The sequence below is a fragment of the Aspergillus caelatus genome, assembly GCF_009193585.1.
Source record: "Aspergillus caelatus strain CBS 763.97 unplaced genomic scaffold BDV27scaffold_174, whole genome shotgun sequence".
NCBI lineage: Eukaryota > Fungi > Ascomycota > Eurotiomycetes > Eurotiales > Aspergillaceae > Aspergillus > Aspergillus caelatus.
Genome location: NW_022475437.1, coordinates 1 through 62,604, shown reverse-complemented (window position 1 = coordinate 62,604; position 62,604 = coordinate 1). Strand labels below are relative to the sequence as shown.

General features: G+C 48.4%; 24 protein-coding genes across 24 annotated transcripts; 11 read left to right on the top strand and 13 right to left on the bottom strand.

Annotated features, from left to right (window-relative positions):
• Positions 1-1,031: 1,031 nt before the first annotated feature.
• Positions 1,032-3,922, top strand: BDV27DRAFT_147844 (cytochrome P450; the record flags this gene model as incomplete). The annotated part of the gene is made up of 5 exons (XM_032070818.1): positions 1,032-1,082; positions 2,290-2,781; positions 2,854-3,465; positions 3,531-3,700; positions 3,766-3,922. The coding sequence occupies 5 exons, from the start codon at positions 1,032-1,034 to the stop codon at positions 3,920-3,922; spliced, it is 1,482 nt and encodes a 493-aa protein (XP_031924516.1).
• Positions 3,923-5,413: 1,491 nt separating this feature from the next.
• Positions 5,414-7,269, bottom strand: BDV27DRAFT_28690 (DNA-protein crosslink repair co-factor UBX5). The gene is made up of 2 exons (XM_032076227.1): positions 6,685-7,269; positions 5,414-6,622 (listed from the first exon to the last, which is right to left on the bottom strand). The coding sequence occupies exons 1-2, from the start codon at positions 7,178-7,180 to the stop codon at positions 5,532-5,534; spliced, it is 1,587 nt and encodes a 528-aa protein (XP_031924515.1). The 5' UTR covers positions 7,181-7,269; the 3' UTR covers positions 5,414-5,531.
• A 500-nt stretch (positions 7,270-7,769) lies between these two features.
• On the top strand, positions 7,770-10,108 carry BDV27DRAFT_28678 (AAA family ATPase CDC6). The gene is made up of 2 exons (XM_032076226.1): positions 7,770-7,982; positions 8,070-10,108. The coding sequence occupies exons 1-2, from the start codon at positions 7,931-7,933 to the stop codon at positions 9,974-9,976; spliced, it is 1,959 nt and encodes a 652-aa protein (XP_031924514.1). The 5' UTR covers positions 7,770-7,930; the 3' UTR covers positions 9,977-10,108.
• A 46-nt stretch (positions 10,109-10,154) lies between these two features.
• Positions 10,155-14,150, bottom strand: BDV27DRAFT_133078 (GTPase-activating protein RGD2). Its single transcript, XM_032068008.1, has 5 exons — positions 13,340-14,150; positions 12,137-13,280; positions 11,986-12,081; positions 11,746-11,931; positions 10,155-11,687 (listed from the first exon to the last, which is right to left on the bottom strand). The coding sequence occupies exons 1-5, from the start codon at positions 13,568-13,570 to the stop codon at positions 10,681-10,683; spliced, it is 2,664 nt and encodes an 887-aa protein (XP_031924513.1). The 5' UTR covers positions 13,571-14,150; the 3' UTR covers positions 10,155-10,680.
• A 353-nt stretch (positions 14,151-14,503) lies between these two features.
• Positions 14,504-17,096, bottom strand: BDV27DRAFT_133076 (amino acid permease GAP1). The gene is made up of 3 exons (XM_032068007.1): positions 16,264-17,096; positions 15,767-16,184; positions 14,504-15,698 (listed from the first exon to the last, which is right to left on the bottom strand). The coding sequence occupies exons 1-3, from the start codon at positions 16,550-16,552 to the stop codon at positions 14,636-14,638; spliced, it is 1,770 nt and encodes a 589-aa protein (XP_031924512.1). The 5' UTR covers positions 16,553-17,096; the 3' UTR covers positions 14,504-14,635.
• A 5,025-nt stretch (positions 17,097-22,121) lies between these two features.
• Positions 22,122-22,858, bottom strand: BDV27DRAFT_133068 (RNA-binding protein LSM5). Its single transcript, XM_032068006.1, has 6 exons — positions 22,739-22,858; positions 22,627-22,683; positions 22,539-22,577; positions 22,452-22,479; positions 22,305-22,368; positions 22,122-22,250 (listed from the first exon to the last, which is right to left on the bottom strand). Exons 1-6 carry the CDS (start codon positions 22,761-22,763, stop codon positions 22,212-22,214), a joined length of 252 nt encoding a protein of 83 aa, XP_031924511.1. The 5' UTR covers positions 22,764-22,858; the 3' UTR covers positions 22,122-22,211.
• A 631-nt stretch (positions 22,859-23,489) lies between these two features.
• BDV27DRAFT_160729 (3'-5' exonuclease) lies at positions 23,490-24,853 on the top strand (the record flags this gene model as incomplete). Its single annotated transcript, XM_032073088.1, has 2 exons — positions 23,490-24,582; positions 24,639-24,853. 2 exons carry the CDS (start codon positions 23,490-23,492, stop codon positions 24,851-24,853), a joined length of 1,308 nt encoding a protein of 435 aa, XP_031924510.1.
• A 146-nt stretch (positions 24,854-24,999) lies between these two features.
• On the bottom strand, positions 25,000-26,530 carry pex10 (ubiquitin-protein ligase peroxin 10). Its single transcript, XM_032068005.1, has one exon. It carries the CDS (start codon positions 26,416-26,418, stop codon positions 25,297-25,299), a length of 1,122 nt encoding a protein of 373 aa, XP_031924509.1. The 5' UTR covers positions 26,419-26,530; the 3' UTR covers positions 25,000-25,296.
• Positions 26,531-26,965: 435 nt separating this feature from the next.
• BDV27DRAFT_160727 (EXS domain-containing protein) lies at positions 26,966-28,419 on the top strand (the record flags this gene model as incomplete). Its single annotated transcript, XM_032073087.1, has 5 exons — positions 26,966-27,050; positions 27,114-27,163; positions 27,228-27,910; positions 27,972-28,285; positions 28,346-28,419. 5 exons carry the CDS (start codon positions 26,966-26,968, stop codon positions 28,417-28,419), a joined length of 1,206 nt encoding a protein of 401 aa, XP_031924508.1.
• A 296-nt stretch (positions 28,420-28,715) lies between these two features.
• BDV27DRAFT_133063 (uncharacterized protein) lies at positions 28,716-30,582 on the bottom strand. The gene has a single exon (XM_032068004.1). The coding sequence runs from the start codon at positions 30,151-30,153 to the stop codon at positions 29,137-29,139; it is 1,017 nt and encodes a 338-aa protein (XP_031924507.1). The 5' UTR covers positions 30,154-30,582; the 3' UTR covers positions 28,716-29,136.
• Positions 30,583-30,764: 182 nt separating this feature from the next.
• On the bottom strand, positions 30,765-32,172 carry BDV27DRAFT_133062 (Ac45/VOA1 transmembrane domain-containing protein). The gene is made up of 5 exons (XM_032068003.1): positions 32,006-32,172; positions 31,635-31,933; positions 31,470-31,574; positions 31,181-31,417; positions 30,765-31,117 (listed from the first exon to the last, which is right to left on the bottom strand). Exons 1-5 carry the CDS (start codon positions 32,098-32,100, stop codon positions 30,978-30,980), a joined length of 876 nt encoding a protein of 291 aa, XP_031924506.1. The 5' UTR covers positions 32,101-32,172; the 3' UTR covers positions 30,765-30,977.
• A 153-nt stretch (positions 32,173-32,325) lies between these two features.
• BDV27DRAFT_28584 (rRNA-processing protein RRP17) lies at positions 32,326-33,355 on the top strand. The gene is made up of 2 exons (XM_032076225.1): positions 32,326-32,589; positions 32,649-33,355. Exons 1-2 carry the CDS (start codon positions 32,413-32,415, stop codon positions 33,117-33,119), a joined length of 648 nt encoding a protein of 215 aa, XP_031924505.1. The 5' UTR covers positions 32,326-32,412; the 3' UTR covers positions 33,120-33,355.
• A 54-nt stretch (positions 33,356-33,409) lies between these two features.
• On the bottom strand, positions 33,410-34,170 carry BDV27DRAFT_160723 (tropomyosin; the record flags this gene model as incomplete). Its single annotated transcript, XM_032073086.1, has 3 exons — positions 33,410-33,572; positions 33,641-33,945; positions 34,153-34,170. 3 exons carry the CDS (start codon positions 34,168-34,170, stop codon positions 33,410-33,412), a joined length of 486 nt encoding a protein of 161 aa, XP_031924504.1.
• Positions 34,171-34,507: 337 nt separating this feature from the next.
• Positions 34,508-36,323, top strand: BDV27DRAFT_28573 (uncharacterized protein). The gene is made up of 3 exons (XM_032076224.1): positions 34,508-34,921; positions 34,978-35,214; positions 35,273-36,323. The coding sequence occupies exons 1-3, from the start codon at positions 34,669-34,671 to the stop codon at positions 36,046-36,048; spliced, it is 1,266 nt and encodes a 421-aa protein (XP_031924503.1). The 5' UTR covers positions 34,508-34,668; the 3' UTR covers positions 36,049-36,323.
• Positions 36,324-37,082: 759 nt separating this feature from the next.
• On the top strand, positions 37,083-39,150 carry BDV27DRAFT_28557 (putative cyclopropane-fatty-acyl-phospholipid synthase). The gene is made up of 4 exons (XM_032076223.1): positions 37,083-37,336; positions 37,433-37,919; positions 37,994-38,745; positions 38,817-39,150. The coding sequence occupies exons 1-4, from the start codon at positions 37,226-37,228 to the stop codon at positions 39,024-39,026; spliced, it is 1,560 nt and encodes a 519-aa protein (XP_031924502.1). The 5' UTR covers positions 37,083-37,225; the 3' UTR covers positions 39,027-39,150.
• A 351-nt stretch (positions 39,151-39,501) lies between these two features.
• Positions 39,502-41,917, bottom strand: BDV27DRAFT_28554 (amine oxidase). Its single transcript, XM_032076222.1, has 4 exons — positions 41,477-41,917; positions 40,840-41,419; positions 39,875-40,783; positions 39,502-39,800 (listed from the first exon to the last, which is right to left on the bottom strand). Exons 1-4 carry the CDS (start codon positions 41,816-41,818, stop codon positions 39,568-39,570), a joined length of 2,064 nt encoding a protein of 687 aa, XP_031924501.1. The 5' UTR covers positions 41,819-41,917; the 3' UTR covers positions 39,502-39,567.
• Positions 41,918-43,039: 1,122 nt separating this feature from the next.
• Positions 43,040-44,610, top strand: BDV27DRAFT_147828 (fungal specific transcription factor domain-containing protein; the record flags this gene model as incomplete). Its single annotated transcript, XM_032070817.1, has 3 exons — positions 43,040-43,800; positions 43,852-44,055; positions 44,115-44,610. The coding sequence occupies 3 exons, from the start codon at positions 43,040-43,042 to the stop codon at positions 44,608-44,610; spliced, it is 1,461 nt and encodes a 486-aa protein (XP_031924500.1).
• Positions 44,611-44,809: 199 nt separating this feature from the next.
• BDV27DRAFT_28541 (PEX28-32 family peroxisomal membrane protein) lies at positions 44,810-47,357 on the bottom strand. Its single transcript, XM_032076221.1, has 2 exons — positions 45,657-47,357; positions 44,810-45,591 (listed from the first exon to the last, which is right to left on the bottom strand). The coding sequence occupies exons 1-2, from the start codon at positions 46,845-46,847 to the stop codon at positions 44,953-44,955; spliced, it is 1,830 nt and encodes a 609-aa protein (XP_031924499.1). The 5' UTR covers positions 46,848-47,357; the 3' UTR covers positions 44,810-44,952.
• A 439-nt stretch (positions 47,358-47,796) lies between these two features.
• BDV27DRAFT_28516 (import motor complex subunit PAM16) lies at positions 47,797-48,640 on the top strand. The gene is made up of 2 exons (XM_032076219.1): positions 47,797-47,960; positions 48,055-48,640. The coding sequence occupies exons 1-2, from the start codon at positions 47,958-47,960 to the stop codon at positions 48,454-48,456; spliced, it is 405 nt and encodes a 134-aa protein (XP_031924498.1). The 5' UTR covers positions 47,797-47,957; the 3' UTR covers positions 48,457-48,640.
• A 483-nt stretch (positions 48,641-49,123) lies between these two features.
• On the top strand, positions 49,124-51,138 carry BDV27DRAFT_28518 (D-arabinose 1-dehydrogenase (NAD(P)(+)) ARA2). The gene has a single exon (XM_032076220.1). It carries the CDS (start codon positions 49,681-49,683, stop codon positions 51,097-51,099), a length of 1,419 nt encoding a protein of 472 aa, XP_031924497.1. The 5' UTR covers positions 49,124-49,680; the 3' UTR covers positions 51,100-51,138.
• A 1,019-nt stretch (positions 51,139-52,157) lies between these two features.
• BDV27DRAFT_147824 (putative topoisomerase family protein TRF4) lies at positions 52,158-54,101 on the bottom strand (the record flags this gene model as incomplete). The annotated part of the gene is made up of 3 exons (XM_032070816.1): positions 52,158-52,745; positions 52,805-53,495; positions 53,554-54,101. 3 exons carry the CDS (start codon positions 54,099-54,101, stop codon positions 52,158-52,160), a joined length of 1,827 nt encoding a protein of 608 aa, XP_031924496.1.
• A 353-nt stretch (positions 54,102-54,454) lies between these two features.
• Positions 54,455-56,051, bottom strand: BDV27DRAFT_133042 (GFA family protein). The gene has a single exon (XM_032068002.1). The coding sequence runs from the start codon at positions 55,735-55,737 to the stop codon at positions 54,676-54,678; it is 1,062 nt and encodes a 353-aa protein (XP_031924495.1). The 5' UTR covers positions 55,738-56,051; the 3' UTR covers positions 54,455-54,675.
• Positions 56,052-57,774: 1,723 nt separating this feature from the next.
• On the top strand, positions 57,775-58,700 carry BDV27DRAFT_133038 (uncharacterized protein). The gene has a single exon (XM_032068001.1). It carries the CDS (start codon positions 58,187-58,189, stop codon positions 58,355-58,357), a length of 171 nt encoding a protein of 56 aa, XP_031924494.1. The 5' UTR covers positions 57,775-58,186; the 3' UTR covers positions 58,358-58,700.
• A 1,461-nt stretch (positions 58,701-60,161) lies between these two features.
• BDV27DRAFT_166976 (SDR family NAD(P)-dependent oxidoreductase) lies at positions 60,162-61,332 on the bottom strand (the record flags this gene model as incomplete). Its single annotated transcript, XM_032074336.1, has 4 exons — positions 61,177-61,332; positions 61,003-61,106; positions 60,451-60,922; positions 60,162-60,379 (listed from the first exon to the last, which is right to left on the bottom strand). Exons 1-4 carry the CDS (start codon positions 61,256-61,258, stop codon positions 60,162-60,164), a joined length of 876 nt encoding a protein of 291 aa, XP_031924493.1. The 5' UTR covers positions 61,259-61,332.
• Positions 61,333-62,604: the final 1,272 nt, after the last annotated feature.

Below are 62,604 nucleotides of genomic sequence, written 5' to 3'. Positions count from 1 at the left end.
GATGTTCAACATGTTGTATGTAAGCTTGTGTCATCAAATCCTACAGCACCAAATAGTATGAACGCTTCGTAGCTCCATCCACTGTTAAGGCTAAGACGCACCGAAAGTTTACCAGTACATTTATCCCGGACACTCATAAAAACAGTAATAACAGACGATTAGCCGAGTAGTCTAGTCTTTCGCATCACTTTACTCCAAGGCACCTAGAAGATGCACTTGCATGAAGGCCCGATGAACGAAAAATGCAAGATGGAGAGTTTCCTCGAAAAAGTCTAGTATTGTACAAAGAAGCTCTATTATATATCTTAACTTATACATACAAGACCACTGCCCCGGAATCCACTTCAACACGGGAACGTCTATAACTCCCATCCATCATAAAATACTCGCGGGTCTAACAAAGTAGTTCCACTGAAGTCTTCAGAGCTGTCCGCAGACATGCTCTATTGAATAAAGCCTCTATCGGATGCTTCCAAAATTGCTTTATACCAAACATTAGCCATCTTTGCATAGCCTTGCTCATTCGGGTGGGTGTCGTCTGCGACTCCATCCGTGGTATAGTCCTCGGGGTACGACAGCCGGTTGTTATCATCGTCTGTCTCAGGGTCCATATCGGCCAAGACGATGCGGACACCCTCTTTTTGCATGTTGTTGGCCAAAGAGCGGTACTGGCGATTGACGTCAGGACGGTTGGCTTCAGTCTTTTTCTGTACAGAGGGTATTAAGGTGGACAAGACAATCGTTGTGTCTTGCGTGTCCTCAGCTTCCAGAAAGCTCTCAATCAGGGATCGCATACGATCACTAGCGCCTGAGATGCTAATGTTGAGTCTGCAGTCGTTGGTTCCCGCATTGATCAAAACCACATTCGGCTTATATTTAAGAGATCCCTGGGCCGCTTCCTTGACCTGGTCGATAGTGTCGCCAGAGTGCGCCTCGACATCCTGGAGGTAACCATGTATGTTAATAACATTTCAAAATTGACGACGCAGCTTAGAATCGTTTTCAAGGGAGGACAACGAACATTGTCTGTCATGTTACCGTGTTGTTTCGTTCCGACCATATCGACTTCCCAGCCGGCCGAGGTGAGTCGATTCCGTAAAGGTGCTCGGTAGCCATTTCCAGAAGCAGAGTTGACGCCCCAAGTAATCGAGGCGCCGAGCGGGAGAATTCTTAGAGGCACCTTATCGGCTCTTGTTGTCACACTACCACCCTTAACAGGGGTGAAGATCCCTGTTCGGAGTGGAATCGCTGTGCTAGATACAGCTGATAAGAGAAGAAGCCAAAGAAAAAGAAGAGGATACGACTGGGCCATTTTTCCTTTGTTATCGTGTCTGTCAAAATTGCTTTGTGTTCACACTTCAGGGGGTTCCTGGCTGGTGTTCTTATTGCATGCTCTTAAGTGATTGCGAAGAGTTGCGCACTATCCTCCGTAGGTTTAGCGACCGTCAGCCACGAAGATCGGCATCCTACATACTACTTGGCCCCGGGCTATCATTACAGGGCGATGCAGAATCCTTCGGCCCACAAATCCTTTGTGGCCCACTTGGAGGCTATGTGAGCGGATGTTGGAACGTTCTTAATTGTTATTCGGCAGCTCGTCTGCCGTATACACGTACAACACAAGCCCCTAAGAAGTAGGGCTATTTTTACCTGGACCTATTAGTGGGTAATAGGGATAGCAGTGATAGCTTTTATTGATCTCAGTAATCACCCATAAGATCTGCATAAAATTATGTCACATAAGGGTTTCTGTGGCTCATTCTCAGTAGTGCCCATACGCAAATTGTATCATAAGTAACAGCTATTCAAAAAAACAGATATATTCCGGGTAACGGCAGATCTGCCAGTATATGCTACTTACCCCTCAAATGACGGGGATCGCTGTGTCAGTTATATGTACATCTCGGAATTTCCTTGCCGATTGTTGGGTTATGCAAGAGCACTGTGAACCCGTCATGCAGGATAAAACTCTAGTTAATTCCGATATGAACAGAACATGAAGGTGTGTTGCATTTGTATATTAAGGCCCCCATCCGCGAGAGGCGTCAGTCTACTGATCCTTTGACCCTCTCGTCTGAACTCTATTAGTATCTGCCAAACGGGTCTTACTATAAATATCAACTATGATGTTGGTTACCAACAACTTGGCATTTATTCTAAGCCCTGCGGGGGCCTTCGAGTTTATAGGTGGAGCTGTCGCTTTGGTACGATAAACCACTCTACATTGTTATTGCTTATCTTAGTAGTAGACATCCTGTGGGCCTCTCACCTGACACAAGCGCGTTGTAGGTTTCCATTGCAGTCATTGCCTCGTGGTCGTACAACGTGTTCTTCCATCCACTGTCGAACTATCCTGGGCCTCGGCTCGCTGCTGCCACTAGGATCTGGTATGCCTGGCATTGTGCTAATGGTTCTTTGCCTTTTGCCATTCACGAGCTTCACCTCAGGTATGGTGATGTAGTCCGGGTGGCTCCTGATGAGCTCTCGTATATCCACCCAGATGGGTGGAACGAGATTTACGGTCATCGTCCTGGAAAGTCGGAGATTCCAAAAGACCCAAGCTTCTATTCAAGTACACTATCCGGCCCGGAAGGTGTCTTTCGCGCCCCCCGGGACCGCCATGGATACCTTCGAAGACAGATGTCACATGGATTCTCCGAGAAATCGATGAGAGAACAAGAGGACACTATACGACACTACGCGGAACTAATGATTAGCTACTTGAGCACTCAAGCCAATGGACAGAAGGAGAATGCTGTGGACTTCACCCGTTGGTACAATGTGGGTACTGATTTGATTTCGTCCCTCGGTATCATTGTAATGTTTTGCTCCGGTGGACTAAATTTAAATTAGTATTTTACATTCGATGTCATGGGTCAATTGGTCTTCGGAGAATCCTTTAATTGTCTTCAAAGCTCTGATTTTCACCCCTGGGTCAGCATAATATTCGACAGCATCCGTTACAATGTGTTCGTTCGATGCACCCAGTTCTGGCCCTGGTTAAGCCCGGTCATCAGAAGGTTTATTCCCAAGAGCTTCCAACGCCGTAAAATTGAGCAGCAAGCCCTAAGCCGAGAGAAGGCAAATTATCGGAAGACCATCCATGACGGTCGAAATGACCTGGTTGCCAATCTCTTGAAGTCTAACAGTGGTGTAACCGATCCGGAATATCAATCTACGGTACAGACATTGATCGTTGCGGGCAGCGAGACAACTGCCTCCTTGCTATGTGGTGTTACGTTTCACCTTCTCAGCAACCCAGAAAAACTGCAAAAGGCAGTGAAGGAAGTCCGGAGCGAGTTCGACTCCGCTGATAAAATTTCCTTCGTCAGCATAAATAAGCTTCATTATCTTCTCGCTTGCCTGAATGAAGCGTTACGTGTTTATCCTCCTGTGGTCGATGGATTCCCGCGGAACACGGGATCTAATGTAGAGGTGATAAATGGTCGGCCAGTGCCCCCGAATGTATGAAATTGACCAACTGGGTTACTCATTTAGTGTCTTGGGAACAGCCGATTAACAAGATACAGACCGCTATTCGCATGACACACTGGGCGACCTACCGTTCTCCCCGAAACTTTGTGCGTCCTAATGAGTATGTCCCCGAACGATGGTTAGGTAATGCGCCAGGATTCGAGAACGATCACAAGAATGCCTTGCAGCCGTTCCATGTTGGACCTCGCAATTGCATTGGCCGAAAGTACGTAATTTCCCTAAATTGCTGATACTACACCTTACTATTTGACGCCAGCTGACAAACGGCAGTCTTGCATATATGGAAATGCGCCTGCTGTTGGCTTTGGTGCTCTGGAACTTTGACCTGGAGCTTTGTCCAGCTTCGAAGGACTGGGATAAGCAACGAGTGTACAATCTGTGGGAGAAGCCAGAACTGAAGGTCAAGGTTTTGCCTAGGAAACTATAGTCGCAGAGGTCTCGTACTAGTTGTCAACCCTTTGCGCTGGAGGTGCTCACATTGGTGAAAAGTCCAGTACTAGCGACAAATCCCGTCAAAAGGCCTCAAACCATCCATGGTAGGTGTGGTATAACCTCAGACCTGTAATGGAATATAGAGAACTAGTTGATTTCATGCTCCAAATGTCGATAGTAAGTTTGTTAGCCAAAAATAGCACTTATTAATTTCCACAAGGGAAGTCGGAAAACTCACAGACCAATCCGTAGAGTGGAAAGAAGGAGTTCGAAATTGCTTGAATGGCGTCGAAAAATTCGAGGCCGGATGAGTGCCTTACGGAAAAAACAGGTGCATTTAACAAAATTGGAGCGCTCTTCCATTCATCGTCAGACCCCTCCATTGGCATCTCATTCTCTGTTATTTCGCGCAAAATCATCATCATGAACAGAGCAACTCATATTGTCGATCCCCATGGGGACTTGATGATAGTCCTCTAGAGTGCAAATACCCTCTTTGCAGTTTTCGAGTCGCCCTCCCTAGCAATTACTGAAGAGCCCTTTACAAAGCCCTCTGCAAGCGATGCACAGGGCGATGAATCGGAGAAAAAGCCCATTAAACAATTAGCACAATTGTGTCTCTGTGATCTGGTGCAGAAAACAACATCAGGTGTACCTCATCTATAAGTACTGTACTCATGCATGAGAAGTTGATTTGTATAAATGCAACCTTCTCTTATATCTGTAGATGAGCGTAGCGATCATGACTCGATACTCAAATTTAACAATACCGATAAGAATAAAATATACCTCTCTTATATTCTATTGCTTCCGCCAATTGGCGTTCTCAGTCAAGAGGGACGTCCGTGGAACACACAAGGTATATTTGTAGAGTTTGATACTGCTACAGTGATGCTGTGTCCCTTTATAGGAAGGAGTGGGGAAAGGTTGGATATGTCTGTGGTTAATTTAAGACGATAACATGCACTCGGGTTACTATACTATAGTTGTAAAGGGTAGCAATGTTCTTCAGAAGGTCCAGTTATCTGTTTTAAGGTGAACAGCTTCGCAGCTCCAGATCAACTATTACAGAAATTTTCAATCATGTTTCTAAACATCTGTATGACAGCTATTCTTATTACTACAATAACGGCATAACCTGTGTCACTTAATATGTTCAATACCAGTGATGGAGCACTGATCGAATTAGGGTTAATGTACCCCAGAGAAGTTTATAAATGGTTTTCCAGCCTCTAGAAAAGTGTATTAATATGCACAGAGGCTCATAGCAGATTCTTCTCTTTCCTTATTCGTAATTGATCCTATACAGGCAATAATTGTAGGAAACTGCCATCTAGTGACCGTGCCTGGTATCTCCTACTTAGACTAGCTCCCTTTCGTAACAGGATATGTGATAGATTGTCCAATAAACACAGGACAAATTAAGAAGGGAATAAGGAAACTGGAAAGAAAACAATTCTAACCTAGGCAATAATGCCTCCCTATCTAAGTGAGAATCCATAGTGTAAAATGTAACTTCCCTTGAGCCCATGACCGGTCGGTTCACAAGTCTCCGAACCCAACGCCTCATCAAATGCAGGTATCATATCCTCATTCATGTGCAGTTACTCTTCAACGTATCCTATCATTACTGTACCATTCTTCAAGCCCGCATCTTCCACGCTGTTGTCAAGCGAGTCAAGCAGATTGTGACCCAGGGAGTTGAGCTCGAACTCGACGCCCGCTTTATCTGGCAACGGAGGATCGGCCTTAAGCCATTCGTAAATTCTTCGGACGGGATCCTTCAGAGCGAAGCGTCGGATTACTCTTCCGGATGGATGGCGGAACTGAATGCGTGTAGTCGTAGCCGGGTCGGCAGGGGGCTCGGTGTGAGGCTGATCATCTGGAATCGAGGCGAATGGAGAAGTTTCAGCTTCGCTCTTTCCGCCTTGATCTGCCTCACCCATGCTGATGTCCTCAGTATCGGCTGCTCGACCTTTGCCTTTCACATCATCGACGCTCCGAGTCAAATCGTCGGGATCTTCCAATTTCTGAGCTTGAGAGGGATCTCCACCAAGACTATTTTTCATTGCCAATTCCATCATCTCCTCTTCCGTCATAGCATCGATGCTCTTCTCCTTCTTCTCTGGTTTCCGCTTGGCCACTGGGTTCCGCACATTGTGCTTAAGACTGTAACGGTCCAGAAATTCATGCAGTTGCATCAGGAACTCTGCGGCCTTCACCACAGGCGGCCCGGACCACACCTTCATCTGCTCGCCGGTACGTGGATCGACAATGGCAATATGAGGGTAGTTGTCGGAAACATCGCTCGCTTGAAAATAGTATTGTAGGTACGGCGCAGCTCGTGGGTCGTCCTTAGAGTACTGCAAAAAGAGGAAGTGTTCTTTGATAGTGTCTCGGATTCCAGCGTCCTTCCACAAGTCCCTGTTCAGCAGCTGGCAGTCAAAGATGGAGGAATCTTGTATATTGACCAGCAACCACCTCTCATTCTCACGGCCTTCCTGACGGGCTAGGTCCCATGGAAGTCGTGACATGATCTCAAAAGGCGGACGGTACATTTCGGCAAGCATATTCGATTTACTCGAAGCATCAGACGCACCCCCAGTTGCTTCTGAGAGCCTCTGGCGACGTGTGGCATCGTCTTCCCCTGTCCATATCGAAGAGGTGTCCCTCTGATTGAAGATACCAGGTCGATCTAGCAAATCCTAAGGTTAGCTGGCGAACGTGAAAGGGTGCCGACGACATGGGAATACTAACTGCTTCGTTGCTGGCGGGCGCGCAATTGACCTAGTATGCTTGTGTGCATATCGCCATCGTCGAAGTCCGCATCTGGGCCTACGAGTGTTTCTGTTGTGCGAGCCATCGGAGCACGCACACCATCATCTTCAACTGCTGCTCCTCCACCTCCCCCACCGCCGTACATTTCCTCCTGGAGACGCCGAGCCATGGCCTCATCATCTTCATAGGTAGAGTTCTGTGGCGCTTGGTGTCGAGGGGTAGATCGCGCTTCGTCAACAGTGACCTCGTCATCAGAGCCGGCATGTACAGCCCCACTATCGCCTGCGGCAGGTCGAGCTCCCGGAGCATCTGGTGTAGATGGTATGGGCTCATCAGTTAATGGTGCGCCGCCGTTTTCGAAATAAAGCTGCATAGCTTGTTCAATATTGTAATCGGCTAAGTGGAGATACTGAGTGGCCAGCTCAGGGCTCGAGCCTGTGATCTCGGTGAACTGAGCCACCACATCGTCGTTCATAGCGGGCAGAATGCTTGCGAAGGATGCTACGACGGTGAGTATTTGAGGAAGATGAGCGGGGTGCTAACTTGTTGTGACAGAAGAAGCTATCCCACAAGATTTAGTGTACGGAGTATTGAGACTTGTGACGAATGTAATGCAAACAGCTGCAAACAAACCAAATAATGACTTGTACTTGCTCAGTGAAAGAGAAGATTAAAAAGCTACCGAAGTCTTAATTAACAAGGATCGAAGTTATCTGGTAAGAGGGATTAACCCAACATACGAGCTTTTTGTTACTTAGCGTGATCACTGGCTGTAACGGAATGATCTGAAATATAGCCTGGCCAGCATCATCAGGTAGAACCGAGTGACGCACTTTGCTTGGTGGATTTGGGACTTGGATAATCAGATTCTCCGCCACCGCGGGGATAAGCGGTCTTTACGCACGCTCCAAGGATTGCGTTATTGGCTTTTCCACCACGCCGTAGTCAGGCCCATGTGATTTTCCTTTTTCAGGGCATAGGAGGACGCGTGACGCGAGGTGGAAAAACGCGTGAGGGCGGCGCGAATGAAAAGGGACGGGCCAATTATGCCTGGTTGAGACATAGTCCATAGCCTGCCAAGTACCTGTCATCAAACCTCTAGACCTAGTAGCGACCTATTACTTTTATGTCTACTTCTACCACCTCCTTTGTACTTGCCTATTCATATTTTCTCCTCCACATCTGTTCCTTCCCCAGCGGCCAGCGATAGCCTCGAGCGCTCACAATGACTGCTTCAGTTCTCGGCAAGCGCCAACGGAACACTCTTGAAGTAGGAGGTACGATTGTGCGATATTGAGATATCCTTCACTCTCTCCTTCCTCAGGCGTCATTGAACCTGACCCATGCTAACTAATTGGTATTAGTGCCAGTGCTACCAGTGCGCAGTGCCAGTAAGCGCCGAACACAACCGCCTCGCATCCTTCAAGAAGAGAATGCACCGTCTGCACCGACAACACGCCAACTGCGGTCAAAGACAAGGGGTGGCAGTGCCTATCAACAGGAAAATGATGGCAAGTCTAAGGACGTCTCCGATATAAATGGATGTGTGAAGGATGAAGAGCCGGAACACGGAGCGCCATCTCCTACAAAGGCCCAATCACGTATCCGTTCCTCAAAATCAATCAATAGAGAACTATCGACGGGGAAATGCGCCGATCCCCAACCGACAACTACAGATGAGAATACGACACCGGTTGAATTCAAGACTCCTTCAAAGTCCAGATACCGGGACGCCCTTGACTCGCCGCCTATAACACCAAGACACCGGGTTCAGGTGGGAGGAATCTCGTTAACTCCGCGTACACCTCGACAGACATTAACGCCACAAGCTACACAAACCACAAAAACGATCTATACTCAAGCCAGACAATTGTTTGCCCGGGGCGCAAACTCGGGTCGCCTTGTTGGCCGGGAAGCGGAACGGGAAAAACTAGCCTCGTTCATACGAGATGGCCTGCAGTCACGGCAAGGTGGTTGTCTGTATGTCAGCGGTCCTCCTGGGACGGGCAAAAGTGCCATGGTCAAAGAAGTGTGTGATGAGCTTGATCTAGGCTCCGTGAAGGTTACGCATGTCAATTGTGCAAGCATGCGAGGTGCTCGAGATGTCTATAGCAAGCTCATCGAAGATCTTTGCGACGATCAGCAGATTTTCAAAAAGAGTGAGGCGGAGAGGCTAAAAGCCATGTTCGCATCCAATAAAAAGCAGGATGAGATGTTTCTGGTTTCATTGGATGAAATAGACCATCTCCTTACAGCTGATGCGGGTATCCTGCAGTCTCTGTTCGAGTGGTCGTTGCAAGGAAAATCCAAGCTCATGCTCATCGGCATTGCCAACGCGCTAGATTTAACCGACCGTGCATTGCCACAGCTCAAGGCAAAGAACCTGAAACCTCGTTTACTCCCTTTCTTACCGTACAACGCTGGTCAGATCGCCAACGTAGTCACTGAACGTCTCCGCTCGTTGCTCTCTCCTGGCCAGTGTGACGATCCCAAATTCATTCCCTTCGTCCAACCGGCAGCTATAACGTTATGTTCGAAGAAAGTCGCATCGCAGACCGGCGATCTGCGAAAGGCTTTTGAGCTCATCAAGCGCGCTATCGATCTCATCGAGCAAGAAACACTACAGAAACTTGAAAAACAGAACGAGAACCCGGACAGCCCTTCTAAAACAATACTTGTTGAGAATAACAACCTCTCATCCCCCAAACCAAAGCAAAATCTTACATCAGCATATACAATACTTACTGCACCACGGGCCAGCATTGCCCATGTTGCACGCATCACTTCGGCCACATTTGGACAAGGGACTGTCCAACGACTTCAAGGCATCAACCTTCAGCAAAAAGCGGCCATTTGTGCATTGATTGCGCTCGACCGTAAACGACGTGAAGGGGAATTCCCAGGCACACCCTCGAAGACCAAGCATTCGGCCCCAACAATCAAGCAAATCTTCGATACCTACTGTACTCTATGCCGGAAGGATAATATCCTCCACCCACTTACAGCCACCGAGTTCAGAGATGTACTTAGCAACTTGGAGACTCTAGGACTGGTTGGAGAGTACCAAGGCAAGGGTCGAGGCGGCACAGTTGCTGGTGGTTCGAACATCAGGCGCTCTCCCTCTAAGTCGATGAGTGGGCCCATGACCCCCAGCAGAGCTATGGACGAACAAGGCCTGGTATGTTTTGTGTCCCAGAAAGAGATCGAAACCCAGCTTTCTGGGCCAGGAGAGGGCATCCTCAGACGGCTGCTCACAGGCCAAGGGCTGTGATATGTATAATGAACCGTACCACACGGATGGAGTCTATTGGATAAATTTTTGTCATCAATCGTTTGCACTGGTGTTGGATCCAGGGGTACATTATTTGTCTAGCGTTTATCATAGCATTCGGACATAGCGCTGTATAGTTTATCTAGATACGATCATAATGTTACTGAGAATAAGACAATATGAGTTATACATAAGGTGTCATAAATCGCGAACACATCTCTACATATGAATAAGCTATCGACTCATCGAGAACTGAAACAACTATACAATCGATTCCAGTCGGGTCGCTGAGAAGAGGACATTGCGAAAGCGCGCAAACCGATAAGCAACACAAAATGGGAGGTAGATACTTTATGCATACAAAGGGACAAATAGAATCAAGAAAGGGTAAAACATACATGAGAAAAAATTTCGAGGGGTATGCGAAATAAGAGCGAATGGTATGGTATGATTTATACTTGAATAGAAAAGAAAACAAATGGTGAAAGAAGGGCTTTGAAAAACAACATGATGAGTATATCGCAACTTCCATTGTCGTACATCGATCTCGACTAACAAGGCCTGCTGAAAGTCTGAGTGATGTCGACGACATACATATATTTCCCTCCTGAGGTTATACTGTTTTTTTCGTTTTCTGGATTCCTTCTTACGGTTTTGGGAGTGATGGTAGTCATTCTTTTGCTTCGCTTTGGCAGATAATACGTTTAGTCGTCATCCATTGGCTTGTCTTCTAGGGTTACGCCCTTGGGTTCGCTGTCGGCCAAGCTGTTGCGCTTGCTATCCGTCCCGGATTCCCCGCTTGGGATGACGGGGAAGCTGGATCGGTTGCCGAGACCGGGCTTGCGGGTGAATGAGGCGCGAGTGATGGAAGCGCGCTTCTCGACATCGGCTGCTGGAGTAGGAGTAGGGGTAGGAGAGTCCTCTGGTGCTGTTGTCGCCTCCATTGGTGGGGGGGTCGAAGTGCCGGAGGAGGGCGTTTCGTTAGCTGTAGCCGAAGCCGAGGAATCACTGGATGTGCCGTTGGGAGTAGCCTCAGTAGCCGCAGCCTCAGTGGCAGCGTTGATGTTCACATTTGATAGTTGTTCCTGAGCGGTCGGTGAGCTGTTGCTGCTAGGGACATCTAGGCTGTTACGGGTGACCGTTCGCCTCTCAGTCGGGCTGGAGACATTGACTGGGAAGCGGCCTGCCTCCGAGGGACCGCTAGAGCGATCCCGTCTATGCTTCCGAGGAGGAGCTGGGCTGTTGGCCCGAGTGCGATCCACAATAGCACGAGCTCGAGCTTCCATAGCTGCACGACGGTTACTCTCATCCGTGCTAATGGCACGGGGGCGGCTGATAGAACCTGTGACCCCGAGAGCGCTGGACTGGCGTTTCAATTCTCCAAAGATTGAATCCTTGTGAGCGAAAAGGTCACGGATGAGACGGTAGCTGTGACGCTCATTCATGGTAAGGCTGCTCTCAACACGTGGACGAAGAATGCAAGGAGACAGTGCTTGCGCAAGTGCAGAAATGTAAGCCTCGTCGGCAGATGTGAGGTCTATCAGGCGCGTAAAATGGGTCATAACAGCGTCAAGCGTAGCAATGTTATTGAGACGGAGCTGACCAAGTGTGCTTTGCAAGACCTTGATCCGGCCTTCTTCCGTCGTCTCATGAGCGGTGGTAGAATAAATGGTCTTAACGATTTCGTAAACTTGGGAAGAAACAAGGGAATCTATGAAAAAACTAGTCAGCACAGATCTCCGATGTGTTGATGTAAAGATCGTACGAACCTGGCAACTCAAGAAGATATAATTTCAACACGCTTGCGACAATGGGAACTTCATATTTCTCTAGGACTTCCTGGTAATCTGCCTTGCTGTTGTTCAAAACATTGCGAAGGTGGTGAGTAGCTGCCAGAGGGACATCATAAAGCCAGATAGCACGTCGTGCCTCATCACCCTCAAGGTCGGGGTAGCCTATAGTATTCCGTTAATGCCAATCTTTGAAGTCAGGGACAGCTATGATCTTACGATTATCGAGATAGGTCAACAGCGTAGTAACCAGGACAGGGACTCGTTTGCGATCAGCTCTTGCTCGGGCCTCAAGGTCCACGCCGAAGTTTTGATCTGGGACGGGTCAGTTACTGTCCAACTCATACAAGACCTATTGACGATATCATACCTTCGACAGAACCATAGTAGTTTTCATATGCTTGGACGCGAGGTACGAAACCTCCGGTCCGGTAATTCTCAAGAAGATACCGTAGATCTCCAAGAGGCTGAATGGTCTCCTGGTAAAGCATCATATGATCCACTGTGCTCTGCAGGTTGGGGATGACATTGCTGATTGCACCGGAGAAATCGAGGACAACTGCCTTGATCGCCTTAAGCCGGTCCAGCTCACACTGTTCCATAAACCGGAGATTCTCCACGATCTCTTCCTCGAGTTTGCATCTGATCTGGTCCAGCTTCCGCACAGCAGCCTTGTACCGTTCATCAGCCTCGCGCGCTTCTCTGCGCAGTTTCTCCGCCGGCGTCTCATTCGGATGAGCGTTGTTGAGAGGGTTCCAGCCTGCCAACATTTCCGAGACAGTAGATATCGGGGACTCACTGCCGTCCTCGCTGTTCGCCATCGATGTTACACGCAAGAGAGGCGTCTTCTTTTCGGGGATGCCAGTGATCTGGAACACCTTGGGGCGCCATTGATATCGCATCTTGCTGCTATTAGCGAATGTGCTACCCATATTGCCCACCAACCGGAGCAAGCCATTGTCGACGAGATCCTGCCCGATCCTTTCCGCATAGCTGACACTGGTGGCATTCATGTGTTTCTGTGTGTATTCCACAATGTCGGCACCGGTCGATGTATTCTGATAAGTGCCGATGATGGGCACCTTGACATCTCCCATCTTGATGTTATCCAGCATGTGCACCAACAGCTGCTTGAGACCCTCGGGTGTGTAGACGTGATCGCCGATCTCCATAGGCTCTTCCTCCTCTGCCTCCTCCGGAAGTACGATCTTGGGAGGCGCTTTGACTGGCGGGCTAGCCTCCGGAGCCTGGAAGGCGAGCTTATTCTCTTCCTCCAAATCTTCCACCACACGGCATTTGTTGAAATAGTGGCTCCGCAGTTTCTTGACCAAGTCTGCCTGTTTTGTGTGTTCTTTGATACGGGCCTGAAGGTCGTCGTGTGAATTCTGGATTCGTGCCTCATGCTGGTCGCACCAGCGACGGAAAGGTGAGACAACTAATTCGCGAATGTTCGAAGCAATCTTCTGGTGATTCTTGGCCGCTTCGACCATCTCGGTGCGGACACCTTCATATGCCTTCACGTCGCCCAGAGACTTAGCATACGTAGCACCAGCCATGGTCGGTGTTGACCTACCTTCCTCACGCTTGCCCCATCATCCTTTGCAAACCCTGCTCCCGTCAACCGATCCACGGTCGGCGCAATATCCCCTAGCCGGGCGCCATATTGATCTTCCGCATCCGCACGCATAGACGCGATTGTAATGATTTGCTTGTTCTCGACAACGCCTTGCTGGAGCTTCCCATAAAGAACCCCCAGGCCAGTAGCGTAGTCCGGCGTCCAGAATGAAGCCGCAAAACCGGACATAGTGGCGGTTCGTCGAGGATGCGACCTGTGGAAATCGAAAAAGAAATGAACGGTAACTATGGATTGGGTAGGGGTATCTCAGAATAGCATCAGAACCTAACAAAATGAATGACCTCAGTCGCCAACAAAAGCCACTAATTAGAAACCAGCCACCACGCTTAGGTTGGGTATGTTCGCAACGAAAGGGCAGTTGCGCGGGCGGTGAATAAACAAAGAGTGACCAGCCTCGTTCACAGCGCCTTTTTCAAAAGAGGAGTGACAACGAATCCTTTCCGTGGCTTAGACCGGCTGCGAGCAAACATAGGCACCGGAGGATCTACTTATGCGAGGGCGGCTAAGAAGCGAACAGATGCCGAGAAAGAAAGACCCTAGGAAAGTGATAATCGCAAATACCCACAAGCACAAAGAGAATGCAAACTCCGAGTGAGGGTAGAGGACACCAATGCTCTAAAGGACGGGATGGATGACAACAGGGGAAGATGATTTCTTTGCTGGCGGAGATCTGAGAGGAAAACGTCGCTCCGGCTCCATGAGTGTAATTTACCGTTGTGAGACAACCTAGTCCACAACTACCTCAGCCTCACGTGTCTCAGTCGGGTGGCTATTTTTGGGTGCACCGTGAAATATTACACTCTTGGCCAGATTTTAGATAGGTGTGACACTGTAATTACGGTAGAATACGCGGTTTGTGGGCCACTACAAATAGCGTGAGGAGACATTCATTACAACCATCCATACGGCCAGTATCAGCTTTACCTATAGTAGTCTGGAACGTTCTCCAGATACAAACATGCCAAGACTGGAGAATGACTGTGTCAACATCAACAATTCAAAAGCTTAGCATAACTGTCTCAGCGGGCGCATGGATGATTCCCGGGCAGGGAGCCAGGCAATGGGTTTTGAAGAGGCTTACGACAATTATATATGCTAAGATCAATGTCAAGTCCATGAGATTAGGTTATCAGAGTCGGAATATAGGCACATTAATCATAATCGTACAGTGGAGATCAGCATGTGAATTTCAAGCCTGCGAAACAAAATAAATAATCATGAAACCCCCTAATGCTAACAGAAGAACTTATACACCTTCTTCCATGCAGGCCATTCTGCCTGTTCGGCTCGTTCCTGCTCGATCAAGTACTGAAGGTCGAGATCGCGACGACCGGTTTGCAAATCCATGTCCTTGGCTCGGATAAACGGCGTTCTGAACCAGATCTTATAAGGGATATAAAAGAGTAGGACAACAGGAGCAGCTAGGTATACGGAAAACCAGGCCTCAACAAGTTCACCAGCAGTCATCTCGCTATAACCGATTGGCGCGAAACCAACCCAGAACTGCACGACTAGAACGAGGCAGTTGAACAAGAACCCCACCCAGGAGCCGATAACTCCCGGTTGGGATTGGAAAGCGAGTTCTTTAAGACTGTGGCCCTGAGCCTTCCAGCCACTGCGGAAGCGAATGTGCGCTAAACAAACCGAACCCCAAGTGAAGATAGACGAGAGACCGGATATGGCCATCATCCACTCAAAAGCCACTTCTTGTTTGTCCGATGCGGCCAAGAAACTGAGCAAACCGAGGGCAGAGGCAATTAGAATTGCCCAGAGGGGGCGACCCTTGCGATCAATGTATGACAGGAACTTGGGGGCCTGCCCCTGCTCGGCAAGGGCTGCAAGGGTACGAGAGGAGCCATAAACTGATGAGTTACCCACAGATAAGACTGCAATCATGATAACAACGTTCATGATAGAATCTAGCACGGAGATACCAGCATTGTTGATGGCAATCACGAATGGGGACGCTTTAGCGTCAGCGCTTGAGCTCCCATCAAGAAGTCGTTCGTCGTCATAGGGAACAAGAAGGCCGACCAGGGTGAGTGATACAATATAGAAGAGACAGATACGCCAGAACACCTGCTTGACAGCTGTTGGGAGCGATTTCCGAGGGTTAGCGGTCTCAGCTGCAGCCAAACCGACGAGCTCGGTTCCCGCAAAGGCAAACGCAGCGTTGACGAAGACACTGCAAAGACCTTTGAACCCATTATGGAAAGCACCGGGCGTGTGCCAAAATCGTCCGCCGATATAGCCGCCCTTGGGACCTCCGCCGCAGTTCAGGATAATGCCGAGGATTCTATCACACGTTAGTTCTGCTGTTCCAGGCAATGAACGATGGGGAAGTTACTTGGACGGGACACTCACATAAAGCCAATCACAGCAACGACCTTGATGAGTGAGAAGACAAACTCAGCCTCACCGTATCCCCTGACGCCGAACAAATTGATTGACACAATCAATACCCAGAAGATTGCGACCCATGCAGCGTTAGAGATATCGGACTGCCAATAATCGACAGTGATCGACGCAGCTACAATTTCCAGCGGTAGCACTACGAGCCATTGCAACGCATAGTTCCAACCCATAGCGAAACCCCATGCCGGATCAATGAATCGAGTCGAGTAGTGCGCAAATGAACCAGCGACGGGGAAAAGAACTGCCATTTCACCAAGTGCATGTACGGTGCAGTAAAGCATGCACCCGATTAAAGCATAAGCAATAAGAACCGACGCCGGGCCACCCGTGGCCAAGACTTTACCGGATCCGACAAAAAGACCAGTACCTAGTAACGTCGAGAGCTGGGGTCAGAACTAGAAACACTTTATAGTTTGGAACAGCATGATAAAATGATCTGCGCATACCGATAGAACCACCGATGGCAATCATCTGCAGATGACGGCCCTTGAGGCTACGTTGTAAGGGTGAACTAGCAGTTTTCTGCGCGGCGTTTTCGATGTCAAAGGACTTCCCATCTGCACCGGAGGAAGCATGGCCGCCTGTAACATGGGCATTTGGATCCCTTTTGAAACTGTCCCATATCCTGCGACCAAGACCCGCCTGCGTTGGCTCGCTTTCTCCATACAGAGGCGGCGGGGACTCGAAGGCCGCTCCTCGGGGCTCGGCCTTGGTCTCGATTTCGTCCTTCTCCATGATGAACTACCTGAGTTTCCCTCTTCAGGAGGCCAACGATGGAATCAAAACAATGGGAGGACTGTAGTAGGAACAAGGAATATGCTACTCAAGGGAAAGGGGGAAAGGGGAAAGGGTAAACGAGAAAGGATGAAAGTGTCTAAGCCCTAAGAGAGTCTGAGTACCTAGGACGGCGACCGCTCAGGAAAGAAAGCTTGCTGACCGAGAGAGGAGCGGGAGGGAAATGCGTGAGTCTATAAAGGAGAAGCACTACACCGAATAATGACGAGGTGGGCTAAATGGGTTATTTATATTAAACAAATCAGACGGAGGGCAAATAAAATAAATATTATTATTGAGGGGAGAGGGGGGGGGTTAGAGAATCAAACTCCATGGACCGATTCACAACACCTGCTACTTACTACTACTACCTGGGAAGGGTTCCGCAGCATTAGCCTATTATCTACGAGTAAAGAGGGAGGAGAAGTCATGGCAGCGCGGACATGCCGATTTGCAGTTCTGGGTCTAGTCCATGTGGCTTACTGGAAAGAGAGTAGGAGGGAGGATCTGGAACCGGACAATTTAGTGGATGCAAGTGCAGTACGGGGAAACCTTAAGTTGGCCCAATGGACGAGGGTCCTGATAGCGGACTGATTGCATTTAAATTGGATTATCATTACCATTACTTGACCGTATCGATAAGTCCGGATTTGCGGGAATTTCATGCGACCCAAGGACTGTTCTTAACTTAAGAGGAAATGAATTAGGGACTAACCGAACCTGGGTTTTGAACCCGCCTTAGGTCGTACATCCATGTTTATCTTGGTGGGGAGACGGAAGAACGAATAAGTACGTTATGTCCTACAACAGGTAGGTAGGTAACCGACATACAGGGTTCATGCCAAAATAAATTAATCCAAATCTTTCTTCCTTCCTTTCTTTTACTTCTTTCCTCATCCATCCCCCCTTTGCTTGCCAACTCATCCCCGTTCATTTACCCAGGGGGCCCTGAATTCGTAGGCTACTCGGGCGGCTCAGCGAGCAGTGAACATGGTTGCTTCCCGTACTACAGTGAAGTATGTACTTCGCTATCAAGTAACTTTCAACGCCACCGGGCCGCCGACCGGAATCTCTCATTCTTGGGTCAGCAGAGACTGTGAACTGTACCGCGTGATTGAATTCTCATACGAGTTTGTACTTGAGCTTGATTTACCAAGAAAGTCACTTGGCGGCAGGTTCGAGTGAAAGCGGTTATGGTTCGGTTGTTAGCATTAATTCTAAATATTATATTCCGAGCAGGAAAAAAGTTAATTTGTTTTTCATTTTAGCTGCCGTCAAGATGATTTAATAAGTGGAGTCCTGTGTCTAAAGCGCCCATCTATTGTAGGTACTACTAAGTACGGAGTATGCTGGGAGCTTATCTCCCCAATCTGGTAAGTACCTCATTATCTAGCCATTATCAGTTTATCAGCGATTGTTATCAGAAGATGACACCTGATCCACTTGATATATTGTCTGAGGTGCGTAGAGGTAAGAACTTAGTGCCACGAGATACGCTGCGTGGCCCTGCAATCATACGTGAGCTTCACATGCAAGATAAGTATCTTAGAAAGTACGAGAAGCCGCAAAGCGACCCAGTACTGGTTGACTGGCTGGTACCTGAAGTACACCTGCCCAACCATACCGTAATAAATGATTGAACGGTCTGTAACTTTCCAGAATAGTGGCAAACGCCACGCTTTGTTTCGGTATATCACCATTACGGCCAGAGGAAGAAAAGCATCATCCTATGAACGGCGGGAGGAAGCGCTGAAGGGGGGTGGAGGAAAGAGGGCCGTTCGCGGCCTGCAGCTTTCGTTCCCCGCTAGACCAGAGCGTTTTGGGAATCGATCGCCCCCACTTAACTTCCACGCGGTTGGCATCTGAAACCAATCACACCCCCAACATTTGCATAGATAAGAAGAGTTGTGTTGCCCAGAGCCGTGTCAGAGATGGTGCGTTCCATGGTTTCAGAGACTCGAGCCATTACCCTGAGTGCTGTCGACGATACTATTGCCCAGTCCTATCAAGGAATAATTCCTTTTCTCCGAGCACTCGGCAGTATGCTGTATACTAAGTACGTACATACATACATATCTGTGTGTATACTAACTACTGAGCCTACCAGGTCGGAAGTCTGTACAATCGGCTTACACTGGTTGGTGCAGCTGCCAATTGATGAAAACGCAACATATGCCTGTTTCGTGTTTCTATGACATAAAATAACCTGGAAACCCTTGCAAAATCGTCAGTTGTGACGTTTGTCCTCGTCTAGCTACCGCGTCTAACTTAGTTAAAACTTAAAGCGAAAGTCCTCATATTTCTTTTTGCTCCTTTAGACTAGAACGATACGCTTCGGAGGACATCCTACTCGCTCGATTCTCCTGTGCTAAGGACGACCAATGCATGGAAGGACGGGAGAACACCAGCACAGAAGGGGTCCCGGAAAAGGGGTCCTCAAGAATGTCAGATCTTTGCTTCATCTGTGACGTGCGCCAGTTCAGACTCAGCAGTGAAACGGTCAACGTCCGACTCGGACCATTGATCAGGATCTTAGTCGAGATTGCTAACCAAGATCATATTGGCGAGTACCTGCAGGCAAAAGAACAGTGAGTCCCCAAAGCGCCTTGGCGCCACTATCGGAGTCCTCGCGTTCATGTCGGTTGCGGTCTGAGTCCCTGACAAGGCCATTCAAATGATTCAATAGGTAATCAGAATAGCCGAAGACCGTGCTTTCAACCTTGGCATATCAGGCAACCTTCATCTCAGTTTACCGCGAGATTGGATTGTGCTCCTTGCAGTAATATCACTTCCGAGCTCTTTATTCAGAAAGGGGCTCCTCATTGATCCAAGAAAGCCTCGGCCCACACGCTCTTTCGTTGGGACCTGTGCCCACTCCCAAACCGGTAACACTAAATTATCTTTTGATTTATGACCTCGGTATCATCTGGACTTAAGAAAAAAGGCCTTCCGAAAACTTTTGACATGTTCATTTTGATGAATGGGCCACTTAGTTGAGTTCCGTTGGGGCGGCACCCAAAGTAAAACAAAGTTAATAAGTAAATAAATAAAGAAAGACAGAAAGAAAGAAAGAAAGAATAAAAAAGAAGAACAAGAAAAGAAAAGAATACGTACAAAAAATAGAAAAAAAAAGAGAAAGAGAAAATATCGCCGTCAAAGTTTTCGTTGCTAAAGCGTGAGATCAACCTTAATTCTTAATTCTTTGTATGTCGGGCGGCGCGCCTGAACCACACACGAGGAATAGGCCCGTGGAACTAAGAATATGAATCGAAGCCTTGACCTACAGAGATCAACCACATCTCGAGCAGGGGATACGGTAACATCGCGTTAAACCAGCAATGTCTTGATTGGTGCATGTTTCTTGGGCGAGCCAATCAAGACTTCAACTTACACCGATCGTAATACTAGACTCAGCAGTGGCGCTGACACCACCTTCGCAGTCCAAGGCGTCAATAACGTTTTCGTGGTCGCGAAGGAGTCAATGAATCAATGACTGAGCTGCGTACATAAAACGCCCAGAGAATCCTCGTATCAGACGTGGCAACAGATACCACCCTGAGTGATGGCAGACCTCGTGGCTCTCAATGCCAGCCAATGACAGCGCCACAGCAGCTCCGACGGTGGCATGGTCTCGAGGATTTGATTTATCGGACTCCGTTGGTGTTGAGAATCCTTCTGTGGCCAAAATACGACAGAGAGAAAAACGGGAGAAAGGTAAAAAATGCGATAATTATCATAAGAATTAATAATTAACAGCAATTCATCCGCACCGCGTGAGCTGACACAGCCCTTGGCTGGTATACATTCGGTCAAAGTATCTTTTTGATGGCCTGCGTCGTGTAATCCTGACGATCGTAGAAGAACCTGTGCCGCCCCGCCACACTTTAACCTGTGTATTATGCTTTTTCCTGGCAATGTACCATACTTGCCAATAATTCTGCTCTCCTCTATGTATCACGAAAGACCCCATAGCATCATATCATAATCTTTTCCCCCCGTGTTCTTTCCTAATCATCTCTATCATAATTAGTACAGTTGGAAGAAGGTAAGTTAAAGTTGTTCCCAAACCCACACCTTCCACGGCCATAACGCGGGGAAGCAATTCGTTACATAACAGTTTCCACTCTAGATCGTCAGCAGCAGCCAGCTTCCCCATGAATCTGGGGTAGCGAAGTAACCTTTCGGTATTTGCCTCTAAACAACAATGAAAAGTTTGGCTTCGAACAAAACCTGACGTCAAATCCAAATCCCCGACTCCAACCGGGCCGGTCCTGCAGATGCCAATGCGTCGTGGTGGGTCAAAAAGTTTCATTCGTGATATTCCTACACAGTACTACCAGATTTGAGCAATATCGGTTATTAAGGGATATTCCTGGAATAATCGTCCCTCCAAGTTCCAGAAGGTCAAGGCCTTTGATCGACTTCTGCCATATCGTTTTTTTTTTATAGAGTGGAGTGAGGGGGATGACGTCAGATATCGTTACACCAAATGCTTGCGACAGCCTGTCTATCTTAAGGTAACTTGTCGCTCAAAGGGCCCCGCTATATTAAGGATATCTACAGGTGTTCCTTGCGTAATACTTTGGAAGACACAAGACCATTTGCTTGACTCCTGGTTGCCCCGAACTAAGAAGTGGAAGCTTCCTGCCTCTATTATTTCCTCTCGTTATCCATCTACCCTGACCTTTGCCGCCCAAAGAACTACGGACCTCATACAGTTCTTTCAAACCCTGTTTGATATCCCCTCATGCCTTGCGCAGTGGATGATAGTCTCTTTCATTAGGCAGAGGCGGGGAATTATCGATAGCTCTCTGAGATATGGACAACAGCTATTCCCAACTTATAAGACCGCTTCCGGCTTAAGTTACAGACCATGCGTCCAGGTGCTCGGTTGCTGTTACTTATATAGACTCCATGTGTGATGGAGTATCCTGTAGTTGAGCTTCATTTTACTGCACCGGCACAATGTCAGGAACCCGTAGGATTACCCCTTTTTATAGCGGCGGAGCTCAGCTCCTCACTCACTATATGCATGAACTTGAACCGACCGACCAGGCAGCAGTCTATATTAGATATCGCTCACAAAGCAAAACGTTAGGATATATATAGTCGCCTTTTGCCTGTGCACTTTACCAGGTCATCAATCTTAGTCAAGGTAGAGTATCGATATAGGAATTAGTAGCCGGGTGCCCTTCTTAAAGCCGTGAACTACTGCATGCTCATAACATGACGAATCCACTTCAGTGAGATGTAATTATTACAATGATAATCTTCGATTATTGCCCATTCGTTGGGGTCCATGACCTGTGGCAAGCGTATTCACCACAGCAAGACATTCTAGACTCAATGCACAAATTCGAAATTTTATAGGTTCAAATCATGCGGATCACGCTCACATCTCTGCCATAAGAAAGCTATATTTAGTACGAGGAGAGATATTTGCACATAGTGGCACAATCGAATAACTATTCCAGATAGCACAAGAAGCAAGGCCGGAGTTTTAATGTAGTTTTTTTTTTTTTTTTTTTGCAATTACAGTAGAATCTATAAGATATCGTCGATCATCATTCACAAAATCTTTTTTTCGTCAAAGCAAGTAAAAAGCATTGGACATCAGAAACTAAGAGCTACCGACCGGTCCTTCACCACCAGGGATCAACTGCAATTACGTTAGCAAGGCGACAAAAAGAGGAAGAGGTCATATTTTCCGTACCATGCAGACGTTGTTTCCATTTAGCAAGATCTTAGGAAGCTTAACCTGAGCGCCAGAGTAATCGCTGTGTTGCTGTTAGCTCCTAATATGCGGAGCGTGACCAGAGGTAGGAGAGTCAGGAAAAGCTACGTTGCTAGCTGTACTCACAATTCAGTCACGTCTTCCAAAACCATGTCTAGACTAAGTTAGTATCCGGTTCTTTAAAATGCGATAAGAGGATAGAAAGTAACTTACTGACGTAGTCATCAAAACCGAGCAAAGTACCGGCGAATTCTGTAAGAGTGTCAGCACACCATTGTGTTTCATATGCAAACCAACTAACCTTTGTCATTCTTCATGATGACCCAAATTCTAGAACCGACACACTTGTCGATCAGCTCTATGAAAATTATTAGCGAGGAGCTTCACTAATACACAAATGGTTGGGTCATTACCGAGGGGAAGGAGTTGAGAAGCCATTGTGGGTAAAGTGAGTGATGAGCGGAGCTAAACCGAGGAAGTATGAGGTGTTGATTCTATATTTGATCTACTGGAGCTCTCCTCTGCAAGAAAGGTTTCGTCTGGCTTGATATAGAAATCGCACGCTGTTGGGCGGATCCTCGATCATTCCCATTCGGACAATCTTGGCGGGAGGGAACGCACGTTTATCCGACCCGATAGACTTACACCAATCAGATCTACGAACACTTCTTCAGGGACATAAAGGTTATTCTCAACTTAATCATACAATGGTTCATGGAGAATTTATTTACAATCTACCTGCTATCTCAATAGGCTATTATTAGGAGGCGCATTCAGTATGACTGCTTTGAGATATGCGGCCTCCTCGAATTTTACTAAGAGGGGTGAAACACCCTTTATGGCAGGCGACAAAGCATCAACAAGACTTTGTTGTGTACAATGATTCGCTCCATAGACTCGAGAAAGCCGCGTTGGTTCATGATTCCTTTCATCTGATCTCTTAGCTGACAGTTTCTCAGTCGGCGTGGCGTTTCGTATAAAAGCCCGGCTCTCACATCTTCTCGAGCCTCCATTGCTAATTCAAAACTTGTCCTTAAGATTGACACAGGCTATATCACGTCTACTAGCTACTCAACGTTGACACGCAGGCCGTGCCCTTTAAAGAATCAGGAAATTTTTGATGTCAAGACTGGTGGAAGCCGTGCCTTGTCCACGACCACGGCCATGTTTCGAACAACACTTGCTCATGTTACTAGCCTGGTCAAAACCGGCTTCAAGAGCCAGGTCAGAAACCGTCGTATAATCGATGTCGCTGATGCAAATAAGGGGCAGCTACGAGATATCCCTCGCAAATCTTTTACACATAGCCTCGTGCAGTGTGAAAGTCTGAAGGGACTGGAACGACCCAAGCTCTCGACTGTAAGCTGTAATAGCCAGCGATACCCAAATCACTCTAAGCGTCCCGCATTATGTGCGAAAGCGCAGTGCCCCATATCAAGCTTCAGTACCAGTCAACGTACACGTCCCCGGGTGGAGGGTGCCTCTGGAAGGCGACAACATCCATCCATTCACTTAAACACCAAAAGGCCATGTACCTCTAGTTCTACAGCTCAGTCGACAACCGAGCATATCCAAGATTCGGAAAAAATTTCCCACATCGTCAAAGCCAAACCAGCAACCCCAGCCCTGGACTCGCGCCCTCAGCTACCCAAAGACAACCCAACTCCAAAGTTTGCTCCCGACTCAGGAGCGCACAAGTTCTGGAGTCACCGACTGTACAGATCGCCAGATGGAAAGGAGATCCTTGTACATTACTGTAAAACCCTAGAAAGCGCCGAAACAATATCGAAGATGTTCTCGGACGAATCCATTCTTGGACTCGACATAGAATGGAAAGCCAACGCCTCCGCGGCGGATGGCATACTAAAGAATGTATCGCTAATTCAGCTTGCGAGTTCGAGGCGAATCGCACTCTTCCACATCGCTATGTTTAGACCAGCGAGGGGTGCGAAAGACCTCGTACCCCCTACTCTGAAACGCATCCTGGAGTCTCCGGGTATAACAAAGGCTGGCGTATCGATCAAAGCAGACTGCACGCGATTGCGCAAGTACCTTGGGATTGATACGCGCGCCATCTTTGAACTGAGCCATTTGTACAAGTTGGTCAAGTACAGCCAGTCTAACCCAGAGCTAATTAATAAGAGGACTGTCAATTTGAGCGCCCAGGTTGAAGAACACTTTGGGATTCCTCTGGCGAAAGATGTTGAGGTTCGATGTAGTGATTGGGCGTCTGCGCTAGACTATTCGCAAGTTCACTGTAAGTTATACCTTTCCCCGAACATATAGGATTGTCTAACAAGGATTGGATTGTAGATGCTGCGGCTGATCCATTCGCATGCGTGTGTCTGTTCAATACTATGAATGAGAAACGGATGGCTCTAGATCCAGTGCCTCCTTTGCCAGCACATGCTGAGTTGAATTTACCAATTCAGATAGTCCATGAGACCCCTTTGAATACTGAGCCTGAGGAAGTTGAGGTTATCGAGCCGATAGATAATCTACTAGTGGGGACTAAGGAACGTTCCTGAATCTGGCCTCTTTGTTGAGTTCAATAGTTTGAATAACAAATAAAACCATGACCAGGGCTCGGGAAGTTCTAAATCATGTCTTGAATACAATGCATAGATAGCGTGTTCATGAGAAGCGTTGTATATTTGGCAATATTCCTTTGACTTTATTATCATCACATTCTCACCCTCTGGTCATATCATGACAGGGGCTATTATGCCAAGTCTGCAAAAGCCATGCCAAGAATTGTGGAATCAATATATCTGAAATGAACCATTGTGGGTCTTCGTATGCTCCTTATTACAGGTCACTTGAGAAAGGGGGTATATTTCTCTAAAGACCGGAAACGACAACATAAAAAAAGTAACTAGGCGTTAAGCAGGACTATATGTGGACCAGATACCAAACGCTGATTTATGCACGACCATACCCTATAGTATCTACAGAGAACACATGGCTCGAACTAACCTCTCAGAGGCAGTACTTTAGATAGCAGGACATCTTGTCGACAAAGAGGACATTCGGGCTTTTCGCGTACCCAGTCTCGCACGCATGTCCAGCAGAATACATGTCCGCATGTAGTGACACTAGGGTCTTTGAAGGGTTCTAAGCAAAGTGTGCACCTGCTTTGTTGCCCTGAGGGAATCCAAGGGATTGCGCTGGAGTCGTCTGAGAGATCATACCGGGCATCAGCGGCAGAAAGAAGCGGTAGTGTTGGCGGGTTTTCAATAGAGTGGATCAAGGTATCATCCTGGCCCGTAGAATGGGTCGCCTCTGTCTCAATGTCTTCTTGCTGCAAACTGAGCCCCACTTTCTTGACGTGCAGCACGCTCTGTACCGCGATCTGCAAGACAAGCAACACTCCTAGCACTTCATACCCAACCCGCTGCTCGTTTTCCTCAAGTTTCTTTGTGAATACATATCGCAGGCCCCAAAGGCGTTTCGACAGATGGTAGTACGCGCCGGTGAAGTAGAAGGTCGCGATGCTCACGGCGTAGATAGGGCTCAATGACGTGATGGAATCAAGGTGTTCCAGAATATACTTCTGAATTCGTAATTTCGTGAAAAAGGATGGTGCCTTTGAGGTGTCTTTCCTGCTAGGCTTCGTCCCCTCCCTGGCTTGTTGGGCCTTAAGCTGTTGCCGCGCGATGCTCCACTCAAGCTTCGCCCGTAGTCGCTGGCGGAAAGCTGGTAAGATCCTCTGAAGGATCCACGGCACAATGATACTGCTCACGATATATCCCGCCCGCCTGATAAGAGAAGGGAGCTGGAGTGTGTCATCTTCCAATTGGACAAGATCGCAGTATTCCTCCCCCAACGTGCGGTTGCCGATAAGAGTAGTCAGGGAAAAGTATAGGATCTCGGTCAGGTTCTTGATGGTTTCGGAGTAGGTATGAGCAAATCGGGCTCCTCGGAGTGAGCGGATGATGTTCTGAGCTTGCTGTACTAGATTTGAGGTAAGGAATACGTCTTTTTCATGGGACCGAATGATATCCGGGGACGTCGCGAATGGGTAGAAATGCGCCGAGGGACTGGACGCCGATGCGGAAGTTGCAGGAGACAAAGAGAAGTCTTCGTCCGCCATTGTCACTGTACGTATAGTGCGATTGAGGTAATGTGAAGTGTTAGTACAAAGTCAGGTTGACCGAAGAAAGCTCGCTCTACCGTCTTATCATTGTTAACTGACGTGGTTATCATTTCCCCGGAGAATGAGCCTCCGCAGCGGCGATACAGTATACCTCGGCAGTCCACACGTGAGGTGTCGCTTCACGTGACCCAATGCCACCTGGAAACCTAGAGCCAAATTTGGAAGTCTCGACCTGTAAGGAGTTAGACCCGAAACAGACAAGTGTGCCTCCTCCTAATCCGAACAGCCGCGCGGAACCGCCTGGACTCTCTGAAAGCGTCCCTGAGCGTCTTCATTTTCCGTCTAATAATTATGAGTGTGTAAATTTTGGTTTTCAAACTCACCCCTAGTCATTCTTTATTTGGTTCAACTTCTTTTTTTCGCCTCTGCTCTTCTCTTTATATCCCCCTATTGTGGTCTTCCTCTTTAATTTTGACCTTCTTGTCCGTTATCTCCCCTATCTTCTCCGTGCTGGCGCTGTAGTCCCGCGCCGCTTCAATGGAATATGGGTCCTGATCAACATGCTCAATTGGATCGCTTCAGTCTCTTTCTTCCTTTTCCCTATCGTGTGGCCGTGATTTTGGTTGCTGGTAAGCCGAGAGATGCAAGCGCTTTTATGTTATGTTTTCGACGATGTTGATTTCAATGTACAGGCTTCTGGGGTTGGGGGGTCAATCTCCAATATCTTCTCAAGAAGAACGTTGTAGGTTAACCCCTCTATTCAATTTGGTATCTTCCCTGAATAAGATCTGACCGTTCTCGATTAGGATGTCCCCGCGCTCATCCGATATCCTGCCCGTCAATCTTCGTCCCAGCGACCCCACCACATCTCGACATACCATCTAGCTACTCTCTTGACAACCCCGCTGCTGCTCTCACTACTTATATTCTGGGCCGCTACCCATGGCTCTACTGAGAGGGTCGAGTCTCTGGATTTTATTCCACAGTCATACCTCATTATCTTCTTCATAATCCTCCTTCTCCCTTTCAACCGTCTCGCGCGCTCTGGCAGACATCGCTTGTTCGTCACTCTGAAGCGGATTAGCATTGGTGGATTAGCAGAAGCCCAAGATGGGAAATTTGGAGACATCCTACTTGCCGATGCGTTGACTAGCTATGCTAAAGTACTAGCGGACTTGGTTGTTACTTTCTGCATGTTCTTTACCTCGGGTGTTTCCAGCACATCCAAGCCGGATCGCAAGTGCGGACACGATTGGGTGATCCCCCTGGTCGTTGCTCTTCCGAGTATTATCCGATTTCGGCAGTGTCTGATTGAATATGTGCGTGTACGTCGAGCTGGTTTTAAACTGGAAAACCAGGGCGGCCAGCACCTAGCCAACGCCCTGAAATACGCCACAGCGCTTCCCGTCATCTACCTTACTTCCAAGTTGAGGAATTATAACCCTTTGGAGAGCTACGGATACAGCGAGATGAGTCTGTCACGACTATTGTATGTTGTTTGTATCTGATATAAGTTTGAGAGGGGTAGAGGTTGGCTAATGACATTCTAGATACATGTTTACCTTTGTCAACTCCTCTTACTCTTTCTACTGGGACGTCACCAAAGACTGGGACCTGACCCTCCTAACTTCGTCGCGCCGTGACGCGCATCATCCTTACGGATTACGCCGGCACCGCCATTTTGCTGATCGGCAATACTATCTTGCAATTCTTGTAGATCTGATTATTCGGTTTTCATGGTTGTCCAGGTTTATGCCAGGGTTTGTCTGGCTTTGCGAGACGGAGGTGGGCATTTGGTTGCTCATGTCCCTTGAAGTCGCACGTCGGTGGATGTGGATTTTCTTTCGTGTGGAGACCGAATCTGGTGAGTCGCATTTCGCCTATCTGAAAGCACTAAGAATGTATGCTAATTTGGTATCTACAGTCAGGAACAGCCGTGGACCGGCCCCTGATGATATTCTTCTTGGTGAATTCAACGGCAAATTGGATGCGGACTGAACCGCGGCCGTACTTCAAAGCTGTTGAACACCGCCCTTTTTATAAATGACATGACTTGGTATATCCACGGATGTAGGACTTATTATTGTGATTATGTATGTATTCCACTTTAGTTGTTGTTATTCTCTGCTATGCCCTTCGAGCGTCTGGCCCATCATTCGGTCCGTTTCTTGGACCACCCATATCACATCCTCGACCAAGCGAAAGACTTTCAAGTGATCATCTGTATGAAATTCGGCAAGCATTGCGAGATATGGTTGTGCACAGTACATAGTGGCAAGTCTTTTTTTTTTTTTTTTTTTTCGTTTTTACTTTCTGCATGCAACTGCGCTACGGACATGTGGGTAATAAACATTTGCAATATCGATAGGCAGACCCAAATGATGAAGTGCAACTCAGAAACAAAGTAAAAATTCAACAAATTCCACAACCAAAGTTTCATGGATAATGGTCTAGTTGACCTCCAGTGAACTCCATCGCCTAGATTCACCGCTGCAAAAGCCAAAATATAAAAGGAAAACTATCCAGAAAGGTGCGTAGTCCTGAACGCTGAAGACGGTTGCTCATGACATGAGAGATGTACATACACTATATAACAAGATTATGTAAATGATATTTGCCATCGAATGTAAAAAAGGGAAAAGTACGAATAGAACAGGGACAGTGAAAGTGAAATTCAGCTACAGCATCCGGTTTTTGAATGGGACGTCACCAAACCTATTGTCTATTATTGGGAGGGTGGTTCTCGAAGAGATCTTCCAGGTAAGCACTTGGGGTCCTTCCTTGCGTAGGAGATGCAAGATTAACAGAGCTATTGGACGCCACGTGTGAATACCTTGAAGTGTTAAACTGAGGTTCATAGACACCACTGGGAGCATGGGTAGGTGTGCCAGGTGGGCTGGGTCCCGATTTTGTCCTCGTGTACCCCTGTGCCTGCGGGCCCATGGCCGGAAGATCAGGCGCGGAGAACTGCATACTCTGGTGGCTCCCGCTACCAGTCGCAGCACTCCCAGCAGCATAATACCCCGCCGGGAGATAGCTTGAACCTCTGTTTCCGCCACTGTGCATTCCAGCCGTGGGAGAGAAGAACAACCCGCTGTTAGATCTTGGGCCTTTCGAGGAGCGGTGGTTAGTGCGGTGCCCGCCACCCATTTTTTCCAAGGAGACGGCTGGTGCTGGGCCGCCGTGCGAGCGATGCGCTGATCTCTTTCTCCTGTGGCGAAGGAGTCCTTTTGCCTCAGAGGATTGCATTATGGCTGCTTTGCGGACGGATCGGTTTACAGACCATGCGACCATGCCGCGCCAGGCGAGGAGTGCGACGCCCAAGAAGCCTAGGACTGCGCCGACGGCGATGAAGACGGTCCCTTCCGGAGTATCTGATGTTTGCATGTATGGTGCATCGGCGAGTGGGGGGACCGTTACCACAGGGTAATCGTTCGTTGAGGTAGAGGTTGTACTGGAGTCTGTAGATTTTGAGGACTCGGTTGTTGTTGTGGTTGCTGATTTGTCTGTTGTGGATCTTTCCGTGGTCCTTGATGTCGTGGTAGTGTCGTCTTTTGTCGTAGCTGTAGTAGTCTCCTTCGTTGTTAAGTCGGTTGTCGGCGCAGGGTCACCCCCAGTAGTCTCCTGTGCCAAGGATATTTGCGCCATCATCAGAACGGCGATGATGAGTAAAAGCCATGTAAAAGAGGGTTGGCGGCGGGCCTTGCGAAGGCCCGCGGGTCGAAGATTCATTGCGAAGACAGTCTAGCGAGTGAACGAGCGATATCGATGTCAATTGTCTCAGTCGGGAATGAGTTGTGGGCCAGAACGATTGCGCCCGGTATGTCGCGCTGACGATCTGAGCAGATATATAGATTCTGAGACGATGAAGAGCTACCAGGCTCTGTGGTCAGAGATATGTTTGGATGCAATGGCGGCTGTGTGTCGCAAGTTGTGGGACGTGGATCTCTATCGGATAGTCTCCACCAAAACACAGGATCGACAGCAACCAGATCTACTCCGGGGGTACAACGATTGTATAAAATAGCCAGAATGGCCAAGTGAAAGACAAACACTGTTGGCCAGTGCAGCAAGGTTTATAGCAAATTACGAAGCGAGAGGTGAGGGCAAATTATCAGTGGGTTTACCCCCCCCGGGGAGATCAGCGACAGGAGACCCGAGACCACGACCGTTGCCCCGTCACGGGCCTTGTACGTTCTGCCTTAGGCTCTGGTCTTGCGGAGAAGTCAAATTCACGTGATGCCCTATATATAGGTCTCCTGTCTCAACAAAAGCCTCGCGCTAGTCTCACACATATATGGCATAGTTAATGATCTAAGTGACGAGAGAAGTAAAGCAGGTCTTATTGGGGCCTGCATGAGCGCACGTCAGACATTTTTTGAAAATCCGTAACTAACATTCAGACCCATAAACACGTATGGAATATACAACATAGCATACACGATAAAACCTTGATGGTCTAAAGCAGTTGATGACCGACTTTCAACCGATTTGTCATGTCGAACTAAAGAATAAAAACTGATTCCAGGACCTCTATCCGCGACACCAACCACTAATCACTGCTGCTTCTTCTGCACGCTGGCGGACGTGTCTTTTTCAAAAGCAGCGTAAGGAACTTCCAGGCTGGCAAGGGCGCTAAAACCGACATACAAAATCATAATGAAGACAAAAGTTGCCATAAGTCCCATGAAGAGGCCTGTTAACGTTAGTTCCCGTCACTCAAGATGTTTAAGAGGGGCAGTGTATGTCAAGGTCGTACCAGGTGTGAAGTATTGATACTCTTGGAAGAGTGACTTGTTAGATGCAGGCTCCGAACGACGACTATGCGCCGCAAAGTCCCGCTTCAAGTCCATGTGGACGGGATCTTGGTAGGGATCAGTTTCGGATTGATAGATACCCGAGTCGGACTCTCCAAATTCCCTCGGTGAAGTTACATAGAGAATGGTGTACTTCTTCGACGAAGGGATCCGTTCGATAATATCAGAAAGTAGGCCGTCTGCAGCACAATTAGAAGGTTCGCTCGTTGCATTCTTCGATTGTTCACACACCATTGTCAGAAAGCTGCTGGGCCCTCTCCTTCCCCAGAGGGAGCACAGGGAAATCAATAAAAAGGACTCGGGGGTCGGTGCCAAAGTCAGATGGATAAGAGCCAGCTAAATTACCTAGTTAGCCAGATTTCAACGTATCCGCGACTTTGTCTTCACAGAACTTACAGGCACCATCGATAACAGTAGTTTGCGCCCCACATTCTTTCTCGATAATGCTTTGAATCTGCTTCGCTTCGAGCACACCAACAACTTCGTTGACTGTCGCAGTCGACCGGATAGTCTTATCCTTTCCCGTCATCTTCGCGCCCAGGCGGGGTGCAGACTTGCGAGTCGAGAAGTCGGTGCTATGAACACCGGGCTGGGAAGCAATGACATAGTAGTCGGAGGGACACGAGCTAAGCTTCGAGGAGAGGTCATCTAACAAGGAAGGGGCGGTTTTGAGTTGGGATGAAGTAGAGAGAATCCTAAAGGTGCTTGTTAGCTAGTTCTTTGAGGAGCTACCCGCGATAACTCGAATGACTGCCGCCATAACATACTCAGACGTCGATGCGAGGAAGAAGGGCGAGGTGTCACGAAAGGCATTAGCCGTTGCTGCTCCCAGAGCAAGCAGCGAGAAGCTGCTCAAATGCATAGTGGTGGATAGGATTTAGCTTCAGACAAGCACAGGCTGTCCGAACGGTGAAAGGGTCCCCGGAGGTATGATGGTTGGAGACAGGCTGGAGGATTGGCCGAACGGGGCTCGGAGGCGGTCGACCCAAATCACCGGCAAGGCTTAGCTTCACTTTGATCATCGTGCATGCACGCTTTTTTTCTTTTCTTTTTTTTTTTTTTTAAAAGCCCTTTTATATCGAAACCAAATCACTGAATAAATGCATTATTAACGCAATTATTTCTTTTCATACTCTCCACAGTATAACAATACTTCATTTTTCTACATATAATCATGGGACCACAAGCAAAACGGCGAAAGACGAGCAAAGTCGAAGAAATCACCTTCGATCATTCTGCCCGCCATGAATTCCTCACAGGCTTTCGCAAGCGAAAGCAACAACGAATTAAGCATGCGCAGGAGGTTGCAGAGCAGAAGGCTCGAGAGATGAAGAGAGAAGAACGGAAACGAGTTCGTCATTCCTTGATAGTTTATCTCAGTAGAAATTCGTTTATTAACCGCGAACATAGATTCGGGAGGAACGAGAAGCAGAGTTCCAAAACGCTCTCGAGGAGCATCAGAAACAACTAAAGAGACTGAGGCAAGAAGAAAATGGGGCAAGTTCAGGCTCAGATTCAGAAAGCGACGGCGAAGATAATGAGTGGGAAGGGTTTGAAGAGCCACCTGCAGTGGACTACGAAGCGGAATACATTGATGAAGACAAGTATACCACGGTAACAGTAGAAGAGATGGATGCTTCTAGGGAGGGCTTGCTACGATCACAGGAGCATAGTTCGGACGAAGAGCAAGAAGGTGAAGAGAAACTGACATCCGAAGCGAATTCCAAGCCGAAGCCGGTAGAAAAGACCAAGAAGGCATCAGACAAACCGAAAAAGAAGAAAAAGAAGTTCCGGTACGAAAGCAAGGCGGAACGCCAGCTCACTCGCAAGAAAGAACGCCTTTCAAACAGCAGGAAAGCGCAGGCAAGAAGAGAACGGTAGTTGGAGGTTAATCTCCACACAAATTCATGCATCTTCGAGTCAGTCGACGTTTCAATACCCCTGAGGAGACTTTCATTCTTTATGGTCTATGTTACTGTGGGCAAGTGGGTATAGGCAGAGGGCAAGTGGATGACAAAATGATGAGACAGAGATGCTACTGGATTCGGCTCCTGATGGCAAATGCTAAATAAAGTAATCTGCAACACGCAGGGAACAAAAAAGTTATTATGTTAGAAGAAAGGTTGAGCCGAGGTTTTCCCAGAATATTGCATCTGCAGGCAACCCTAGCCTTAGACATTGCTTATAGAAACCTCCAACTCGTGGAGATCCTTCTGCAACTCGGCGTACTTCTTCGCCATTTCCTCATACTTGCTTTCCCACTCATCACGAGACGACTCGAGGGCCTGCACTTTGCGCTCGTAGTGGCCGGCTTTAACATCGGTTTGGCGGAGCCTATTGAACACCAGCGAAATTAGTAATTGTTCGCCGACGATAAAAAGGGGTTCCAAGGAAAATCATACTTCTCAACTGTCTCCCGGGTATTCTTGTCAGCATTCTCGAGCTCCTCTTCCAAGAGCTGCAAGCGTCTCTGAAGGGTTTCGTTCTGAGTGTCGTGCTGAGCGCTCTGGTTGGCAGCATCCTTAGCCTCCTTGAGAGCGGTTTCCAACTTCTCCACCTCACCCTCAAGAAGCTGGTTGCGGTGGTTGAGGGATGTGATCTCCTGTTCCTTCGCCAGGTTCTCCTGTTCCAGCGTCTTGACCTTGCTCTTCAACTCCTCGGTCTTCTCCTGAGCCTCCTCAGCCTCCAGGCGGAGGGCGTTCATTCTCTAGACGCTGCCCGTCAGCCCCTTTTCCCATCTTCGCTTTTAATTATTTCGGTGAATGCGAGTCAAGATGGCATCCCTTTAATCGCCGCCACACAGTATACCGTGATGCATGATGAGGGAAGGTCACGTAAGGAGATAGGGTGATGCATGTGCATTTTCGGGAGCTTAAAAAGCTACCCCGCCAACAGGGAGGGAAAGGAAACTCACCTCCTTGATCTTGTCCATATTGACGATGAAAGAAGGTTAAAATTGTTTGTACGGGGGAAAAGTCAAATATGTATTCGAGAAGAAGAATTTATACGAGTAGCAAGTTATAGAGGCTTTCGCTCAGCGAGAAACCCGATAGAATCAATAACGTGTTTAAATGTTGGGAGTTGGTTTTGGGAGAAGAAGGAGGTGGAGTGACTGCCTCCTGGCGGTCAGCCCTGGTCAGTTTGATTCTAACCCCTTTTAGCCAGTAGTAAGGGCGGTGTCTGGCTGTGGCGGCCAACCCACGGATTGGCTGCCGACCGGTCCCAAGGATCGACCGCCTGTCTCCACGGGCAACCACCACAAAACACTCTGCTAGGTAAGGTGCGTCGGGCGTCTAGATTCGGACAGACAACTCATATCTTCACGACCTCGCCAATTCTTGCGATTTCAGACGACCCTCGGATTCGATCCCGACAACGCATACCTATATTCTCAGGTGTGCATGATCAGTGATATCTCATATCCGCCACTATGCTGGCCCTCCGCGACCAAGAGAACCTGGTGCACGCTCATCAGACTGTTGCCGCGTCCAAACCTCTGAACCAAGGTGTCAAACAACTACAGCCCAAAACCCCGGGAGCCCGCGCACCGAAGACACCATTTAAAGTCCCATTGAACGATGAAAATGATCCGCTGGCGTTTGGAAAGAAAACGGTGAAGGGAGCTGGTAAACAGAATGGAGCTGCGAAACCATCTGTTAAAGATGCTTTTGTTACACCAATGGGTATGCTTGGAGGGGTAGCATGGCGTGTCTTGCGCAGAGACTGACAGTTGCGATAGCAGAGACCCGTCAACGCGCGCCGTTGGGCATGAAAACAACCAATGCAAAAGCTCGTGGGTTACAGACCCCTGGGCCTCCCGCTGGGACTTTGAAGCCAGAGAAGACAGGCAAAAGAGCCTCCACGCAGCGGGTGAAAAAGTTTGCTCCTCTGGTGGAGCAAAGCAAGGCCGAGGTACAGGATAAGCCAACTGAAGACGATGTTCCCGATATTGAATACATGCCCCCGAAGCCGAAAGGTATGTTTCCAATGAGTCGTGGGCATACTAGAAGGCCATGGTATTTAACAATGCGTAGAGCTGCCGGATATTCCTGATGAAATTACATACGATACTACATTCCCTCAGTTTCAACCGAAGAACTTGGCGTTGGGGTTAGAAACAGTTTATGGACATTCTGAAATCGGTCCCGATGGTCTGACCAAGAGGGAGCGCAAGCTTCAAGAGGATTCTATCGCATACGACAAAATGATGGATGACATGATCTTACAACAAGTTGAGAGCATCGGTTTCGAAGAGCCCAGTGACAGCGAGCAGAATGAGGCTTGTGTGGAGGAAGCAGCGCCGCGTCGCTATGAAACGCGTCGTACCCGCGCCATGAGCTCCCGGGAGAAGCATACCAGCAACATCCCAACCGTTCGCGCTCGTGACGCAGCCACTGCCCTTTCTGGTACCGAACGCACTCTCCGACCTAGGCCTGTTTCAATCCCAAAGCCAAAGCCGAGAGTTGCGTCATCCTTATTTTCGTCAAGAAAGCCCAGGACGCCGACTAACCCCTCATGCATACACCATACCGCGGCCATGGCCAACTCTAAAACAACAGTAGGGTACACCAAGGGCCGGGACGTGTCGTCTAAGCTACATGGCAAAACGCCCAGCACTACGAAAGGGCAAACAATTCCTCAGGGGATTTTCTCTGCCGACACTTACGTGCGACCTTCCGGGACCCCTCCTCTCGAAACTGATATGGTGCCTCTTGCACATGACGCGGATCACCTGACGGCCAATCTTGAGGAAGTGCTCCCGGTGTATGAAGAAGATGAGGAGAGCTTGAATTTCCAGCTGACGCTGTGAACGGAGGTTAATGAGCACGGTTCCATATCCCGGAGTCAAGGGTTAGCTTTCTATGGTGTTTGTTTCTTTAATGGGAGTATGATATAACTCTGTTTTTCTTAGCTTTGACGGTTGGAGTGGCGGAACGGTACAATATTGCATGAGACAAGGACTTCCAGGGAGGGGGCGTTTTATTTGAAGTATCACGGGTTTATCGTCAGCCGGATTAGAACTGATGTATGAATTTTCAAAGTGCGAGTGCTAGTCAATAGTCGAAAGTATTTTTCTATTTTTTTTTTTTTTTTCCCATACAATTAAATTGGGTGGTTACCTATCTTTTTTATTGATACTCTGGCCAGAGTACAAAGTGCTTTGTCAAGGTAAATTTAGGTCATGTTTCAGGGACCCTCCCGCAAGTCTGGGTCCAGCTTTAGTTCCAAAGTTGCACTGTCCATCGGGACCCGAAAGGGCCTCGGGAATGGTTGATTCGGACGATTGTGATTGGGGATACCCTCTGAAGCTCTGCGGCCAGACCTCAACTATTGGACCAGTAATATCCACCAGGTACGGGACCAGTACGTATGCATGGTGTACATCTTCCCTCAATTTCATAATCGAAACGGCTCTCTCAGAGCCACAAATCTCTATCCCCATTAATCAATGATCCTGCGTCTTTCTCGCAGGTAAACATCTCACTAAGTAAACAGGATTCCTTACTATATTCGATGGCTTCACCGCTCCTGCAGTGAGGGTCGTTCCACTAAACTCAATCGGGTCCCTGGGACAATTTAAGCTGTCTCTGTTATCCCAGGGAGTATCACGGAGGACACATAAACAAACCTGTGCAATTTCCACTCACTCACTCATACCCATGAGTCTGATGTAAATGTAAAAATGTAGAAGTCGAATATATTGAGGTCACAACAATCAAGAAACTGAGAAATATTAGAACCCAATCCAAGGACAAATTCTGGGTCCCTTGGTGGTGGATTCAATCAATTGATCGTCCACTTTCCTTTCCTCGGCGCCCACCGCAAATACAAGCAAGGCAAACTAACCAAACGGAAACTAAAGCACCCTCCGGCCGCCTCAACTCAGCATCTTCTGACACCCTCCCTCATCTTTTCTCTTTCCTTCCTCATCCTCCCTCCCTCGCCCCCCCCATTTCTCCCCTCTCCTCCGCTTCAGTCAATTCGTCATGGCTGAGACGAAGATCCATCCTCAGTCCCCTGAGGAGTTCGAGTTCATTGAAACTCCCCCTGCCTCCTGCACTACTCCCGCTGAGCCCTGTGGTGTGAGGACAACGTCGGTAAGTTCGGACCCTGGATAGAAAACCCATGGCTTGTTATGCTTCAATTGCGAGCGCCAATTGTGTACAGCTCGCGCTAATAGTTTATCTACACAGTATCCGGCCATCAAAAATGCCCCCGTCCCAGCGGATTCTCCGGGCAGTGATAGCTTCTCCAACATCCTCCTGTTCTCTTTGCTTCTGCTCATCCCATGGTATCTGGCCCGTCAGGTCGGTGGTGGTTTCTACACCACCATCTTCTTCGCAATCTTCACCACTATCCCTATTTTGATGGCTTTCTGGTCCATCGCTTCGTCCATCTCCCCCCGCAAGACCGAAAAGGCCAAGTATGCTGGCCGCCCCGTCGAACACTACCTGCACTTCCACAGCGAGCATGACCGTGCTGCCTACCGCGGAAAGAGCAAGATCCCCATGGAGGTCTTCTACGAGAAGTACTTCAATGGTGAGGTGGACTTCAAGGGTGACGCCCTTGAGTGCCTCGAGTTCCGCCACGATTGGGCCAACTTCCGCTTCACCATGGGTCTTTTCAAGCACTTCCTCTTCGGTTTCATCCCCGAGTTGCTGATGCACACCCGTTCCCAAGGTATGTTGTTGTCATCACAAACTCAGAAAAATCACGCGCGCGCAATTGCCTTTCTAACCTGTGAAATTTTACAGATGAGGAGCAGGTTCGTGATCACTATGACCGTGGTGATGATTTCTATGCTTGGTTCTTGGGCCCACGCATGATCTACACCTCTGGAGTTATCAGCGATCCTGATCGGGAGGAGACCTTGGAGGAACTGCAGGACAACAAGCTGGCTGTGGTTTGTGAGAAGATTGGCCTGAAATCCGGAGACACCGTCCTTGATCTTGGTTGTGGCTGGGGTACTCTGGCCAAGTATGCTTCCGTTCATTATGGCGCCCAAGTTACTGGTATCACTCTTGGCCGTAACCAGACTGCCTGGGGTAACAATGGTCTCCGTAAGGCCGGCATTGAGGACTCCCAGAGCCGTATTATGTGCTTGGACTACCGTGACGCTCCTCGCGTTGAAGGCGGCTACAAGAAGATCACTTGCCTGGAGATGGCTGAGCACGTCGGTGTGCGCCACTTCACTACTTTCTTGTCTCAGGTTTATGACATGCTGGACGACGACGGTGTTTTCTTCCTCCAGATTGCTGGTCTCCGTAAGTCCTGGCAGTACGAGGATCTTATCTGGGGTCTCTTCATGAACAAGTATATCTTCCCCGGTGCCGACGCTAGCACCCCTCTTGGATTTGTTGTCGACCGTCTGGAGGCCGCTGGCTTTGAGATCAAGGCTGTTGACACTATTGGTGTTCACTATTCTGCTACTCTCTGGCGCTGGTACCGTAACTGGATGGGCAACCGTGAGAAGGTTGAGGCCAAGTATGGCAAGAGATGGTTCAGAGTAAGTTCCCCCCACCTTCGTGCTAATGCACTACTACGGCGAAGTAGAGACAACTAACATCCGTCTGTTAGATCTGGGAATACTTCCTTGCTTCTTCGACCATTACCTCTCGTCAGGGTGGTGCCACCTGCTGGCAGCTCACCCTTGTCAAGAACATCAACTCCACCCACCGTATCGAGGGTATCAACACTCAGTACGGCCTTAAGGGTGCCCGTCAGGCTGCTATCGACTCTGTCGGTCACGGCGCCGTGCCCAGCGCCCACGTCACTCCCAAGGCATAAGTTTGACGCTGGCATGTGAATACTGGTCAACGGTTGTGGTTTACACTTACTTCCCTGCCCGGTGTATGCATGGACGAACTATGTCTTTCGAGCCTATTGGATCCAATGACATGATTCATGGAGCAACGGAGGAAATACCTTTGAAAGGGTTAGTGAAAAATGTGTTTTTAGTCCCACTACGGGAAGAAAAGAGTTAAGGAAACATTTCCCCAGGAAGGGAAAGAAGAGACGTATGTTTTCATTGATAGCTGTTATGTATGTTTATAGCCATCTTGATTTGTATACCTTCGGCCCCACGTGGGGCAAGCAGGTTGTAAATCACAGGAGACATGTATTAATGAGAATAGAAATGATGCGTATACGGGCTGATTCCTTGTGTCTATACGGAGTACTGCTACACTGGTAATCTGTATCTTTTATGTGTGCTCAAACAAAAGTGAGGAATACATTTTATATATCACAGTTCATCCATGTCATAATGCTTAAACTATATACAAAAGGAGGTCGCATTTACGCCAACAGTACCCGCCAAACATCTCACTTAGTCAACACGCTTGTAGAGTTTCGCCTTACTGCCTCCAACACCAGAGCAGCATGCCGCAGCCGGCGCCGGCTCGGGGTGAAGAGTCGATTTATTGAACGCCTGAGACGAAGGAGGTACATCCAGAGCCGGGTTCTTTGTAAAGAAGCCATCCGGTCGAAGCATAACGCTAATACGCTCCATAGGCATGACAGGGAAATCCTCAATGCGAGGGTTATGAGTGAGACCGAAAGCTAAGAAATTAACGTTAGTTTCCTTTTCACCTTGCTATCATTGTCTTAGTGGTTGGAAAGAAGGAAGGACTTACTGTGCCAAAGGACCACGTCCTCATTCTCAGTATCGTCGTTTCTCTGGATCCAGGTCTCGACACCCTCGGCCTTCTTGCTCTGGTTCGTGAACTCGCCTGCGGCGAATAGTTCGTTGTCCTGATACTTGGTGACCCAGATCGGCTTGCTGGCGAATTCGGCCCGCTGATGTCCCACCGCGTGCTTCGGGAGCAGGAGCATCTGGCTAGGCGCTGCCATGAGTTTGTATGAGACGGGCTTGTAGGTGATGGGGTTGATGACGTTGTCGTTACGGATTTTGAAGACGCGGTGACGGTTAACGTCTGTGTTTGCGGAGCTGGACTTGCTGATCACGGTCTGTTCCGTGGTGTAGCCGACCAGGTAGGGGTTATTCTCGTCCTCGGGGAGCGGCACGCTATCTTCGTAGTAGATGGTATTTTTGAAGCCGTCGATTGCAGGGTCGATACGGAGGGAGAACATGTGTTGGTGGTAGGGGGCCATGACGCCAGGGCCGACGTTGGTACCCCAGGGGACGGTCTCGCCGTTTAGGTTGTCGAAGGGGACGGTGGACAGGATGCCTGTTGCGCGAACCTCAAGCTCGACGTTTCCGGCCTGGTCGAAGATATAGGCAAAAATGTATTCGTAGTTTGCGACAGTGCAGATCATCTGGAGGACGAGCTGGCGGTTGCGCTTGACGGTCGCTGCGTTTGAGCGGTAGTTTGTGTGCTTGTATTGTAGGCCGTTGTCTTGTTCGTGCATGCAGATTATGTTCTTCAACAGGATGGGGTTACCCTTCGAGTCGGATCTGTAGCCGTCGAAATATTTGATATGGCCTAGACAGTCGCAGCCCAGAGAGAGTTGGTTGGCATTAAGCCCAAAGCCGACGTCGCCGACATCGAAGGCTTGCTTGCGGTGGTAGGGGGCTCGAGGATCTAGAGGGGATCTATTAGATAATGGTGTGTTTTGAGAGGGATATGGTGATGCTTACCTCCGTAAGGCACGGTCATTTCCGAGACGTTCAGGCGGTAGAAGACGTTGCGCTTGTCGTATGTGATATTATGGAGAACAAGACCCTCCCGGCAATTGAATCCGACCCTGAAGCGCCATTTCTGCCAGTAAACGGAGTTACCATCAACGGAGAAGGAAGCACCCTCAGGCTGCTGAACAATGTATGGCTTGAGATCTGTCCGGAGTGGTTCATCTAGAAGTTCCGGGGCATACTGAACGCCTTTGACGGGTACCCACGGCTGAGTCTCGACTGTCTGATGATCTGCGCCACCGGGGAGATAATCCATACGGACCAATTCCTTTGTACGGGCATCAAAGACAGGAGAGAACTTGCAAGGTAGAGAGTAATGGTTGTTCTCGGGATGGTCCACCTCTACAATATACATGAAGCATTGGAAGAGTCGCCTTTTCTCGTTGGGGTCGTCAGTTCCGTACATCCATGGGTCATTGCAGACTGTCATGCCAGGCGGAAGCTTGAGCTTCTCAATTTCTGCCAGTACTGCTGGGTGTTGCATGCAGTGCTCTTCGATACCGGCAATTTCATCAACATCCATTGGTGGCTGTTGCTATTGTTAGCAAAGACTGGCTGGGGAAAATCGTCATGAAGATAAACACACCTGCACTCCCTCTGGGAACTCTTTTGCGTAGATGAGAGACTTGGTATCAGCATTCATCAAGGCCTTGATGCAGACGCCGGTGTCAAGACGGTTGAAGTAGGAATACAAAAGACGTGCTGGTCTAGGTGGAAGAGGCTTTCCTAGCCGTTCTGCCTCGATATAGGGAAGGACATCTTGCTTAATGGGCTCATGAATATCAATGCGGTTGTAACGCAGTGGAACACCAGGAAATGATGCCTCTAAGATGCGAACAGCGAGTCTAATCTCTTCCGGTCGTACGGGGTCAAACGGGTGAAGCTTCCCCAAAGTTGTCGATGTTGTCTCTTGAGATGTGAATGACATGATGTGAAGGGGTTACGGGTAAGGGTATATGTATATATGTCTGTGTGAGGAGAAGTGCGAGTAATGGTCAAGGATAGACAACGAGTGTCTTAGGGGGGGGGGGGGGGGATGTTGAAGAGGTTTGAAGTGAAGGATGAAGTAGCATTGATAGGAGGAGCGAGAGAAGCTCTTTATATAAGTCAGTGGCATTGGGAGTTGGCCACCATATAGGCGGTTCAGGGTAACTATAGATAGTGGTCGAGGAAGCCATATCAAGAAGCGTTTCCACATGGCGCATGGACATGCCATATTAGGTAAGGTCGCTGTCAACTTGTGGGGATGCTCTAATCGGCTCCAGGGCTGCCTCGAGCATACCCCGGAAATACATACATCTACTTATCTAATCCTACACAGTATGATTACTTAAAGATCTACAGTGTCTGTACTAGCAGATTCGTACTAAGGATACCTATCGCCTGCTCTAGACGCAAGAAGTGGACGGTGTGAGTGTATACAAAACCGTGCTGAAACTTACCGAACGTATTAAATCCCCACTGATCTTGAAGAGGTGATAATCCTATTGGAGCAAGGAAGATCTACATTTGGATCGTGGCGGTATGTAATACGTAGTATGGAAATGCGGGTAACTTCAGGAAATTCTTACATAACCACCCTCGATAACAGGCGTATCTCCTTCCCCTTCAGGACTAGTCTTTGAGTTTCCTCCCCCCGTGACCCGCGGGCTATTACTTTTACAGCGGCGGAAATCGTTCTGATTGCTCACATTATCTTTCTTTAAAGGGTCTTGGAAGTATTAGCATTGTACTTGCTTAAGGCAAGCTACTCTTCTGATAAAACGAGGGGCGACATCGGGGTTTGGAGACTCAAGTTACAACCTGCACTCCCCGCGCTTATCAGTGATAACCAGCGCAACGTGCCTCATGCCGATAAGACTGTTACGCAATGCTATACACATTCCCCGACTATGAATCAACTTGATACAGCAGCCAGTGTCTCTGGAAGAAGCCCCGTTCAGGGCACAACGAGAAAACGTGCCAGAAGAGAGGGCTCGAAATGGACTCGATCTGGCTGTTTGACTTGCAAGAAACGTCGCAAGCGGTGCGATGAAGCTAAACCTAGGTAATTCTCCCCGGTGCTTCAATGAACGTAATGGCGCTGACCATTTGACGTAGCTGTCGTAGTTGTGTTAGGCTTGGGCTAACCTGTGAAGGCTATGGCTCAATGTGGGCAGAGCCACTCAAACCATCCGCAGAGATCTTTCAGCAGGTTGTGCCACCAAAGCGACGACGAGTTAGCCCATCGCCTTCCCTATCTGCCAGCTCCCCAACGGCACCAGCAGAACAACTCTCGCCCAATTCAACTGTGTTCTCAGGCTATACTACTGTTCCATCAACTCCGTCAGATTACGGCGCAACTGAGATATGCATCCCACGAGATGAAGATAATGACTCTCATGGAAACGACGATTTAGCGCTTAGTGTTACTCACTCTGAGAACTGTACTATTCTTGTACCCAAACAATGCGGCTCTCTCAGCCATCTATCGAATCTCGAAATGCACTATCTCCAGTACCATATGGAGCAGGGTTCTCGGCTCCTAGCTAATCTGGAAAGTGATGAGAATCCTCTACGCTCCTTAATCATTCCCTATGCGTTATCGTCACCACTCTTGATGAAGGCGCTATGTGCCGTGTCTGCAATGCACTTGGCAAATCGCTCTTGCGGTAATTTGAGTGCGCAGACTGCAGCAGCTAATTATTACGTGCGCACAATGAGTGGCCTCCGCTCGGCTCTTTCAAAGTCTCCTGTTGAAGGGTTCCCCACAGACTCAATTTTAGCAGTAGCGCTTCTCTGCAAGTACGAAATTGTACGGGGTAGTGTAAAGCAATGGGCAGTGCACCTGAGTGCATTGGAGAAACTAGTCGTTTCTCGCGGCGGATTTTCCACGTTCGATCAAGACACAGCTGAGTTTCTATGGGGACTGTATGTAGCCCTCCCAATTACTTACGACGCACACCTAATCAAAACTCATAGATTCATGTATGCGCACAACGTGGCGAGGGTCACTAACCGTAAACAAATCACGAACTACATCCCCGGCGAAGAAGCTTTAAGCCTCAGAAAACTCGACATATACATCGGATACACAGAAGACATCATCAGACTCTGCCCCCGAATTGCCGACCTACCCTTACTTAGTCACGATCCCGTTGCTCTAGGATTGGAAATCCACACAATGTATGGTATCCCGAGTACCAAAACCGAATAAGAAGGATCAAATAATTAACACTCAACAGAGACTCATCACTCCGAAACTGGACACACACCTCAACCCCATACATAATCCCCAAAGGAGCCACAGACGCAAGCCTTGTCCGCCTGCGCATGGTAGCAGAGTGTTTCCGCGATGCAGCGTACATTTACCTCCATTCGACCCTAGAACGAATGAGCCAGGGCACCGTGGCTCGAAATTTACCATCATTGTGGTCTTCCTTCGTCTCCCGGACAAAACAAGTCGCTTTACGCCGTTGTCTGGACAGAATCCAGTCTTTACCTCTGGATGAAAACTGCGAGTATTCGGCCCTTACGTTTCCGCTTTTCATCGCGGGCTGTGAGAGCGAGAGCCCTACGGCAAGGGAGCTGGTTACTCAGTCGTTGAGCAAATTAGAACGTAATTTTGGGATCGGGAATACGAGGCGGGCTAAGGAATTATTGAATATACTCTGGAATGGGGAAAAGATGCATTGGTTGGATGTATTGGAGCAATTGAAGTGGGACTTGATTCTTGCGTGAGGTTTGTTCAGCCAAAAGGTCATTTGATGTAATATTAGCATGGAGTTACAGGACATTTTGTATAGTTGGTATACTGAGTGGACATTTGGGTCTATGGGCAGATTAAGTATTTGTTATGACTGGAACATAGGCGGGTTAATTATTCATTGGCATGTTCTCTTGCTGCTTCTTTAGCCGTGGTCAATTTTTGGGGCTATATAGAAATTAATATATGGAATGTAACAAAGGGTATAAACAAGAATTTGTGTGACCGATGAAGAGACACGGGCGAAGGCCAATGTCGATATATCCTGTCAAAGACCACTAGCCTGCTCAACGGCTCGCGACATCATTCTCAAATTTCTAACTTAATCCCATATTGACTTCGTCACCTAACCCCATCTCCCGTTCTGCCCTCTCAATGCCTCCTGCAGCGCGTGAACCCCAGCGATCCAAGCGGTCTTGCGAGTGTGCAATCTCCTTGTCTCGTGCACTCTTATCGCTATGGGCTGCACTGCCATGGATGCTTCCTTCCCGACCCAAACTGCCGCTGCCACTGGAGTAGCTGGACGACAGCTTCTGTGAGGACGGAACGCTAATCGGCCTGGAGGCGATTTTGCCGGGGCGGCTGGAACTAGTGGCAGAGGTTATTCTTCCGAGATCTACGGACGAGTTATTGTTGGAGGCTGGTAGTGTGGAGGAGGAGATGCTGCTGGTTTTGTCGCTTACAGTCTTCGAATTCCCAAACCAGCGTCGTCTCCGTGCTTTGGAGGTGGACCCGGCGAGACTCTCGGAATCAGCATCGACTGTTGAAGCGTCAAGGGTTCCGGATCCCCTTCTCTTCTCCCTCTCCTTCTCTAGCGCCTGGGTTAAGCCGGACGTTGCCTCCGCCGATGTCGAATCGGCGGTCGATGAGACCTCCACGAGTTCAGCATCGCGACACCACTTTCTCCGACGAGTGTATCGATCCCAGCCATCTTGGCCCCGACGGCCATCATTCCACTATGAGATTTTAACGGTTAGGCAATGGTATCGCTTACGCTAGAACAATGCCATAGAGGGCTCACCTTATTGTCATAGTAGATCCATCCCCCGCCATCTTTGGCGCTCACATCATCGGCGCCATCGATGCGCCACTCACTCCCTTCTACCCAGCGCCATTTGGCATTTCCGCTTTGAACTTCGGGTAGCTCAAATTCATCCTTTGATGGCACATTGTTAAGGTGCTCATCGGTCCATGCAGCACGTTCGGACGGGAACAGTGAATAGGTCCAGCCGATTCCGAGCCAGCGCCGTTGGTTCTCATATAAGATGAATGTAAAGCGCACGCCGGATGATTCTCCCCGTCGACGGGTTGCAACGCTAGCAGCATGCCCATGGCTTTGTGTCCGAGCCGACGGTGTCTTATCCACGTTCAATGAGAACGATAGACCGGTGATCAACGAGCAAATCCGGCGGACGGTTAGTGATCTCCATAGGATAACGCGGGATACCCTCGCTGGTCGGGAGTGATAGGTGAGGATAATGGTGCCAATGATCAAGATAACACGACGCGTGGTGATGAGATGCAAGGGAGGCAAAGTCAGGGCAATCCAGACAGGTGTTACAAAGAGGATTCGGAAGAAGAGTGTGGTCAGGGCTGGTCTGGTGGTTGCGGATGTAGCCGTCCTTTGGGTGGACAAGAAATCCGTAAGTTCCAGGAATGGTTCCAGAAGCATGTTACAGCGAGTCGTGAAGGCTCTCATCGTTTCAACAATCTCATCGAGGCTGTCATGATGGCGTAGGGAGCTCTCCGAAGGAGCTCTCTGATGGCCTGGTTTCTCTCCGGATATGGATCTGGTCGATAAGGGGGAGTAGCGTCTCCAATACATGCCTAGAATAAGCCCGATCACCACAAGGGGCGGACCGGCCCACAGAATGATGGCATCACCATAGAGGACGACCGTCCAGAAGACCGATACTAGGAGGAAACTTTGCCATGCATCGTCGGTGGTCCATGTCAATAAGCCCACTAGCTTATTCAATGGCAAGATAAAGGGGTGAGAGTAAGCTAAGGCCCGAGTGATCGGTGGAGGAGTCGCGACCAATAGAGGAGATTTGCGATGCACGATAATGCTCGAGCGCTGTCGGGATGCCAGCGATGAGCCGGAGATGGTAGTAGGAGAGAAAGCAGCGACCGTCGGGGGCTGAGAATCAGCATGGTCCTGCGTGGAAGTTGATGGGGCCATGGAATCTATCCACGGAATATCGTCTGCCATGCCATCAGCATCTATGTAGAAGTGCTCTGAAGAACACTTCCCTCCTCACGCGGAGAAAGAATGTGGGGGAGGGAGCAGGGAATAAGCGTTCAGTTGATGACGGGGGTGAAGTTGGAGTTTGTGGACTCAGGCACGCGAAATAAGATAACATACCGAGAGCTGCCATCCAACAGAGACGTCATATGTAACCAGTTGGCTCATTGCGGGCGGTGAGCACGCGCACAAGGGAAAAGAAGAAGAAAGGAAAGAAAAAAAAAAATGAGGACAGAAGGTCGAAGAAAAGGGTTGGAGATCACGAGCAACCCCGGTCTAGTCAAAGATCTCAGGAACCGACGGTCAACCCAGAATACTGGTCGCCTGCGGGGGAACAAACTGCAGAATGTCCCGCGGGAGGAAACAGTTGAAGCTTTTCGTTGGTTCTCGGGACATGTGACAATGGGAGTTAATGCCAAAAGCAAGGTGTCAGCAAATCTTTCTTACTAAATATGGGAGTCGTTGCGAGAAGAGGGAAGAAAAGAAAAAAGAAAAAAAAAAAAAAAATCGAAAATGGGCCTAAATATTATTTGATTTCTTGGGGAAATATATATAATTCTATACCCCCAGAAAGAGAATAATTGTAGTCCTCTAGCGATCCCTGTCCATGAGCATTGATCGTGCTCTCTAGGTTTCGATTGTAGAAACAGCCGACAAATCGTGCCAAGGTACGGAGTAGAGTACATACAAGACCAGTAACCAGTAACCAACTACTGTTAGTGTGGTGTACTACTTACTTTACATTTAGCTGTATGGAATCGTTCCGAAGTCGCCCCAACCAGCCATAGAAAATTACAGCCGTCGTTGGTCCCGAGCCCGATGGCGGTACCAGGTACGGAGACAATACCGCCGCCGAAATTTTTCCATTGCCGTTGCGGTTTCAAACCTCCGTCTGTTTCCATCGCCATCCAACCTTTCTTGATCTCCCCCGGATCGTCAGAAACACAACTGTTGTCTGCCTTGCGTGTATCTTACCGCGATCGCAGACTTGATTTTTGTCGCGTCCCCTTACCTTTGTATTTTTTTGTCCGTTTCCTTGGTTCTGAAGTACCACCGTTCAATTCGCATTTAGCCAACATGGTAAGTCGCCGATGTCTATCTACGATGTGATTGTTTGCTTTCCCTCAACGCCCTTTCGATTCAGTTCACTAATGGAGTTTTCTGTTTCTATCAGGCCCACCGTCTCGTTTCCCAAGTCGTTGTTACGGGCGCCCGAGTCTTCGGTCGCGCCTTCGCCGAGGCCTACAAGCAGGCTTCCGCTACCGGCAAGTATCAGGCAGTCAAGGGCAAGGGTGGAAGCAGCTTCACCTCGTCCGGTTTGACCCTCGATGAGGCTTGCAAAATTCTTAACGTGAAGCCTCCCCAGGGTGGTGAGACCAACGTGGAACATGTGATGGAACGATTCAAGAAGCTGTTCGATTTGAACGACCCACAAAAGGGAGGCAGTTTCTACCTTCAGAGCAAAATCCTTCGTGCACGGGAAAGGATAGAGATGGAACTCCGCCAGGCTGAACAGAAAGCTGCCCAAGAGAAGGAACTACGTGAAGGCTGGAAGCCCAAGGTTTACAAGGATTAAGGATTGACCGGTGACTCCTTGGCGCTGGAGTCTGGAGATGGAATACTTCGGTACTGCTTCCAGGGACGCCTTCCAAATCTCGGGTCGATCAAAACGAACGCCCTCCACGGTTGAGGCGACCGCATCGAGCATATACGAGAGACCGAAAGAAGCCTATAAACTCCATCGACTTATTACATATTCCCTCTCGGTTTTTGCAGCATAGCATGGCGTTTTGGTGATTCCAACATCCGGGTTGGAGAGAGTTCTAGATTTGTTTTCTAATTCCCCCCGTTCTTTATACTCCGGGTCAGGTAGCGGTGGAAGACATTGGTGTCGGAATCGGAGGTGAATGATTCTGCGTACCACGAAGCCGACCCTGTCATTCGATGCATCCCCGCCTATCTCATTCGGATTATATCATTTTGTGTATAGTATTTGTCGGAAGGCCTGGAGCTACAGATGGATCGGATTATGATGGGGATATTTGCGGGATCGGACCATCACTTTCTGTGCTCGCCACGTCTATCCATCTTGCTTTGATCCTCCATGTGCTCCCTTTGATTATGACCTCTACTCCACTCTTGTGTTCTAGACACAGCGTTGTTCATGTACTATAAGGACCCATTCTGTGCCCTCAGTCTGGGTGCGATGATGAAAGTGTGTATAAATGTAACCGCCATCTATTGACATTTGTGAATTACCTTTTAGAATAAGTTATCCAGCAGGAATACTGTTGGGCTTACATAATAAGACACGAGAGTTCGAGGGGCGAAAGGGACGAGAGGAACATGAAGAAAAAATAAAAAACAAAGTCAATTGCCGCTGATGTTGATCACCGCCTTGAGCCGAGATAATCAGGAACACCCGCCATATGTATGTAGGGAGGGATCCTAACAATCAAGTTCACGCAAACCAGACAGCACCGCTTTCATTTGGTGGGGACTATACCCCGTGTAATTCTTTACGCTCTTCCATCTGCAGCCCCTCCCTTTGTGACAATGAATCTCCGGGAGCCCATGGGGTTACAGCTATGGCGCCATCCCGAGCGGAGGTTCCGCGCCGATGGTTAGAAATCCAAAAAGTCCGGCCACTGTCCAGATTTCCGATCGCTTATCAACGCTCATTGCCCCTCCCTTAACCTCTTCTCTCGCTCTGTTTTACATGCCGTCGATGCTAATAGAGTAGTCCCTCATCGCTCACCTCCGTTTGAGTCCCTCGCCGAACTCTTCTTTGACCGCGACAATGGGACGCCCCTCACTTCCCCTGTCGGCAAATTTGCCGCCACTGGTCATGGGCACTGCGACATTCAACTCTCAGTACAACCCCGATCCCTACGCCCTCCCTACTACAGAATTGGTCCATCGTGCCCTCACTAGTGGTGTCCGCGCCTTTGACACATCGCCCTACTATGGTCCCGCGGAGGAACTCCTCGGCCGAGCGCTGGCCACAGATTTCGTCCAGTCCAACTTTCCCCGCTACACATACCGCTTGCTCACCAAAGTCGGTCGAGTCGCGTCTTCTTCCTTCGATTACTCCCCGGAATGGGTGCGATATAGCATTCAGCGCAGTCTTCATCGTCTCCACACCGACTACCTCGACGTAGTCTACTGCCATGATGTCGAATTTGTCTCGCCACAAGAGGTGCTGCAGGCCGTTCGGGAACTGCGCCGCATCCGCGACACAGAAGGGACGATTCACTATGTGGGTATATCAGGATATCCCGTTGATGTACTGAGTGATCTTGCGGAAATGATCCTACGGGAGACGGGCGAACCGCTCGACGTCGTCATGTCTTATGCCAATTTCACCCTGCAGAATACCCGGCTGCTCACCGAAGCTCTGCCCCGTCTTGTGGCTGCTGGCGTCGACGTGATTCCCAATGCCTCACCATTAGGAATGGGTCTGTTGCGTCGCTCAGGTGTACCAATTGGTAGTATGGGTGACTTCCACCCCGCTCCGGACGGGTTGAGAAGCGCAATCCACCGCGCCGCGGAATGGGCCAATACTCAGGGTGAGAAGATCGAAGTAATTGCCATCCGGTTCGCGCTCGAGTCGTGGCTCCGCGAGGGCGCTACAGCAGGCGCTCTGGGCCCGCCTTTGGCTCGGTCTGCGGACGCGGATCCGGGCTTCCTCTCCGTTGTGAACATGGGAACCGGCGAGCGACTTGGTGTCAGCGTGATGGGCGTGAGCAACCTAGACGAACTAAACGAGACGCTCCGAGTCTGGCACAGTATCGTCGAGGGTCTAGAAAACAAAGACGACGAAGAAATCACCCAAACCGGCAATACCCAATCCAACCCAGCCGCCGTCCCTTCAGCCCTCCAAGCCCCTACAATCCTCACTCCCTCAGAAGGGATCATCACTGACCGCGCATGGTCGAACTCCCGTCGTCACCGCATCTTAACCCTTGCCCAGGAAATCCAGGCGATCCTGGGCTCCGAATGGGTGGACTTTGTCTGGTCAAGTCCTGGAACGGACTTCGTCAACACTTTGTCTGCCGACCATCTCGCCTTAAAATCAGAACTGGCTGGACTTACTTCCGCAGGACGGGAAAAGGCAGCTCCTGCTACATCGGATGGTCAAACGATGATTACTCCCCCGTTGGATGCAGTAGATACGAGGATACCCGTCGATGTAGCCCCTTCAGATGTTGCGTTGTAAATATCAGATTCTTCCATTGTATATGTTTTTGCTCAAAAATAGACCGGGGAGGATGACTTTTTGTTTGTTCCTCCTTCCTCATTGATGATCAAACGGGATTATTTTTACGACAGAGTGGCTAGTATGAGTGATGTTATTTGCCGAATCAAATAGACTTATGATATATGGTTCTGAATCTTCTAAACCTAAATATAGTATATTTTCTACAAACAATACTAAGCATAGGAAAAGACAAGTAAAAGTGGAAAATAAAGATAAAACAAAATTGTAAATCTATCTTATACTTTTGTGGAGGAATAGGTGTGAAGATTATCGCACACGCACATTTATATATATTACATCTTTAAATCCTACCTCATTTGATTAAGGAACTTGAACCAAACATCGACTCCAGACCACATCATCCTCTCCAAGCAATCGCATATAGCGCTTCCTTGGTGAGAAGGAGGTGGAAAGGAAAAGAACAGCGACAGGAAAACCTGCCATCACTGTACCAAATTGGATTGATTTTTACTATCAATGTCTGTTTCTGTGTCTGTCTAGCGCCTGCCAGAGCAGGAATGAGCAAGCTTGGTCTTCTGGAGAATTTACCTGAATCCAAAACGCTTGCAGCGGGTGACACGGTAATCGTGAAACCTGCGAGGCGGTTAGCGAGGGGCTGAGAAAAGAGGCTACATGAGCAGTGAGGGAAAAGCGCTAAGTATGGATAGGAGAGATAACCAACCGGTCTTTACGCAAGAAACGAGCTTTGGGGGAACTCTTCGTTGTCGTCATGACTGTGAAAAGTTAAAAAAACTGAATAGAGACAAGGCGATGCCGGAACGCTGTCAGAAGCTTAGAATTGCTCAGTAATGATAACAAAAACGGTCCATCCAACGAATCTCGCACGCTCATGATAATGGGTATCTGACGTTAAAAACAAAGTCCATGATAAATAGGTGAACAGAGCGGCGATCCTATGTGGGTAGGATGGAAAGTGTACTAGACATATCTTTGCCCAGAGAAGAACGTATTTGTACATAACTCGACACTCTGCGAATGCCATTAGTCTCGGTTCACTACTTCATTTCTTTCTCACGGTTAGCGAGATCTTTGTCCATGTCAGACTGGCTTTTGTAGCCGCCGACAATCAAGGCTTGTTCATTGGTGATAGAGTCTGGAACGGAAGGCAGGTCAGGCCGCAGTCGCTTCAGACGAGCGGCACGTTCCCGCGAGGCTTGTTGTTTCCTTTGCAGCTTGGTCAGTTTCTCCTTGGGCTCCTGAGAGGGAGGTGGAGAGTTGGGTGGCAATGGTGGAGGTGGAGCCGAATCAGCCGGTGGAGGGCTTTGAGGAGGTGGAGGAGGCGAGGGTGGAACCTGATACCGAGCGAATCTGGGATGCGTCTGGAAGATTTGGCGTAGCTGCCACCTTTGCTCGGTGTATTCATCATAGTTTGCTGCGATGATGGATTCCAAAATGCTGTTTTGTTGATCTCCTGTCATGGCCGTAAAAACCATGCGGTCTTTCAAGAGGCGATATGCATCCCTGAATGATTTGAAAATCAAAGCAATTTCGCGGGTTCCTCCGGAAACATCGTTGTCGGCGTTATTTGGATCCTCGATCGAGAGGCGGGCATCCTTGTTGTCCCGATAAACTTTGTAGACTCTCTGTCAAACCAAGGTCAGCCATGAAGCCTCATGATTGGACGGTTAGGGCTCTTCCTTACCTTGTTAAAATAGCCTGGTGGTTCCATCCGTATACCAACGGTTTCATAGTCAAATTCATGACCATAAAATTCGAAGAAATCCATGAGAACACTGCCTAAATTTTGCGACATAGGGCCATGTGGAAGGTGCTGTAGAAGGCTTGTCACAAGACAGGTGATAGAAAATCCTCCTAAGCCGCCACAAGGGACTTCGTTCAGCCCTCGAAGCAACAAAAATTGTTTAATCACCGAAACAATAACGGGCATGGCAGGATATTCCGACTTCCACTGCAGGAAAGTGTTATTGGCGACTAGTCCGCTATCATTGTCGAACGATAAGTCCACTCTCAGGCCAGTCATTTTATCCACGAACTTCAGGATGGGAACCCGAGCATGCGCGATCGTCTCTATTGAACCGGGTACAGCAATATCTAAATTCCTGAGGAATGCAGAAAAGGCGTAAATCTGCCCCTTTCGTTCACCAAACGTTTTGATACCATAACGCATGAAGTTAGATGAGAGTAGGACTAGATCTATATCGGCAGTTGGAAGGTACAGCCCTGAGGCGAACGAACCAAATGCACGAAGCTGCACACCATAATACCTGCTTTGAAATGCAGTCTGGAGGCGCTCAATTAAGTCCGCTCGGACGATTTGTTCGTATTGCACTGGTTTCACCCAATGATAAAAGGACAGAATTTCGTTGTGCAGTCTGTGCTAGCTTATTAGAATGGGACTGATGTATTGAAGTAGAGCTGGTGAGGACCGACCTTGTACCCAAGTGCAATGTAGGCGCCATATGGTTAAACCAAGGCGCGCCTGTCTCAGATGGGCGCACTCTCCACTCGTCAATGATTGAGCCATCCGAATAATACCTATTCAGAGGTTTGCCCGTCTTCTTGGAAACACCCTTTAATTCATCGTCATGCGTTCTCTTCCGGCTTCCAACTGCAGATTCTCTTCCCTGCATTTGGCTCCTTGGCCCCATGGGCGCGTCCTGTGGAGGCTGGTACTTGCTTTCTTCCTCCTCCACCAGGCCCCCTAACGAAATGAAATCTTCATTATCTGCTACTGCGTCTGTTTTCGCTGGTTGCGCGCTGGCGGCTATCCGGGCCTTACGGATCAGCTTGACCACGTCAACTCTCTTTGATTGAGTCTCATCCGGTGGCGGTAGGACTGTGTATGGGTCTGGATTGGACCACTTGGGAGCTGGGGGTGGGGTGGGCGCTAAGGCAGGTGTGTTGGAGTTGTTCGGCTCGAGGGCGCGCTTCTTGCGAGGACGCGACTCGTCGTCATTCTCATCGGAGGACACGTCCATGTCAGCTTCCTCGCTATCGCTGAGGCTCTCAATAGGCGCAAACTTCAGCGCTGGTTTATCATCGCCATTTTCCGGGGCAACCAAGAGCTCTGGCGTAGTTTCTCTCTTCGATCTGAGAAGCGGTCGCTCGGATGTTGGGGGTCGCGAATAGCGAAATGTGAACTCAGGCTTGGGGTGGTGGTGATTCTGCGACCGCCTGTCGTTGCCACGGAACTGGAATGGTGGTGGCATGGCGATAGAGCCCCTGTGTAATGGGGGTTGCGGATCAAAGGGACAGAAAATGAAAAGGCGACACGATCGATGTGAAGAAGTCGGTTAGTTGCAGCGTCACGAAACACTTACGCGGAACTTTTTTTTTTTTATGATTTTACACTTTTATTTCTTTTTGCCTACCAGATACTCTTCCTTGGGTAGGCGGTGAAGGCGTGATGCCCGCAATACCAGAACATCTACTCTACAGGAGACCTTTTAAAGACAACATAAAAAAAAAGCAAAAGAAACAGAAGACGAGAACAATTACACGAGAATATGGATTCCAAATGAAAATCCTTTAGATTTCCAATAAGTAGAATCCTCATTTTGCGCATAATTTCTGCTTCTCCGACCACTCTTTCAAACCAGACTCCAACCGTTGCATCAACTGCGGATCCTCTGCCATTTCTGCAAAGCTCACTCTCCCAGTATGCCATTCCAGTAGTTCTTCAGCTCTGGTGCCGCTGTTGGATTGAAGTAACCCAACACTCACGTCTATTACTAGCGGTCTTTCTTTACAGTGCCAAAAGATTGTTGCACCACAGCGGTTGCAAAATTCTCGATAAATGTCGGGTGAGCTTTCATACCGCTGCATCGTAGTTTCAGTGAACACTAAAGGTGACCCACTGGCGTTGACAATATTTGATTTTGGAATAAATGCCCACGTTTGAATAGGGAATCCGCTGGCCAGCCGACATGATCGACAGGCACAGGTTCCAGCTAAATACCTGGCGTTTCTATCTCGAAGCCACCATTTCACATCCTGGGCGTTTTCCGATGAGCCCTTATAGTAAGGAACTAACAGGTCCGGCCATGGGGAGGATGGCTTAATGGAAGTGGAGTCTGGCAGAGTGATGTAGAACACAACGCCCCCACAGTGACAACGAGCTCGCAAGCTATGACTCTTGTCGTCCGCCGGCGATATTTCGGCGGAATCGCTGGGTTGGATGTTGGACCTAAGCTCAAGCCAACATGCGGACACTGTTTCCTTGGATTCACCGGGAAGAAAGGAAGTCAAACCGCCATCCTGGGTATCACCCATTCGCCAATGCCATATGGTTTTGGTTCGACGAGAGCCCTCCACTATCAGTCCCGCTGCGACAAAGTACTGTCCTGTATGCTTCAGATGCGCAAATACATGGGCGCCACAGGTCCTACAAAAATATCGGCTTGTGACGGCAGATTGTCTATATTCGCAGAAGCGGTCAATGTTCAATGGGCGAGTCTGTAGGAGATGGTATGAAGAATATAGTTGCCCTGTGATTGCCCTACACGCCATACAGTGACATAAATTGAGGACAGCAGGGTCTGCCCCTAGCACAACCTCTTGTGTCGCTTTCCCACACAAGCAAGCGATGCGATGCTTCATCTCATCATTCTGCATGTTGGCGATCAGCTGGTGGCCGTGATGAGTTTAACAGTAGAGAAACCCCTGTATAGGATTTTGTTATTTGTATTGGTTAAGTAATGACTGGTCTTTACTAATAATGATCTTGTATCTGCCTATGCATTGGGAATCTTTCAAGCCACACGGTGTAAACCTCGGTATACACGCAGATGAGCCGGGCACGAGGTTGACTGTTTGGTGAGGTCAGCGGCGATTAGAAGGGAGGGTGAGTTCAGTTGTTAGATTGTCATGCAGAAATGCGCTCAGGTCCACGCGCCCTACGTACTGAGAGGGGAGCGGGTGGTTCTATGGGGCGATGGAGTTGATTCAATCAAAGAGACGCATCCGTCGCCGCGGCTATAAATACCCTTGTTTTTTCACCTATAAAATACGAACCCTCCGCCTCGCTCTCTCAACTCCTCTCTCAAGTCTCTCTTCCAAATCACTTGCCTACGAGAACGATCACTTTTATATCTTTTTTTTTTTTTTAAAGATACCAAACTCAATCCTTCAATACATCATGGGTAAGTAATGGCTCAGTCCTCTCCTTTCTCCCATTATTGGTGGGGTAATAGTGGGGGTTGTTTATTATTCCATATCCTCGCTTCTCTCCCATCTGCATTTCCCTACCCAAATTTTGATTGATTTTTCCTCGACTAGAATACTAGTTTAGGCCTGCTATTCTTGTTCCAATACAGGGATGCGATTTTGCTAATCATCGACTTGAATAGGTTCTGATCACGGTTGCAGCTGTGGCGCCTCCTGCCAGTGCCCCGCCGGCCAGTGCCAGTGCCCCGTAAGTGTGCTGTATCATGGTCTACCTTGGTAACAGTGATTTGACTGACTGCTCTATTTTGCTAGAAATAAATGAGACGTCGCTTAACTCACTGTGAGAAGATCATGCATAAAATCAGAATTGGGGTTGCAGGGGTGGGGTTTCATGTGTGTGCCTGAAGACAGTGATAAGCTTCACTTCAAGCAAAGAATAAATTGACTTGCCATCATCATCAAGAGTACCTGACAGTAGTCGTCACCGTAGAGAATCCTTTAGATCGACCTCTCAGACTAGGAGTTCCAAGCATTATCTTGAAGCGTTCATCTCTTGAGCGTTATGTACGTGATGAGCCATCCTCAGGCACCAAAAAGGCGGGGTACGTCGGGATCATGGGATCACAGCGTTGTGAGGAGTCTTAAGGACCAACGTGATATGAATTTAATACTACAGAGAGTCCAATATACTGTAGCTTCTAAAAGCAAAATGCTTACATGATTCTCCGTTTTTGCCATCGTCGTTGCCTACTCTTCGATCACCAGATTATCTTCTCCTACCCTCCGAACATGCCCCCCATTCTCAACTCTAAAATCGGAACAGGCCGAATATCTCCTACATAATCCACCAACGTAACTTTTTCTTTTCTTTTCTTTTCCTGCGGCACCCGCGCGTGGGCCGGTTTGAAATCGTTCCTCGGCGTCTTGATCGTCTGTTGGTTCGTCTCAGCGGACGACATAGTTCCGCGTAACGCAATTCATATCTACGGGCTTCTTGGGGGATGTCCAGTCCAAGGCCCATGTAACCATCACCGGAGTGGTGGACCAATAACTTTTAGGCGGAGAAGGCTTTACTATCACTTATTATTTTGTTTCGTGTTAAAGAAACTACGCTTCGTGTCTAAAGGTAAGAGGAAACGGCTACTATATACAACTCGGGGTAAAGGAGGAGGCCCTTATTTATGTTCAGATGCAGTGATCGTATAGGTTCTTAGAATCACCGAAATATGCCAACTATTGATCTCTCTATTCTCTCTATTCTCTCGGCTTACTTCCATTACCGGTTGTGGCCTTAGTATTAGAATCGAGATTCTATCTGCCCCACCTTCTCAAGACAAAGCCACGCATGTGTGACATGCATAAAGTATACAGCACATACATCATTAGATAACTGCCAGGATCCAAGTTTTCTAGCTCCACTTTTTTTTGAAGAAAGAACATATTAGTAGCGCTGTCAATTAATCAAATCCCTCAAGGAAAGCAGCGCAAAAGCCTCTTACTAGTTGCCTCACTTCCCAACAACTCCCCACTTGCATCCACAACGTGGCATGACGGAAGGCCTTCCAACAGCGCAGCACACTCATATCCTGTACTCCGACAGAATAGGATAGACAGCTAAGTGCTGTAGCATCATAGAGAAATAGCTCAGGCAACCTATCCATGCGTTCCTCAACGGATAAGCAAAAGACAACCTAGAATCGAATAAAACCGTCGTATATTTTGCCGATCTATGATTATCTCACCCTCCATAGAGAGCTCCCATGACCTCAGCGAAGGAGGGTCACAAAAAGAAAGGAAAAACAACGCAGATCGTCGTATCTGCAAGCGCCCCGATCAAACTCCACTAATGCCGGCGTCCATCTGAATGGTCCGATAATTGGGAAGCAAACTTTCTGTTATGGGTGGGGGGTGTACCTGTCTACCTGTGTCCAACCATGCTTGCTACGGGTGTAACAACCTGCTTTTTGTTATCCTTGGCTTTCCTTTATTTTCTTTTTGCTACCCTAGTCAGCAGACGTTTAGTATCATGCGTGGCTGCTGGGCGTCAATGTATTGGTGGGGGTTCTGAACTGTATCCTGTCCTTGGGTAGTATATAGGCCGTGATCGGCAGTATCTTGAGGATATATAAACACCACTTCTACCCTCCCTTGCTTGAGTACCTTGATAGAATCAGACAACCACTCTCTCAAATACCAAACTACTCTACTACTTTCATTCGAACAATCCAGTTCAGACCAATCCCTTCACAACCATGTCTCCCTGCACCTGCAACTGCTGCTCCGGCGAATGCAACTCTTGCTCTTGCAGCTCTTGCAAGGTATGCATTCACCTATCTTCCTACTCATAACCTAGAAATAAGATATAGAAATTAACAATTGAACAACAACAGCACTAAATGCATCACCCCTGACACCGATCCAACAATCCTTAAGACAAGAGTCATGTCGCAGACGATGATGATCCCGTGACTTCCCTTCTATCTCTCGACGAGCGGCATCAGTGAGGATGGGATGAAGTGCAGTGTTCTTTCCTTCTTTTCTTGTTCCTTCTTTTCTTCGGGGATAGAAGTTGGGTGGAAATGCGTGCATGAATGATGGTGATGATGATGGCTTTACCTGTTACTTCTCGGTTTACTTTTTGAACCTACTTTTCTTGTTTTTGAAGATTGCCTTCGTGCCGAGTAGTGTTTTCTTGCTGGTTCTTTGAGTGTAGGTGTTTGTGTGTGTAGTGGTGATGTTATTATGTTTTCTGCAACGGTGTCGTTTTGTATGACATTTATGACATTTGAGTGCGCGAGTGCGTAAGTGCGGGGTATCCAATAGTAGTAGGAGAATGAAACAGTGTCTTATTCTTATTTGACCAGTGATGTATAATGGTAGACCCCCGGGTGCAATGTAATGTGATTAGCAAGTTATAAAGAAACCTTGCTAACGAGGCCTGTTGCCACCAGTATAAGTCATATGCCTGTAGACGTAGTATTAAGAATTTATGTGAATACAGCTCCGCACTGGGTCCACGTTCTGAAACTTGTAAGTAGAATGAGTTCAGGCCTGAGCTTGACGCCTCAGGGTAGAGTCAGTGTAGCTTCGCCTCGAGATATCTAGTATCCTAGGAAGCTTAATAGTCACTTTTAACTCTTCCACCTCATAACCAGCATCTACTTAGTTATGTGGGTAGCAACGGATCTCTCATTATCAATGTCTTCAAGGACGCGAGAATTCCAGCTATAGTCTACACCACCAACCCCGTCATCTTTATCTTAATAGTTTTAACTGGAACTGTGACTACATATAGCAGCTCCTACATTGTACTCAATAGTTCTAGAACATGACCTGGGTATAAAACCTGTTGGGGAGAGAACTCAGCAAGAAACCTATTTGCCAATTATGCTAGTATAGTTGCCGTTATTGTGATCTGAATCCTTGCATAGATATGGTAGTGCTGTCCCACCTGGACTGACGCAAGTAATGTCAACTGGACGAATTTCCAAAGGTTTTACGTGGGCCACAATGATGATGAGGTAAATATAAGGAGAACACAGAGACTATTGAAACGCACGACAAGGTCATTCGTTAGCTAGGTTCAGTTAAACCTACCCATTCTATCTATAGAAATGCGACTCTTCGGGTTGGGGGGGGAGGGGGGCATTAAGCTTAGTTGTAACCAGTGGTATAGTGGTATCTACCCAGATATCTCCTTCGATAGCTGATCAATGACGGGACTTGACTTTTTAGATAGGTATAATAGCAAATTAAGAACGTCCTGAAAGACTATTATCATACTTGTAATAACCTATAGCAAAGCAAACCGAATCAACGAAAACTCTCGGTTCCATGTTATACCACTAAACTGATATATCCAATCCAATAGTCTAATAGGTAGCAGGCGTAACACTCAACCGACCCCCATCTGTAAGCACACAGTTCCCATTACAGTAGGCCCCCGCACGCGACGCCAAATACAAAAGCGGTCCCATAATATCTTCTGGCGTTCCAGCTCGCTCAGCAGGGATCTGGTCTAGAGGAAACGCCCCCTCCTCAGTAGGATTCTTTCCCTCAATCAAATCAGCTGTCAGATCAGTCGGGAATACTACCGTCTCTGTCAGTACTCTGCTCGCTTTGACGTCGTTTACTAGTAAAAAGAAAAAAGGGCTTTCTTACTCCCAGGACAAAGAACATTGGCACGAATCCGATACGGCACCAGATAAGTTGCCAGCACCTTCATCATCATCGTCGTGGCAGCCTTGCTCGTGCTGTAGGCAAACCCAGCCGAGATGCGTCGGTTGAAGCTCCCGATACTGCTTGTTGCAATCACCTGGCTGCGTCCGTTGCCGTAGCTGCCGTTCCTGTTCCCTGCGTCTAACAAGCCCAGAAATGCAATGGTAGTGTAGAACACCGCGGTGCAGTTCACGTGGAACGTGTTGGTGAATTCCTGCATTGGGATGTTGTATAGCGTTTCTTGGAGCTCAGCGATGCTTGATCCGGGCGGGACGCTGCCGGATGGACCGGCGATGCCGGAGTTGGCAATGAGGAGATTGATATAGCCGGTGTCTGCTTCTATGTGGGCGACAGCGGCTTTGAGAGCTGACTGGTCAGTGACGTCGCATTGGATTGGGATTACGATGTTCTTGTCCTGAGGGGGCCCGTGGAAGGTAAGTTAGACGCGCTGCATTGATGGAATGTTTAGGGTTCGGGGAATGGGAGAGATTTAACTAGTTCTGCAGCCACTTGCTCAAGGATGGATTTCCTTCGTCCGAGAATGTATACTTTCTTTGCACCGTTGGCAGCTAATGCTTTAGTCATGAAAAGACCGAGGCCTGGGCGGGTAGAGATTTGTGAGCTCTGGGTTTATCAGAACATTCAATAGTATTTCTGTGGTTAGCTTACCGCTGCCGCCGCCGGTCACTACAGCCACAATACCAGATACATCGAAGAGGCTGGCTGCTGAGACCATAGTAGATATGGCCATGGTGGGAGATTGACTGAAGCAGGCGAATGTGGATGGAACAAATAGTTTATTGTTACCACAGTGGACAAGGTAACTTCTATATAATTGCTTCCAAATGGAGTGCCGACTGCGGGGTACCACGAGGCTACTAGATACTTCAACTGTACATTCTATACAGGTCGTATAGCGACTGGCTTCACCCGGCCGGAGACTCCTTCCATTTCGAACCAATCTCGACTCCTCCCTAGCTTCGCCAAGTCATGGGGAATAGACAACGGTAACCACAGCAGGTGCAACTGCACAAAAAAGAAACCAACTAATGTCGATTGATTAGTTGGATTGTGGTATAGATCAATGCATGGATGTCCATACAGGTCTTGGTCCTCATCTTGTCGGAAGATAAACCTACTATCCCTATTAACCTTCACTCTGATGTCTATTTTCTCCACACATACTATCCAGTGTTACAATTGTTCAAGAGTCAAACTCCAAATCAAATTGTCATTGTCCACGGAGGGCAATGTTAGGGCTTCCGGCAAGACAGCTATTATCACAAGCACGAGAACCAGTACCCAACTCAATCACCTACATACCTCCCTCTTATTCAATCAAGTTAACCAAAACAAAAGAGATCAAAGGCTTTACAAAGCCACTACCACAACATCCTCTAATGCGAATGTGGTTGCGTAAACCCTTCCCAATGCCAAAGGTAGCCCTGATCACTACAGTAAACCCAGGGATATCCATTGCGGAGGTCGCTGAGGTTGCGATGATGTCGAACCAATCAATATATGACGCTTGTAGGCTGGAAATTTATAACGTGACTAGTCTCTACATTAAGTCGTCTCTTCCGGCGTCGGCTTTTCCGACTCACTCCGGAGTCTCCTGCTTGTTTTGGGCGACGTGAGCGGGGCTTCCAAGAACCACGGATGGAATAAATGGAAGTACAAATCAGGTGTATCCATAAACCTTCCAATTACCAGGAAGAAAATATCAAGTCATTCCATACCGAAAAAGTTAGCTTGTAAGAAGTGAGGGGCCATATATTTGGGGAGATTTACGGGTTTCCGTCATCGACACGTCAAATGTGATCAAGGTAAGCTTAACTTGCCGTGTATCAGTGGCGGTTCCGAACACCCACCGCCTTCCGCCGGTGGGTGTTCGGCAGCCTAAAGGAATTTTCAGTGTAAAGGAAGATAATCAATCTTCTATCTTTTTAAAGCTATACAAACCATAAAAAATGCCCAAAACGTCTAAAATTTCAGATTCACATGTAGATGAAGCTATTGAAGCCGTCTATCTTGAAAAAAAGCCTAATATTGCAAAAATCGCGCGGGAATTCGGGATCCCATATCGCACACTCCATG

Coding starts and splice junctions, on each gene's coding strand:
- BDV27DRAFT_28518 (XM_032076220.1), top strand. CDS start 49,681: ATGGGACGCCCCTCACTTCCCCTGTCGGCAAATTTGCCGCCACTGGTC.
- pex10 (XM_032068005.1), bottom strand. CDS start 26,418: ATGGCGGACGAAGACTTCTCTTTGTCTCCTGCAACTTCCGCATCGGCG.
- BDV27DRAFT_28690 (XM_032076227.1), bottom strand. CDS start 7,180: ATGAACGACGATGTGGTGGCTCAGTTCACCGAGATCACAGGCTCGAGC. Junction 6,623..6,684: donor CGCCCGCCAGCAACGAAGCA/GTTAGTATTCCC, acceptor AGGATTTGCTAG/ATCGACCTGGTATCTTCAAT.
- BDV27DRAFT_133063 (XM_032068004.1), bottom strand. CDS start 30,153: ATGAATCTTCGACCCGCGGGCCTTCGCAAGGCCCGCCGCCAACCCTCT.
- BDV27DRAFT_28584 (XM_032076225.1), top strand. CDS start 32,413: ATGGGACCACAAGCAAAACGGCGAAAGACGAGCAAAGTCGAAGAAATC. Junction 32,590..32,648: donor AGAGAGAAGAACGGAAACGA/GTTCGTCATTCC, acceptor CCGCGAACATAG/ATTCGGGAGGAACGAGAAGC.
- BDV27DRAFT_133042 (XM_032068002.1), bottom strand. CDS start 55,737: ATGCAGAATGATGAGATGAAGCATCGCATCGCTTGCTTGTGTGGGAAA.
- BDV27DRAFT_133068 (XM_032068006.1), bottom strand. CDS start 22,763: ATGGCTTCTCAACTCCTTCCCCTCG. Junction 22,578..22,626: donor CATCATGAAGAATGACAAAG/GTTAGTTGGTTT, acceptor ACACTCTTACAG/AATTCGCCGGTACTTTGCTC. Junction 22,369..22,451: donor TTGGAAGACGTGACTGAATT/GTGAGTACAGCT, acceptor ACAGCAACACAG/CGATTACTCTGGCGCTCAGG.
- BDV27DRAFT_28554 (XM_032076222.1), bottom strand. CDS start 41,818: ATGTCATTCACATCTCAAGAGACAACATCGACAACTTTGGGGAAGCTT. Junction 41,420..41,476: donor AGTTCCCAGAGGGAGTGCAG/GTGTGTTTATCT, acceptor CAATAGCAACAG/CCACCAATGGATGTTGATGA. Junction 40,784..40,839: donor AATGACCGTGCCTTACGGAG/GTAAGCATCACC, acceptor GATCCCCTCTAG/ATCCTCGAGCCCCCTACCAC.
- BDV27DRAFT_28541 (XM_032076221.1), bottom strand. CDS start 46,847: ATGGCAGACGATATTCCGTGGATAGATTCCATGGCCCCATCAACTTCC. Junction 45,592..45,656: donor GGATCTACTATGACAATAAG/GTGAGCCCTCTA, acceptor AAAATCTCATAG/TGGAATGATGGCCGTCGGGG.
- BDV27DRAFT_133062 (XM_032068003.1), bottom strand. CDS start 32,100: ATGCATTTGAGCAGCTTCTCGCTGCTTGCTCTGGGAGCAGCAACGGCT. Junction 31,934..32,005: donor TTCCTCGCATCGACGTCTGA/GTATGTTATGGC, acceptor AAGCACCTTTAG/GATTCTCTCTACTTCATCCC. Junction 31,418..31,469: donor CCAGCAGCTTTCTGACAATG/GTGTGTGAACAA, acceptor ATTGTGCTGCAG/ACGGCCTACTTTCTGATATT.
- BDV27DRAFT_133078 (XM_032068008.1), bottom strand. CDS start 13,570: ATGTCCGGTTTTGCGGCTTCATTCTGGACGCCGGACTACGCTACTGGC. Junction 12,082..12,136: donor CTACTATGGTTCTGTCGAAG/GTATGATATCGT, acceptor GACCCGTCCCAG/ATCAAAACTTCGGCGTGGAC. Junction 11,688..11,745: donor ATATCTTCTTGAGTTGCCAG/GTTCGTACGATC, acceptor GTTTTTTCATAG/ATTCCCTTGTTTCTTCCCAA.
- BDV27DRAFT_28573 (XM_032076224.1), top strand. CDS start 34,669: ATGCTGGCCCTCCGCGACCAAGAGAACCTGGTGCACGCTCATCAGACT. Junction 34,922..34,977: donor TGCTTTTGTTACACCAATGG/GTATGCTTGGAG, acceptor CAGTTGCGATAG/CAGAGACCCGTCAACGCGCG. Junction 35,215..35,272: donor CATGCCCCCGAAGCCGAAAG/GTATGTTTCCAA, acceptor AACAATGCGTAG/AGCTGCCGGATATTCCTGAT.
- BDV27DRAFT_133038 (XM_032068001.1), top strand. CDS start 58,187: ATGGGTGGGGGGTGTACCTGTCTACCTGTGTCCAACCATGCTTGCTAC.
- BDV27DRAFT_28678 (XM_032076226.1), top strand. CDS start 7,931: ATGACTGCTTCAGTTCTCGGCAAGCGCCAACGGAACACTCTTGAAGTA. Junction 7,983..8,069: donor GAACACTCTTGAAGTAGGAG/GTACGATTGTGC, acceptor AATTGGTATTAG/TGCCAGTGCTACCAGTGCGC.
- BDV27DRAFT_133076 (XM_032068007.1), bottom strand. CDS start 16,552: ATGGAGAAGGACGAAATCGAGACCAAGGCCGAGCCCCGAGGAGCGGCC. Junction 16,185..16,263: donor TGCCATCGGTGGTTCTATCG/GTATGCGCAGAT, acceptor CGACGTTACTAG/GTACTGGTCTTTTTGTCGGA. Junction 15,699..15,766: donor GTTGCTGTGATTGGCTTTAT/GTGAGTGTCCCG, acceptor AACGTGTGATAG/AATCCTCGGCATTATCCTGA.
- BDV27DRAFT_28557 (XM_032076223.1), top strand. CDS start 37,226: ATGGCTGAGACGAAGATCCATCCTCAGTCCCCTGAGGAGTTCGAGTTC. Junction 37,337..37,432: donor GTGGTGTGAGGACAACGTCG/GTAAGTTCGGAC, acceptor TTATCTACACAG/TATCCGGCCATCAAAAATGC. Junction 37,920..37,993: donor GATGCACACCCGTTCCCAAG/GTATGTTGTTGT, acceptor GAAATTTTACAG/ATGAGGAGCAGGTTCGTGAT.